This window comes from Miscanthus floridulus, chromosome 2 (assembly GCF_019320115.1).
Source record: "Miscanthus floridulus cultivar M001 chromosome 2, ASM1932011v1, whole genome shotgun sequence".
Taxonomy (NCBI): domain Eukaryota; kingdom Viridiplantae; phylum Streptophyta; class Magnoliopsida; order Poales; family Poaceae; genus Miscanthus; species Miscanthus floridulus.
The window spans coordinates 113,247,600-113,319,272 of record NC_089581.1 but is presented as its reverse complement, the minus strand read 5'-3'; the positions used below and the strand labels follow the sequence as shown (position 1 = coordinate 113,319,272).

At 43.5% G+C, this 71,673-nt stretch overlaps 3 protein-coding genes across 8 annotated transcripts; all 3 read left to right on the top strand.

Annotated features, from left to right (window-relative positions):
- The first annotated feature begins 42,611 nt into the window (after nt 1–42,611).
- Nucleotides 42,612–46,844, top strand: LOC136539385 (uncharacterized). 4 transcript variants are annotated; one of them, XM_066531343.1, is made up of 7 exons: nt 42,612–42,862; nt 42,930–43,762; nt 43,859–43,929; nt 44,212–44,282; nt 44,445–44,609; nt 44,915–45,020; nt 46,716–46,844. In XM_066531343.1, exons 1-2 carry the CDS (start codon nt 42,676–42,678, stop codon nt 43,265–43,267), a joined length of 525 nt encoding a protein of 174 aa, XP_066387440.1. In that variant the 5' UTR covers nt 42,612–42,675; the 3' UTR covers nt 43,268–43,762; nt 43,859–43,929; nt 44,212–44,282; nt 44,445–44,609; nt 44,915–45,020; nt 46,716–46,844. The 4 variants fall into 4 exon arrangements, with proteins under 4 accessions (XP_066387440.1, XP_066387441.1, XP_066387439.1 ...); XM_066531344.1 differs by lacking the exon at nt 46,716–46,844 and having other exon boundaries at nt 43,859–43,915; nt 44,915–45,362; XM_066531342.1 differs by lacking the exon at nt 46,716–46,844 and having other exon boundaries at nt 44,915–45,361.
- On the top strand, nt 43,612–44,618 carry LOC136536885 (serine--tRNA ligase, cytoplasmic-like). Its single transcript, XM_066529031.1, has 3 exons — nt 43,612–43,731; nt 44,212–44,282; nt 44,402–44,618. The coding sequence occupies exons 1-3, from the start codon at nt 43,612–43,614 to the stop codon at nt 44,616–44,618; spliced, it is 408 nt and encodes a 135-aa protein (XP_066385128.1).
- A 2,554-nt stretch (nt 46,845–49,398) lies between the features above and the next one.
- On the top strand, nt 49,399–57,258 carry LOC136539384 (uncharacterized). Of its 3 annotated transcripts, none has more exons than XM_066531340.1 (14): nt 49,399–50,075; nt 50,421–50,507; nt 50,710–50,810; nt 50,907–50,957; nt 51,220–51,397; nt 51,479–51,793; nt 52,431–52,634; nt 52,714–53,199; nt 53,307–53,513; nt 53,928–54,116; nt 55,432–55,583; nt 55,815–55,967; nt 56,057–56,138; nt 56,229–57,258. In XM_066531340.1, the coding sequence occupies exons 1-14, from the start codon at nt 49,665–49,667 to the stop codon at nt 56,616–56,618; spliced, it is 3,006 nt and encodes a 1,001-aa protein (XP_066387437.1). In that variant the 5' UTR covers nt 49,399–49,664; the 3' UTR covers nt 56,619–57,258. The 3 variants fall into 3 exon arrangements, with proteins under 3 accessions (XP_066387437.1, XP_066387436.1, XP_066387438.1); XM_066531339.1 differs by having other exon boundaries at nt 53,307–53,523; nt 53,935–54,116; XM_066531341.1 differs by having other exon boundaries at nt 53,307–53,523; nt 53,935–54,116; nt 56,234–56,444.
- Nucleotides 57,259–71,673: the final 14,415 nt, after the last annotated feature.

The window sequence follows — 71,673 nt, the reverse complement described above, 5'->3', positions numbered from 1 at the left end:
TCGACCACTGCCATGCTCGGGGACTGCTCCGGCTACTAATGTGCTCGGGGACTATCCCGACCACTGCTCGGAGATCGCTTTCCTCGGCTACATGTGATTTGTACTCACATATAGTTGAGAGACATTTATTTAGACCTTGCTACAAGGCTCATACTTCGCCTTCCAGCAAGCTCGGGGACTACATCGGTATGATGCCCCTGCCGGTGCATCTCGTATCGCCTGCACGACGATTGGATTCTTAACTTCAATAGAAATTCTTTTTTTAGACCCTGGCACCACGTGCCTGCGTCACCTACTACCAGGCTCAAGGACTAAGTGGGCACACTTCACCTTGCGGTGAACATGTTTATTTAATCAACCCTTATGCTTTGACTGATTGTAAGGATTACTATCGTGCTCGGGGACTGTCCCGACCACTGCTCGGAGATCATTTTTCTTAGCTACATGTGATTTGTACTCACATACAGTTGAGAGACATTTATTTAGACCTTGCTACAAGGCTCATACTTCATCTTCCAGCAAGCCCGGGGACTACATCGGTATGATGCACCTGCCGGTGCATCTCGTATTGCCTGTACGACAATTGGGTCCTCAACTTAACTAGGAATTCTTTTTAGACCCTAGCACCATGTGCCTACGTCACCTACTGCCAGGCTTGGGGACTAAGTGGGCACACTTCACCTTGCGGTGAATGTGTTTGCTTTTCAACCACTACACCTCTGATGATCAAGGATGCTACGCTTCAAGATTCACTTACATTTCTTTTCAGAAATACAAGTGGGCACACTTCATAGGATGGAAATCTTTTCTTTTTTCTTAAGAGCACAATACATTCTTCGGACAACCTACTTCTCCGGCGACAATGGTGGTCAGGGATGTCAAGGACTCAAGCCTTACTTGTCGGAGAAGGTAAAAATGGCGTGTCGCAGCATAATACATGGTGCTCGGGGACTAGCTGTGGGGGTATTAACCCCTATACCCTTACGGCTAGGCTTGGGCTGGCCCAGATCAGTGGGTCCGGTCCACCAAAAGACGACGCGCGGCCCGGCCAACCTGATCAGAGTCCCGCGCAAGGAGTCAAGGCAGATTTGGCGATCAAGCAAGATCCTGGTCAGTTAGAATAGGAATCCTTATCCGACCACATATGGCAATTGTAACTAGCTAGGATTAGTTTCCAGATCTGTAACCCTGCCCCCGGACTATATAAGGCGGGCAGGGGACCCCTCTAAAAACATCTCTCATTGACATACAGCAATACAATCAGACGCAGGGCGTAGGTATTACGCCTTCTTGGCGGCCGAACCTGGATAAAACCTCGTGTCTGTCTTGCGTCACCATCTTGTTTGAGGCTTGCGCATCTGTCTACCGACAATCTACTACCTTGGGCATACCCCTAGGTAGACTGTCGACCATATTTCATCGACAATGATGGTGTTCATTAGTAGCTCACTTTGAAGATACTTGCCTCTAGTGAACTTGCTCAATCCAATCTTGAGATGCTCTTTCTCCAACTTGAGCTTCTTGTTCTCTTCCTTAAGAGCATCATTGTTTTTCTCTTCCTTGAGCTTTTTATTTTCTTCTTTGAGCTTCTCATTCTCAAGCATCAACTCACCATCATGATCAAGAGTTTCTAGCACAACGGACTTGGTAGTTTTGAGTTCTTCAAGATATATCTTGAGCTTTTCATTGTCATTCTTGAGCTTAACAAACTCATCATAATCATCGGCCTCAACCACTTGCTTGCCCTTGCTACTAGAACTTTACTCAATGCTCTCAACGATCAAATCATCACATGATGTAGCTATATCAATCTTAACAACATTGTTAGTAGCATCATGTGGCTCATTGGATAAATATTCTTGAGCAATAACAAGGTTATCATGATTAATCTTAAGAGTTGTATATTCTTCTTTTAGCTTGTTATGGCTAGTGATGAGCTCATTGTATATCCTCTCAAGTTTATCATATTTTTCTCTAAGCTCTTTCTTAGAAGATTTGAGCTCCTTGAGTTTGGATGATATAGCATCATTTGCTTCTCTAAGCTCAATACTAGCCTTTTTCGCCATATCACATTTTGCTAAAAGTGAATCATTTTTAGCTTCTAGCTTGTCATTCTTAGCTCTAGTCTTTATAATGATCTTGGAGTATTTATTTAGCAATTTAACAAGATCATCATAAGAAGGTGATTCATATTCATCATCATCACTATCGCTATCATCATTACTAGCATGTTCATCACCACTACTCTCATCATTATTTGATACCTTGCGTTCACCCTTGGCCATAAGGCATAGGTGTGTAGAGGATGATGGCGATGGTGGCGGTGAAGATGATGAAGAGTCAATAGCAATGGCAACCACCTTCTTGTTATCACTATCATCATCGGATGAGCCACTAGATGAATCAATGTTCATGAGCCAGTCACCGATGATGTATGCCTTTCCACTCTTCTTCTTCTTGTGGAAGTCCTTCTTCTTGCCATCTCTCTTCTTGTATGGCTTGTCTTTCTTCTTCTCATCTTCATCACTTGAGTCATCTTTCTTGCCCTTGTTCTTGTTCTTGACCTTGTCTTTCTTGGGCTTTATGCATTGGTGAGCTAGATGACCAAGTTCTCCACAATTGTAGCAATCCATCTCGGAGATTGGCTTCCTTCTAGAGCTAGTGAAGAACTTCTTCTTCTTGCCATCAAACTTGATGCCACTCTTGTTGAGCTTCTTTAGCATCTTGGAGGGTTTTCTCACCATGGGAGCAAGGCTTGCATCATCAACTCCATCATCACTTGAGCTCTCATACTCAAGCCTTGCTTTGCCCTTCTCTTGACTAGCTTTGAATGCTAAGTCCTTTTCTTTCTTCTTGTTAGAGGATGAGCCATCTTGAGGTGTGATGTGCATGTACATCTCATGAGCATTGATCTTTCCTAAGATTTGTGTCGGTGTAGCGGTGGAAAGATCACCTTGATGAAGCACGGTCACAATATGCCCATATTTGTCAATGGGGAGAACACTCAAGATCTTTCTTACAATATCGGATGGTTGCATTTGAGTTAGTCCAATCCCATTGACTTTCTCTACAAGAACATTCAAACGTGAATACATTTTATTAGCACATTCTTTAGGAAGCATTTTAAAAGAGTTAAGCTTTTTCATGACAAGATGATAGCGTTTCTTACGCTCACTCTTTGTTCCCTCATGGAGCGCACAAACGTCCGACCACAGTGCATGGGCGTCTTTGTGGTTCCTCACCCGGTTGAACACATCTTTACAAAGGCCTCTAAATATGGTGTTTCTAGCCTTTGCATTCCATTTTTCATAATTCAACTCATCACCTTGTAGGTTAGTAGCATCCCGAGGTTTTGGGAAGCCTTGTGAGGCGGCTCTAAGTATTCCAACATCTAGAGCTTCTAAGTACGCCTCCATGCAAATTTTCTAATATAGAAAATCATCCCCCTCAAAGATAGGAGGAGGTCCATCCCCGTGAGATATCTTTCTCTAGGCGGTTAAGCCTAAATACATGAGCATGAGGCTCTGATACTAATTGAAAGGATCAAGATGCCCAAGAGGGGGGTGAATTGGGCTAATTCTAAATTTCTTTGCAATAATTAAACTCTACGGCTAGCCCAATTAACCCCTTGTGCTTAGAAAGTGTTTCTATTGATCTAACGCACAAAAGTTTAGCACCATAAGTTCCAATCCTACTCTAGCATGGCAATTCTAAGAATGTAAATGACAAGAATTGAATTGCTCAAAGTAAATGTTCAAAGTAAAGAGAGAAGGAAGAACGCGGTGATGTTTTGCCGAGGTATCGGAGAGTCGCCACTCCCCACTAGTCCTCGTTGGAGCACCCATGCAAGGGTGTAGCTCCCCCTTGATCCGCGCAAGGATCAAGTGCTCTCTACAGGTTGATTCTTCGACACTCCGTCGTGGTGAATCACCCACAACCGCTCACAACTTGAGTTGGGTCATCCACAAGCACCGCCGGATGATCACCAATCTCCTAATCACCACCAAGCCATCTAGGTGATGGTGATCACCAAGAGTAACAAGCATGAACTCTCACTTGACCACGACAAGCCTAATGAGAAGGGTGGATGCACACTTTGCTACTCTTGATCTCACTAATGAGGGCTCTCTTTGGGATTCTCAAATCCCAATCACCTCACTAGGACCTTGCTCTTCTTGGCACTCTCAAAGGTGTTTCTCAGCTGTTGAAATAAGCAAAAGTATCCCCACACACGAATGGAGGAAGTATTTATAACATGGGCTGAAAAACGAACCGTTATGTGCCTCTGCGGGGTGACCGGACGCTCCGGTCATGTTGACCGGACGCGTCGGTCAGTTCACCCCGAACTCCAGTGTTTACAGTGTGACCAGACGCTGACCAGCGTCCGGTCAGCATTGACCGAACGCGTCCGGTCGAGATTTTCCCTCTCTGGAACCTTACTGGAGTCGACCGGACGCTGGCTCTCAGCGTCCAGTCACTTGACCTCTCAGCGTCCGGTCGCACCAGACGAAAACACCTTGGTCAAATGAGCTGACCGGACCCTGAGTCAGCGTCCGGTCACACCGGAGCCAGCGTCCGGTCAGTATTTGACCCTCCATTCACTTCCAACTCTCGATCATACGTGAATGAAGTTTGCTCCATTGAATCTAAGGGCTATTTTGGAGCTACCTAGTGCTAGATTTAGCAAGTGTGCACCACACCTAACTCACTAGACCTACCTAGGTCAAGCTACCCATCCATACCCCCCTTAATAGTACGGCTAAAGGAAAAACAAAGTCTTAAACTACTCTAAGTGTCTCTTCAACTCTAAACGATACTTAGAACTAGTCCATCATTAATCTTGTCGTCCATCCTTTGAAAACCAAAACGATTTTCATCGTAGGGGCATGACCACCATGATTGCCCAATCGATCTCCATTACCGTGACCTAACTTAATTGCCTCTGTAAAACACACGTTAGTCACAGTAATCACGTATTGTCATTAATCACCGAAACCCAACTAAGGACCTAGATGCTTTCAATGATAAAACTGGAATCATATATAAGATGAGCTTACCACAGTAATCTCTTAAGCTGTAACAAATTTTGGTTTGAGAATTAGAATTATGAAACTGGAATCGTATATTTTGTTGTACACTCCCTTTAGTTTCCTTCCCTTTTCCCAGGGGTTAAATCATCTTTGCCTTTTTATTTTGGAAGCAGCTGGTTCGTGATCTGAATATTTGTTTTGAGAAGCATAGTTGGCTGAAACCACCATTCTCTTTCATTTATGCCAATTTGAATCACACGAAACCTCTTCAGCCACCATGGAACTGAGCTATTGGCCTATTGCTTTGCTTTGTCTAAATAATCGACCCATCTGTAAGTAAGACATAGCTGCTGCTTCTGTGTTTCTTATTAATTAGCTAAACAGGCGAGTGTTTCTTTAAAAAAAACTATGGTGTAAAATTATTGCTTACAAGCTGTTCAATGAAATATCTATGAGCCAATGTTTTCAGGTCGTTTGGTCGAACCTAGTCGCCATGGGACCGACCAGGAGACTAATCGTAATTAGTCATCGACCAGGCCGATTAGTCGACCCTGGTCGTCCATCTAGTCATCCATGTATATCAGTGTATATATATATATATATATATATATATATATATATATATATATATATATATATATATATATATACACACACACACACACACACACAATAATGCAAGCATCAAGATTGCATTAGTGTTTAGCTGGTGCCACTAATGTAGTCTTGATCTTGACGCACCTGAACAGCAGCACTGCTGCAGTAGCAAAATAACTAACATTTAGCAGACCATAGCAGCCACACAGCCAGCATATTACATAACCAAATTAGTTCAGTACAGATAAGCTAAAGTGTTCAACACAGTCACAAACATTGACATTCAATAGTCCCACATGTTCGCCCAGCTAAACATGTCCAAAAACAGAGTAACCAAACTGATCGTCCCTGTCCTAGTCGGACGACTAATCATGATTAGTCGTCGACTAATCGGACGACCAGCTTTCTAGTCGAGCTAATCGAGTCGGTCCTCCTAATCGAATACCAGAGACCGACCAGGACGATTAATCGCGATTAATCGGACGACCTGAAAACATGAGCTCAAATCATGTCAGATGTTAGTTAGAAACCCAACAGCATTAATATCTGTTAGAATAAAGATCAGGTTATTGTAAATCAATCACCATTGTTTATTCAAATTCTTCATGCTCTCACGGTGACTTTTAATTATTGGAAATGGTTTTGTAGGTATGTAATGCATAAGGCTTTCCTATCTTTGCCATTTTCCAGTAGTTCGTTTTTTTAATTCACATGTTTTATAGTGCAACTCACCTACCCATGTAGTTCGTTCTTTGGATAAATTTTTGAGTGTAGGTGGTTCATTTGCAACATAAGAGATAATAAATTTATTCAATGTAAGAAAATGTCCAGCACTACCATGACACGATGGACCATTCTTTTTTTATACAAAGAGCTCGTACCAAAATTCCCAACTCTGATATGGTTCATGTTACTAAGACCAATTTTAATGGGTAACAACAAAGCTTTGGCAGAAAATGGAGAAGATGGGATTGCTATGTTGATTCTGTATGCTAACTTAAAAGTTCATGTTTTCTACAGATTTTGCACCTGTAGCTAGGCATGCAGGAATCAGGATTTATTTTATCCAAAGGAGATGAGGTAACTGATGCAATGTTTTTGTGCTGTCTGGAGCGATTGCATTGCTTACTTACATGAATAACATGATGAGTAATGAAATTCCAATTTTATCGTGATGAAGCTATTACTTCAGACTTATACATTCCCTCTAATAGTTGGAACTACTATTCTTTTTGCTTGCCCTGCATATCTTGAGACTGATGCTTTCCTCAATACCAGTCAGACTTGCTTAGGCTTCTAATTTCCTAATGTTAAATTTACCTAACATAAGGTGGCAGTTACTCTTCTTCAGATCAAGCAAAAATGTTCAGTTGTGACTTTTCTAATTATTCTCTTATTACTCCATTATTCCATGCTGCTCCGTCTCTCGTAGAATCTTACACTTAGAGCACATCCAATGATTACTAATGTCAAAGCTGCAAAAGCAACACAAATACTTTTTATGTTGCAATGTCAATCTTGTAAATTTCATACATGGCTGTTTAAAATTGGTACAAATGTTCTCAAGTTAGCTCACGGCTTCCATTTTTCTTTTTGTGCAGAGCTTTGGAAAGGAGGAGAAGAAACAACTTACCCAAGATAGTGGGAAATTGCAGCTTGTGGCATGATTTATGAAATTAGAAATTAGCTGAGCCAGAACAAAGCAAAAAACTAGAAATTGGATTCTATATTATCATCATCATCTCTCTTTACTAGATCATGTTTGATCCTACAAGTCTTGATTTGACAATAATTATGTAACCCTTTGTTTTTGGGTTGTTGAATTCTGCACTTCTGAGAGTAAGGTAAATAATAGAGGCAAGTTGCTTAGCTATAAGACAAGATATAAGAGCTAAGTTATACAATAAGTGTCTCATATTTGTCTTTAAAAAGTCTCTATCTTCTATTTCTCCTCACAACACTTGCTACTTGGGCCCACTAATACCTATGCTTCCGTGCCTAGCTTGGTGCTTGCATAGGAGCCAAGCTCTCATCTCTCTCCTCTCTTCTCTCTTCTATATTAGCATTAGCTTGGCTATAAGTCCATTATTGTACCTGCTCTGAGATGGGAAGTCTCTAATATTTGTATGTTGATTTTGACCAGTATTTGCTTACCATACTCTTGTTGCGTTGAAAATATTAAAGTTTCCGTATCAACGCACGGGCATCTACTACTCACTCAAAAAAAAGACACTGCCTGAGTCCTCCGGCGCCGCTGAGCCGCACACATTTGCCTCCAACGCTCCTGTGGCCTCCACTGGCTTCGACGCCGCCACCGTCAGAACACCGCCCAGCCTGCGCCCTACGCTGGCTGCGCGGTGCGGTCCCGCAATGTGCTGCCGCACACAGTGTACCGACAACCTGACATCCCTACTCATGACTGAAAGTACTGTTCGCTGATTTGTTGTGGGAAAAAATACTATTTATTCGTTGAAATAGTACAGCTCATAAGACAAGCGAACAGGGCCTTGCTGTGCCTATTTTCATCCTAACCGCAGGTCAGCGTTTTGACAGCATCTGAAATGTCCGACTATGGCAACCAAACCCAAGAAATAAAAGGAATCCTCAGCCAGACTACCGCTCCACGCGTTGAGTAGCATTGCGTTTCAGACTTTCAACTCCTCTTTCTCCTCCTCTCCTCAACACGGTTTTTAATTTTGGTGAAATTTCAACGAAAAATCCAAAGTTTCACATTTTTTGGTGGGTCCTCAAAAAATTTTCATCTCCGTCAAAATTATCAGCCAAATTAGGCCACCACGCCCAAAACAGGCTTCACCTGTTGCATATTATATAAATGACTAACCATCTTTAGTAGTAAGTAGAAAGCCATTGTTTTTTTAAGTGTCAAAATACTTGCCAGTTGATATTCGACGAAGCTATAGCGGTCAACCGAAGTCCTTAAAAAATGCAACCTATCAACCCAGGTGCATTTTCATGTGAGACAACTTCACCACGAGGGGCTTCGCCAACACCTTTGGCGTCTACACCGGCATCGCCTTCGCCAAGCTTTTCGACATGATGGGCTTCGCCATTATCTTTAGTGACTTCACCAACATCGCCTCCGCCAAAACACCTTTGCAGGATGGCCTTCGCCAACGGCTTCGGCAAAGCCAAAGCAACCCACCTCCGTCAAACACGTCGGAAGGAGAGGCTTTGTTGACACCTTTAGCATCTACACTAACATCGCCTCTACCAAACACCTTCTGCACGAGGGCCTTCGCAAACATCTTCAGTGAACCAGAACAATATGCCTCCACCAACACTTCGGCAGGAAGGGCCTCGCAAACATCTTCAACGAGACTCTACGACTTGCCTCCACCAAAACTTTGGCAAGAGAGGCTTCGCCATCATCTTCACCCACTACAATGGCTCGAGAGCCTTCATCGACACCTCTGGCATCAACGCCTACGGCGACTTGCCAAAATCACCAAGCTCGAGGGGCTACGTCAACTCCTTCGGCACCGAGACCTACAACACTTTCGTTAACCAATTCGACCCAAGGGGCTCATCGACAACTTCGGTCTAGACATCTAATTCCACTGCTACGACTGCGTTGACTACACAAAGCATGGCTGGGGATTCGATCACGAGCGTTCCACTACTACGACTACGTCGACTACACCAAGCATGGCTAAGGATTTGGTCACGAGCGCCAGCCAAGAGGGGCTAGGGGAGCACACGAGAGGACCAGACACTCCGGAGCATGAAGTATTCAGCCTAACGCTCGTGAGCGAAGATTTGAAAGCCTCGAAAACGAAGACATATGTGCCAAGAAGACACCAGAGGCGAAGTCCTGGAAGCGAAGACCTACGCGCTGAGATGATACCAGAGGAGAAAGACTTCGAGACAAATACTTGTGCATCGCGGAGGTCCTAGAGGCAAAGACGTACGCACTGGGCAAAGCAGATGAACCATGTCGCAGAAGTAGCGAAAGGAGCCGAAGCCCAAAGATGAAGACATCTGGAAGATCAAGGCGCTTGAGACTAGAAGCCTTGAGAATGCATAGGCTAGAGTCGTGCTTGTCCTCTTTTATCCATGCCCCTTTTTCATATGGTTTTTGGGATGGAGTTTTTAGTGAGGCACGCACGTATAGGTCGCGAAGGGCAATCCTCGAAACCAAGGTTCGAGTAGTATTATGCCTCTTCTTCTATGAGCATCTACTAGGGTCACGTAGTACCGGCCATAACCCTGTAGCTAAGGGGCTACTATTGAGGGAAGCCCATGTGGTGTATGGGCCAACTCCTCCTTGAAGAGGCCCAATAGAGGTTGGTGTAGTGTCTTATGAATTCCATCCCCACCAAGGGACCGATTGTAAAATATCGTTGCCTATATATGATACCAAGAGCATGAGGGCAAGGGTGCTCTCTCTCACACTCATTTGCAAACCATAGCCGCCTCTCCACTCTCCACTCTCTCCTCTCATGTTTGGGACCCCAAATCCCAACAGGGCACTTCATTAATTTGCAATGCCATGGACATGTAATATTGGAAATTTCCAAGTCTGCATTTAGGTGTAATATTTGGGACCTTGGATTATTATGAAACACCCCACTATGGATATATCAATTGTGTGTTATAACTTATGATATGTTGTCGTTTATTATATGAAAATGTGATATATTATATGCAAATGTGATGTGAAAGGATTAGAGATAGTTTTAGCTGAAATTCTATCAATTTTATAAAAAAATATTTGAATTTGTATAAATTTTGTCCGAAATTCCTGAAATATCGCATTTATAGGTGGGTGCTGAATTTTTTTCCTACCGACAAATAAATCCTGCTCCTCAAGATTAGAGAACGCGCCAACCACCACCACTCCATTGTCCAGTGTCCACAGCACTAGCCACAAGCACCGTGCTGCCTCTCTTCTCCATCCGAGCCATCAGCTGCGGCCGACCAGCCACGGCAAGCAATGTCATTCCCGCCGCCGCCGGATGTCATGGCGGTCGACGAGACACCACCGAAGCCTGACTCTACCCTAACATCACACGGCTTGCCGTCGGGACGATGACATGGTGGTCGACGAGCCACCACTCCAACATCGCACGGCTCGCCGTCGTTGGAGGAGGAGGATGTCAAGGTGGTCGACCCACCACCACCGAATCCTGACTCTGCCTTAGCATCACGCGACGGTAGAGATGCGGACGCTCATCACTGGTCGGCGGAGGTGGAGCAGATGAAGTCTTCACTCGATTGCCAGGAGATCTTTCTCAACATGTGCCTAAAGTACGGCATCAGCGAGGAGAAGTGCATGCCGTTTTGTCTCGAAGACGGCTAGGGCCCTACAAGACACTGCCGGAGGGCTCCGTCGCTCGAGGTTGAAGTGCGCTTATGTCATGCTCGAGGTTGGAGTGCGCATCCCGATGCATGACTTCTACACAAAGATCCTTTGGCACTACAGTATCACACCCAGCCAGCTCACTCCAAACGCGTGGTGGTACCTAGCCGGCTTCGTCCTTGTATGCGCCGGCGCCGGCATCAAGCCGACAGTGCCCATCTTCCAGTACTACTTCATGCTGACTGCCGTATCTGGGTACAAGCTACAAGGATGGTACTATTTCGCGCCTTACTTGAGCCAACAGCTTTTCAGTAGTGTCGAGAATTATCGCTATCATGATGGATGGAAGAAATTATATTTCTTCCTTGAGTCGCGCTAACCAGAAACGGCATGGCGTTGTCCTACCAAATGGGGAACGCCCAGTGAAGATAGCCACAAGGATCCAGTGCTCGAGGATGCTGCAAAGGAGGCCATCAAACCCACAGAGGCAATCGTTTGCATCCGTGCTCTCCAAATGCGACAAACTACCAGTTCTCCCTGCGTTGGAGCTGGCGCAGGTGAAAGAGGAAGCTGACAATGGCGCTTTTGCGAGACCAACATCACCCCCACGCAAGTACAGATCCATGTCTATCTCCCTCCGCAGCAGCTAGCCGTCACCATGGCCTGCTCGTCGTCACCGCCACTGCCACCGCCACCGCCACCAGAGTTAGTCACCCGTGAGCCTGACCCTGAGAGACCGGTTTGTGCCAACAGCCGTGACCGCGACCACCAGCACTCCCCATCGCGAATGTTAATGGGGGCATTCGAGGCGATGCTGAGGACCGAGGAGGATCTCCATAGAGTTAAGGACGAACTATAGGAGGAGAAATCCAAGCGTGCAGCAGATGTTACCCAGCTCAACGAGGAACTTGGGTCGGCCAAAGCCGAGCATACGGCCCAAGTCGCCAAAATCTTAGAGAAGGTGGAGGGCCTCGATGCAGAGAAAGCCGAGTCCGAGGTGACGGTGCGCCAATTGATGGAGGAACTTCAGACAGAGAAAACCAAGGCCAGACAGGCGGAGGATTTTCACGTAGCCGAAGCCAAGCACGTGGCCAAGGTGAAGGCTCTCAACGATGAGTGGTAGCTCAAGGTCACGCACGCGCAGCGCCAGAGCGGCGCCATCATTGGCGCGGCGTTGAGGGAGACGTGCACCGCGGTGTTGAAGACCATTCAGGACCGCTTGGTGACAAGTTACCCGACCATCGAACCCGTGATCCAGACGCCACCTCCAGGGTTTCCTCCTCATCAAGCGTTCCAAGCACCGGTGACTGGTGTTGCGTAAGCATATTAAACTTCCTTGCTTGTTTTTCTTTTTTTTTAAGAAAACTTAAAAATGCATTGCTCTGTTCTGCTCTGCCATATTCACGGTAGAATATGTCCTCCGGTGATCAACTGTAGATTAGTATATTCATTCATGCACTTGAGAAAAAAAAATCATGCTACAGGTTCTACCTAATTTAAGTTTACAATAATTTGTGTTTATTGCAGCTTCATCAGACAATCAAAGAAGCGGTCGAAGCCAGAGAGGGCACCGAAGGAACCAACCAGACCATTCAGGACCCGGCGATCCTAACGCTGGAAGCACTCCTTACATAATTTTCTCCTCATGAAGCACCTGAGCATCAGTGACCATTGTAGCGTAAGCGGATTAACTTTCTTGCTTGTTTCTCTTTATAAACTCAAAATGCATTGATCTGTTGCTCTGTTATGCTTTGCTATACAAATATGTATTCCTTGCTTGTTTTTTCTTTGTAGGAAGATTTAACTTCCTTGCTTGTTTTTCCTTTTTTTAACTCTAAAATACATTGCTATGTTCTGCTCTGCCATGTTCACTGTAGAATATGTTCTCCGGTGATCAACTGTAAATTATTATTCATTCATGCTCTAGATTTTTGGTAAAGTTAGTGTCTTAAATTTTCAAGGACAGACGATGTCCATGTCTTCATGACTGTGTTACATGTTTGCTATGATGTATGAACATATTGATCCTAGTCTTTCTGGTAATGTATATTTTTTTCCAAACCAAGTAGTATATGAAGATCTTTTGCAACCTTTTTCAATGATTATTCTAGTTACAACCTATCTAGCCTAGCACAATAATTTTAGACATGACTATAGTGATTTAGATATAATGTCTATCATTTTTCTTTTATGTTAGCATCAACATCTGGGACTGGATGAGAAGTCCTCTACCTTAAGCTAAAAAAATGTTAGCATCAACATTTGTCCACTACGTAAAAATCGATTTTTAGCAACGGTTCGATTTTTTTTTAGGGGCGGCTGGTGATGGAGCCGTCCCTACAGTGGCGTGCTCGGGTGCCCAAACACCAGCCGCCCCTACAAATAGAACAGCATGGGCGGCTGGTGTTATGAGCCGCCCCTACAATGGGTCTGATTTGTAGGGGTGGCTCAATCACCAGCTGCCCCTACAAATGCCCCCCATATAAAACAAATGCAACACCTTCTTCCTCCTCGGGTCACTCACTCCAACCCATGAAAGAAAGGTAGGGAGGCCTTGGGCACCTTCCAAAAATTGCTCTACTAAGCAGGGAAGGTTTTGGTCTCAAATCCTTTGGTGGAGAGGTTGTAGAAGGTAAGAAAATGCTATTCCATACTTTTTTGAAGTTTTAATGGTTGGTTAGTGAGTAATTATAGTTTTGTTTTTCTCTCTCTTCTATGGTGCTTGAGCTACTTATGAAGCAAATTAAACCCAAGTTTTAAATGGACTAGAGTAAATTAGGGAGGGGAACAAGATCATACCCTTATTTGGTCCATGTTTCTTGATTTTAGTGAACAATTAGTTAGTTTTATGGATGTTTCATGTGCATGTGGATCTAGATCTAGGGTTTAGTTTTTTTATTAATTTTGTTTTTGTAAATTTATGTTTGATGAAATTGGACTAGGATTTATATGAAAGATATTGGGTAAAGTATAATTGTTGCTAATTGTTGTCTTTGAAATTTTTTATTGTAATCAATAAATATGTATTTTAATTATTTATGGATAAATGGGCCATTAATTAATTTTTCTTTACCATGGTGTGTTTGTATGCTTCATGTAATTATATTAGATTTATATTCATATATATCTGAAGTATATACAATTATTCTCAAGTAATTATTAATTTGTTTTATTTTTATATATATCTGAATAAGTAGTCCTTTAATGTTTGTTTTGTTGTTGTTGTAAAAGATGGAGTACAAGAACTCTTGGATGTATGGTTCGTTAAGGTTCAAGGCAGGTTTCCGTGAAGAGGTGGATAAATTTATTGAAGCCGCAAAGAAGCATGCAACGACATTAAAAGAGAATAAGGATACAATTATTTGCCCATGTAAAGATTGCAAGAACCGTATGGCATAGACAGATGTGACTATCATCAGATCATATTTGATTATGCGATGATTTGTTAAGGACTACATAGTGTGGATTCATCATGGTGAAACGGTTATTGTTAACGACGAGGATGAGGAGGAATACGACGACGAAACCATAGAATCCCTATCCCAATATTCAGCAGAGCTTGATGCACGAATGGATTTCGAGTTTGGCAATGAACAAGGTAGTGATGATGGTGGTTGGGATGGTAACGACGAAGGTGGTGCCAATAATGATGGTGGAGCACGTGTCAGGGATGAAGATGATTTGGAGGACATGATTCGAGCCCTTGGACCAGAGATTTTACTAAATAGCCCAAAAGATCTAGAAAATTTAGAAAGGGTGACAAAAGCATCGAAGAAGATTGTGTATGGTGTTGAAAAGGGTTGTCCGACACATTGGACATTGCTATATTTTGTGCTTGAGCTGCTCATCTTGAAGGCTAAGTACGGCTGGTCAGACTATAGTTTCAATGATCTATTGCATCTCCTGTCATGGGTGCTGCCACAACCAAACTCAGTTCCCACCAACACATACCAAGCGAAGGTCATAAGTCCATTGACAATGGGGGTTGAAAAAATCCATGCATGCCCCAACCACTGTATACTTTTTCGTGGCGAAATATTCAAGGCACTGGATAAATGTCCCCGGTGTGGGGCTAGCCGGTACAAGAACAATGACCTTTACGGTGAGGATAAAGCCTCCACAGGAAAAAAGAGGAATAAGAAGGGTACAAAAAAGGTGGTACAAGAATCTCAGCCCCCAGAGGGCACTCCATTAGGCAACGATGCAAAGCAGAGAAGAATTCCTACCTTGGTAATGTGGTACCTGCCAGTGACCGACCGCTTGAGACGTATCTTCCTACTTCCTAAACCCTAAACAAGCCACACTCATGACATGGTGGGATGATGAGCGCAAGGTGGATGATGATAAGATTGCACACTCGACTGATTGTAGTCAGTGGTAAAGGTTTGATGAGAAGCACAAAGAATTCAGCGATGACCCAAGGAATGTACGGTTTGGCTTGAGCACCGATGGAATGAATCCCTTCAATGAGAGGATGAGCGACCACAGCACATGGCCAGTGATCTTGACCATGTACAACATCCCAACATGGTTGTGTCAGAAGAGAAAGTACCTTCTCCTCACTATTCTTATTTCTGGCCCTAAACAACCAGGCATTGATATAGACGTGTTCCTCGAGCCTTTGATGCAAGAAATGGAGAGGCTATGGAGGCATGTGGAGCAGATGTACGATGCGTTCCAAAAGAAGGACTTCATATGTAGAGCAATAATATTTGTTACTACCAATGATTACCCTGCGCTGTTTGCTTTGTCTGGACAGATCAAAGGGAAGACGGGATGCTTGGTTTGCTTGGATGGTACTACATGGGTGTACCTAGATGCATCCAAGAAGATAGTTTACCTAAGGAACCGACGCTTCTTAAAGACAAGTCACAAGTACCGCAGCAAATTGTTCTTTAGATTTTATGACAACGCCCCGGAGATTGAACCCCCTCCGGAGAGACGTCGTAACGGAGAACACATGTACAGAATGGTGAAAAACATACGCGTCGTCTATGGAAAGAAGAATCCGGATGGGACGAATAGAGATAGAAGCACACCTCCTATCGAAGGAGTACCTTTCAAGAAACAATCGATCTTCTTTCAGTATCTGCCTTATTGGCCAGACTTGGAGGTCCCCCATGCCATTGATGCTATGCACGTGCAGAAGAATGTCTTTGAGAGTCTCATTGCTACCTTGATGGACACAGGCAAGTCAAAGGATGGTCTGAAAGCACAGAAAGACATGGTGCAGCTAAACGTGATGCCACAGCTTCACCCGGTACCTGAGGCTAATGGAAAATACACTTTGCCCGCGGCTTGCTTCAACCTAACACCAGACGAGAAGAGAGCTATATGCACTTTCCTGAGGGGGATCAAAGTCCTGACTGGGTTTTTAGCAAATGTGAAGAAGCTAGTGTCGATGAAGGACTTGTCAATAACACACTGCAAGGCTCATGATTGCTATGTGATGCTGATAGTGTTTCTACCTATTGCAATCAGGGCTATAAAGCTAGAGTTCTTGAAAATGGCCATCACCCACATGTGCTACTTCTTTTCGAAGATATCACAGAAGATGATTGGCAAGCAAGAGCTGAGTGACCTACATGAATTTGTGGTGGAGACACAAAATCAACTGGAGATGTGTTTACCTCCTGCTTTTGTTGATATAATGCCACATCTCATGATTCACATGGTTCATCAGATACAGGCGCTGGACCCTTGCTACTTGCATGAAATATGGTCCTACGAGCGGTTCATGTCAGTTCTAAGTCGATACGTGCATAATCGAGCATAGAGGGCTCCATGATAGAGGGTTACAGTACTGAAGAAGTCATCGAGTGCTGTCAAGAGTACCTAAAAGTACAGAAGGGATTGGTAAACCCAATTCTTGTCACAAGGGTAGGCTGGCTGGGAAGGGCACCAGTAGTAGAAAAGTGTTCATTGACCATGATTACAAAGAGGTGAGTCGGGCGCATTACAGTGTCTTGTAGAGTACACAACTGATGCAACCGTACATTGATGAACACTTGGCTATCATTATGGCGGAGAGAAATAGCCGTTCGGATGATTAGGTCATGAAACAACACAAGCAACGACTAACTACATGGTTGAAGGACCAAAACATACCGCCTGGAGAAACCATAGACTCTATTACCATCCGTAGGTTAGCGGAGGGGCCATCGAGACAAGTGACATCTTGGAATGCTTATGACATCAATGGGTATACGTACTATACCCACGCAAAGGATAGTAAATATGTGAACTAAAACAGCAGTGTTCGAATAGAGGCTATCGATGGATTGGGGCAAAAGATCCAATACTTTGGCATCATTGAAGAGATATGGGAACTTGACTATGGAAGGGATATAACGGTGGCCCTATTTTGATGCCGCTGGATTAAACAACACCAACTGAATGAGATCAGATTAAGAGTCATGGACCTCGAGAATCTAGGCTACCAAGATGACCCTTGGGTGCTCGCTTCACCTGTCACACAAGTTTTCTATATGTCTAACCCACAAAATAACCTCCCCCCAAAGAAGAAGACAAAGCACGTGGTTGCCTCCAGAAAACAGCATATTATTGGAGTTGATGGCGTGGACGATGTTGAAGCTTACAATAACTACGATGATGTGCCGCTATTCACAGACTTTCCTAAAAATATCAGTGTTGTAGAAAAGAACCTCCCCAAAGACATAATGCCATGGGAACGAAAAGGTGTCAAGGGGAAAGTCGTTACAGCGGGCTAGCTAGTTGTTGAACGTGTAGTGTTTGTGTAAGTGTGTGTTTGTACGTGTTTAAGACTACATATTTTTGTATGTGTGTGAGACTACATTTTATGCATGTGTGTGAGACTACCCTTTGCAACATCCAGATGACTCTATTTGAACATCCACTCTATTACTACTAAAACTTTATGAAATCACTTAACACTTTATGAAATGAAGAAATGACCAAAATAAAAGTAGGAGATCTTGATGAGTTATACAACTTTTATATTCATCACTTTATGAAATGAAGAAATGACCAAAATTTGTAACTAGTCTTTCTCCCTCATACTAACTCCAAATGTGATGATTTTTTTCCTAAAATTTTCTAAAATCTTGCCCTATCAAGTTAGTGTGTTGATTTGGTCATTCTTTTCATTTGACAAAGTTTGAGCACTTCAAATTTTCAAATTTAAAAAAATGATAAGTTCGAACGAGATTTTCAACCATTAAATGATTTTAGCTGAAAAAGTGATGAATACCAAAGTTGTATAACTCATCAAGATCTACAACTTTTATTTTGATCATTTCTTCATCTGACAAAGTGATAGTAAACATTGTTCACAAATCAACATGTTTCTTGTATAGTTCATGAAACTATGAGTCATATGTGAATTTATGAACAATGTTTACTAATACTTTATCACATGAAGAAGTGACCAAAATAAAAGTTTTAGATAGTGAGGATTTCAACAACTTTTATGTTCACGACTTTTATTGTTGAAATCATTTAAGGTTTCAAAATCTTGTTTGAAGTTGCCATTTAGTAAAATTCAAAATTTCAACTATCCAAATTTGGTCAAATGAAAATATGATCAAAATAAAAGTTGTACATATTGATGAGTTCTACAACTTTGATATTCATGAGTTTTTCATCTGAAATCATTTACTCTTTCAAAATATTGTTTGAAGTTGAAATTGTTTGAATTTCAAAATTTGAATCGTTCAAACAAAGTCACATGACAAGATGACCAAAATAAAAGTTGTACATGTTGATGAATTATACAACTTTTATGCTTACAATATTTTTATTTTATTTCATTTAATGTCATAAAATTATAGTCGAAGTTCTAAAATTCAAATTTTTAATTTTTGTTTTTTTTATTTTCTATATTATTTTGACTACAATTGTTTATATATATATTTCTTCATATATAGAATAATACAAAATATTATATTTGTGCATATACACAATTTTTTATATTACTTTGTGTTTTTATGATATAAAAAATATAGAATTCATAATTTAAAAAACAGAAAATATTTATAGGGGCAGTTGGATCAGGAATCGCCCCTACAAATGTATTTGTAGGGGCGGCTGGATCAGGAACCGCCCCTATAAATACTGTCGAGTATAAATAGGAAGAAGCGCACGGGAGTCATCATCTGGGCGCTGTCTTCTTCCTCCGACGTCGTCAGGCTACCCGCGCCTAGGGTTTCCACCGCCGGTCCCGCGCCCGCCCACACCAGCCCCCGACGCTCGGCGTCTCGCACCCGGCCCCCGACGCCTGCCCCCGCGCGCCGACCCCCGGCGTCCCGCGCTCGGCCCCCGGCGCTCGGCGTCCCGCACCCGGCCCCGCGCGCCGACCCCCGGCGTCCCGCCCCCGCACGCCCTCGGCGTCCCACGCCCGGCCCCGCGCGCCGACCCTCGGCGTCCCGCCCCCGCACGCCAGTGCACATCGTCCATCTAGACCGGTAAGTGTCAACTCTCTGGTTGCTCATTTTTTTACAACAGTAGTTATGCTTACCATGCACGATATGCTCCGCATAAACGAGAACCAATTTGATGCTGATTATGTTTATTATGTTAGGAATTTAAACAGCTACAAACACTTCAATAGAAGTGCCACTGTGAAATCACTTGACTGCATTGTTGATGTTTTCCACCATGGACAAACCGAATTTCAATACTCATGAGCAACGAAATTACAATAGTTCAACAAACAAAAATAGATGCATTGTTGATGTAAGGAGAAGAATCTTAATTCGCTCTTGCTAAATCTGAACTACACAAAACCACTACATTGAGGGTTAATAACTTTAAAGATTAGACACTAACCAAACAATCAAGAACATAAATTACAGCTCATACACGTTAGCATCTGTTCAGTTACTCAGCTAATACTTAGGATTAAAGGATTTTGGTTCATTTTCAGATATTTATTTCTTAGATATCCACTTGAAGACTTACATACATTTAAAATAAATTTCTTAGAGGTAAGTCATAATGCCTACAGCAGGAGTAGCGTCAATGCATCATATCATGGTTATCTTAGGAAAAGTGGGATCAACCAGGCCAATTTCTGAGCTTGTACATTCCACATGGGCTATGTTATTCCTTGTTCTGATTCCGTTGCATCAAGTGAAAGTTACATTCCACAGGTCAAAATGTAGCTACATTCCACTTGAAGACTTACATACATTTGAAATAAATTTCTTAGAGGTGCCTGGCTATGTATATTCTGTTGACTGGAACAATAAGTCAGCAACAAATAGGAATCGTTTTACAACAGAAATGCCACATAACATGTTTAACTTGTTTTTTAATATGTTTTTCTTAAAATTATAGTAACATGATACTCTGGTCAAAAGATGAAAACAATGTGCTGTTAGATTTGTGACTCCTGCTATGAGCAATCTGATTAATTATAGCTGTAGTAACTAATGGCACAGTAAGAATATGAATAGGAAATAACACAAAAAATTTGACAACTTTATAAATCACCTGAACACTAAGAATGTCCTTACAAAAAACACTTGTAGAATCATAACTTGCGGAGTCGTGTGACTTCGTAGTTATTTTTTTAGAATTTGAGGGCATCGCCCCTGTCTTAGCATTAGCAAAGGCCAAAGCATCCATGTTACAGCATTAAGGTGGATCTCACCCATCAAAACAGTTCTCTAACGAAACCTCACACCAGTTTTCTCATCACATACTAGACCACCTTACAGAAAACGAACCTAAGCTATGAAGCATCTCAGTTCTCTTTTCCTAGGTCGAGGCTGACCCAGGCTCTTCCACTCCCTGCAGTTTCAGCCTTAGTGCTTAGCTTCTTCTTCACTTCCTCGGGCAGTGGAAGATCATCCCAGTTATGAGCTTGCTGAAACATGAAGGAGTCCCAGCTATCTTTCACTTGATTCACCCAGTTAAACTTGGCAGCCTTGAGGCAATGTTTTTCAACTTCTCCAGTCTCCTAGAGAATTCCAGTTTCTTTGCTTGAGAACATAGAATCACCCAGGTATGCAGCATAGCTGCAATTCTCAAAAGCAAAATCCTGAGGTCCTTCCAAGATTCTCCATGAAAACATATATTATTCCTTAGTTTCCATAGCCCCCACAGGGTTGCAGCACAAAAAGAGTTGCAAACTACAAACTTTTTATTGCTCAACCACATCTGTCCAATTGACAGAAAGTTTTGTCCTAATTCTCTATCACAAACTTCTGAAAAACAGAGCCACATCTGCTTTGCAACTGCACATTCAAAAAACAAGTGCTGCACTGATTCATTTTCTTTACAAAAGTGACAGGTCAAGTCATCTAGTTTTTTCCTAATATTCAGGTTATCTCTTGTCAGATTCTTATTTTTTGAAAGCAACCAAAGAAAGAACTGCACCCTAGGTGGAACTTTTAAATGCCAAACTACAGGGACAAAAAGAGGGAGGATACCTCTAAAGTTAATAATCCTATATAAGGACTGAGAGGAGTAAATGCTATTTGAGTTAAACTGCCAGACTAAGGCATCCTCATCCTCAGTAAAAGAGATGGTTGAAGTTAACTGAACAATTTCCAACCATAGGTTCATCAGTCTTTGATCAAAGTCCCTTCTAAAGGTACATTTCAAATCACTCCCATCCCATAGATCAGCAACAGTCCCAGATTTCTCCTGCACTAATACATAAACTTCTCGGAATTGGATAGCTAGGCTAGAAGGGCCCAACCAATTGTCCTCCCAAAATTTAACTTTTTTCCCATCTCCTATCTTCCATCTAAAACCTAACTTTGCTACTGCAGCAGCCCACATCACACCTTCAAAAAAACTAGGAAGCTCCATTAGTAGATCTACAGAAAATGTTGGGTCTATCAGTATCATATTTAAAATCAATGTACTGCCTCCATAGTTTATGTCTATCTACGTTGTATCTCTTAATCCAGGATGCTAATAAGCTTATATTCAAGTATCTTAAATTTGGTATCCCTAGACCTCCAAAATCTTTAAGCATTGCTACACTATCCCATTTAACTAAATGAATCTTGTGTGCCTCAGCATTATCATTCCATAGGCAATTTGCTAGATGTGTATTGATGATTCTAATTGCCCACTTAGGGAATTTTATGAAAGACATTAGATATATGGGTATACTAGTCAAACACGCCTTAATCAACACAACTTTTGCTACATAAGAAAGTAACTTGCCTCTCCATCCTGCTATCCTCTTAAGCATCTTGTCTACAAGTGATTGTATATTTCCTATTCTTACAAAAAAACACTAAGAATTTCCTTACAGCGCACAAAAATACATTAGCAAGTTATTCTTACAGATCATAACTTGAACTACACGCCATATATAACATAGCCCTTTACATTTTGCAGTCACCTGTTATTCTTACAGATCATCGCTACTTGACATTGATACATGTTATTCTTACAGATCATATTTATGAATATAATAAAACAATCAGTATGCAGTCACCTTTTTGGTACTTTTAAGTACTTTGACATTGATACCTGTTATTCTTACATTTGTCATTTGTCAGTATTATTCTTCTTACATTATAGAAATAATCCTTGCATTTATATTATTCTTCTTACATTATCATTTGTCAGTATTATGATGATCCTCAAGTTTTAGTAAAAATTAAAAATACACTATTGTGGCCGGTGGCTACTAATCTTCTCTGTACTTGCTGTCTTCTCTGTACTCCTCTTCTACTACTACTCTCCTCTACTCCACTCTACTCCTCTCCTCTCCTAAGCAGCTGTTGCTTTTTTTGCTACTTCTACTACTTCCCTACTACTACTGTCTACTACTTCTGATTGTCCGATCCGCTTATCAGGTTCGGAAGATATTAAGCATATGATGTTCTTACATTGTCATGTTGCTTTTTCTGGGAAGCAGCACCTGCTTTTTTTTGCCAAATCTCCCATCTCCTCTATTTGTTGCCACCTTTCCTATCCTCTATGCTTTGAAAGCAGCACCTGGTTTTTTTTGCCAAATCTCCCCTCTCCTCTCCTCTCCTCTCCTTTGTTTTGCCGATGATGAAATTGTTCAAGTCCATACATTATATGGAATATGAGCTGATGATCAAGAACTTGTGAGGAACTTGGCATCATTAGCAGCCGCCCCTACATTACCTTCTCCTCTCTTCTCTGTTATGATGTCTTGATGCTCCAAGTTCATGATCAAATGATGATTGACATGTTTCTGAGGCCTCTACTACTGCTACTACTCATTTTTTTGATATATTGTTGTTTTATAGGACTACTTTGGTTTATAGACCTTTTTATTTCTTATACCTTCTCGCGTACCTAAAGCACACTTTCTTGCATATATTAGAACAAAGCGCGAATTAATGTTGCGGACACCAGACAGTGCAGCCCGATGCCCCGAGCCTAATGAGCAGCCAACCCTTGAGGAGCAACCACTAGAGGACCAGCTTACTCAGGAACAGTTCGATAACGAGGTAGAAAAGGATCTAGAAGTGATGCTTACTCAGGAGCAGTGTGACGAGGAGGAAGGCCCCGAAGGAGAGGCTGCTGAAGGCGAAGAAGAAGAGGATGATGATGATCACTCAGAAGAGGGATATGAAAGTCCCGAGGATCTTTTCCCACGTGAAGCCAGAAAGAGGCCAACGGAGGAAGATTTGGACAAGGATTTTGACCCGAACGAGGAGGTAGGGAAAAAGCCTTAGCTTGTAAATTTTCCTAAATCTTTGGCTGTGTTACCTCTGCTAACACTTTGACCTGTCATATATACAGGTCCCTCCTAAAACTCAGAAAAGACAACGTCGACGTCCGCAACATCTCGCTGGACAAGACGGAGTAGAGGAAAGGAGAGCAGAGGCAACAGCCACAGAGACGGATCACGATGCCTCTGCTCCACAAACTCAAGACACAACTATGACTACCAAGCCTAAGAGGAAACGAGGGGATAGAAAAGGAAATCTATATCCAGATAAGGCATGCTATGTGATAACGGAGGTTGGGCCAGCAGAGGAGATCCTTGAGCCAAAGAAATTAAGAGGAAAATTTCGTAATGGGATCAGGGCCCTAGTAAGAGATAAATTGAACCCAGCAATCCCTAATTGGAAAGAGGTACCAGAGAACACAAAGAATACACTATGGGATAGGCAGCTGAAGGCCAATTTTAGATTTTCGGAGGGTAAGCACGAATTGGTAAAAAAATGCTATCAGGATGATGGGAGAGTCATTTCGACGTTGGAGATCGAAGCTCAACACAAAGTATATCCAAAAGGGGTTAACTCCCTTCAACGAGTTCGGCAAAATAACTCCTAGTCAATGGGAGGAGCTCATGGCTCAGAAGACTTCACCGGAGGCATTGGAGCTCAGTGCTCGTAACACCGAGCTGGCGAAGAGGAACAAACACCACCATCATCTAGGCCCTGGTGGCTACTATGCTAAGGAAGAGCAGTTTAGGAAGATGGACGAAGAGGCCGCAGCTGCTGCGAATATAGATGTGACGAATTTGAAGGTACGCTCAAGAAACTGGATATATGCGAGGAGTATAGAATCATCCAGCAGTAATCTTAAGTTTGATAAGCTAGAGACCCAAGAGGTGGTATCAAGGATACTAAAATATGCTGAAGACAAGGAGAAGGACTCATTCAATCCTTTCAGAGAGAGGGACGAGCTTAGCCTTGGCTTGGGAAATAAGGAGCACATAGGCCGCACCAGGGGGCTAGGGAAAAGGATGACCTGGAAGCAAGGATTCGAAGAGGACAGGCACATGTATAAGAAACATGGCCGAGACCAGGAGACTAGTCTTGAGCTCCAAGTGAAGGCTCTAGTTGCGAAGGCGCTAGAGGAGCAAGGACTGTCTACGGAGCCACGGATATTAATGACGTCGCCGGGAGAACTGGCATTAGTTGGCAGCCCTTCGAAAGTTCCTAGCACCCTAGGTTCCATTGCAGCCACAACCCTAGTCGATTGCATACGGGAACCAACTAGTTGCACCTTGGTGTTTCTCAGCGGCCGGTAGAACACTGTGATGGAGGTGGCAATGGGTGTGGCACATCCTCCCGGTGGCTTACACCATAATAATAAGATACCGCTGGACTACACTAGGGTCGAGGTGCATACAGTGAACCCCGAGTTCATGCAGTGGAGGATAGACTACGCAACTCTCGAGGGGCTGGTGTTACTCGAAGACGTTATGGGGCAGTTCATCCTCTGGCACAAACGAGACATTATATTGACTACTTCTTCGCCGCCTCCCCCTCTCCCAAATTTGGAGCGAGTTGTTGAGGTCGGGGAGATATTTTCACCGTCTCGTGACCCCCACATTCCTGAGATGCCATATTCTTCCCCGCCTCCTAGCGAGCATGTGCCTGATGAGATGCCACAACCTTCTCAAGCTCGTACCGAGCAAGTGCATGATGAGATGCCACAGTCTTCTCAACAAGCACAACCGATACGTGAACAACGAGTGCCTCCTGAAGAAGGTGATGCACAAGAAGATGAGGACGTGCCTAAATGGGAACTTCAAAAGAAGATTCCAATCAACATAAGGCCAGTTTATGTTCCGATCAAAGACGTCTCGTCGATGTCCAAGTGGTATTCCCATGACCAGTTTAAGCCTGAGAACCAAGTTAAAATAGTCCCATCACGGGGTTCTGAGGAGGCCGTCACTAGCAAACTCCACCAAATTGCAAAGTAGTATCCAAATGTTGATGCCATCAAATGGTCAAAGGATTGCCCAAAAATATATGAAAGAGGCAAGCCCTTCCTACCAAACCGGGACATCTAGCGCCTACCACTTGGACTGAGAAGGTTCCATGATTGGTACTTGCGTGTTCTCCCAACGAGCATAGATATCATACAAGCATGCTTCCCCACCGGCACATTTGGAAGCCCAGCCGGGAAAATTATCTTTGACTTCAATGACATGCACACATGCTTTCACCTGGGAGAAATGGAGATGAATCTAATTCGCACGTGGTGCCTGTAAGTCCTTGTCCTCCCGATATGATATGAATGTAATCTTTGAATTTTGTTGTAACTAACCCACGCCGTGATTTGTAGAATGCAAGTGCACATTGTCAAACAAATGCCAAGTGTGAAAGCCAGGTATGTAGACCCTTAAGCTATTGCCCAAACAAATTTTAATTACCCTAAACGGTGGACACTAGATGCCAAAGAGCTAGCTGTTGCAAAGACTCTTCGGGAGAAAGAGCTCATCCGTACGGCGAAACTATGGGAAGAGTCCCTTAAGGTTGCGGCATACATTGCCCTGGCTTTCAAAAATCTCCAACAACACTCTACTATATGGCTACCATACAACTTCGAGTAAGTTCAACTCTATACTTAAAGCTTTGTTCGGTATATTTTATTCGATGCAAAAGAGCTTATCTAGTTCTATGATTAAATCCATGCAGCAACCACTAGATTTGTATAGCCATCGATGTCGGGAGGAGCATGGCATGGGTCTTTGATTCATTAGATAAGGACACGGTGACATACAAAGACTTCATATCGATTCTCAAGACGTATACATATCGACAATCATCATTAGCTTATATGTTTGTATACATACTTGTAACGTTCACTTTTGGATACTAACAAGTTGTATTTGCTAAAATAATTCGAACAGGGCATTTAGGTTCTATGTCACTAATCATCATGGAAGGCATGATCCAGCAAGGAAGGAAAAGCTGGCTATAAAAACACTATGTGCGGTAAGTGTAACTTACTTCTTCAGTACTCCGTTACATGGCTGTCAAAAGCATTACTTAACATTTTCATATGCAAAACATACAGTGCCCCAAGCAGAGGCCTGGGAGTGTACATTGTGGATACTATATATGTTCTATGATGAGTAACACCGGTGCCTACAGGAGACACCCCTTAAGGGTAAGTTTGAACCTCTTCACCCGTAGTATAAAAACTTTGTACATGGTATGAAATACTAAACCGAAACTTGTTCTCTTGTAGTGGAGAGAAGAGAAAGGAATAAAAAAAGACCCATACAAGGATGACCAACTCTTAGAGCTCGTCGGCGACCTTTGCAACTTCATATTGGACCAGATTGTACATGTCAGAGGCGCCTACCATGACCGAGAGTCTGAGTTAGGCACAAATCCTCAGTACCAACACCTTCGTGAGACTGAAAGGCTAGCTCTAGGACGTTGATAACAATGTGTATGGAATTTGTATATTTAATGATGGATTGTATATATTCTTGTGAATTGGACTTGTAATTGTAGCTTATAGAATACCCTTGTGCTTGTAGTCGCGGTCGTGGGGCGTTCGGCAACGCGAACGCGGTTCGGAACGTTGGTCGCGGGGCGTTCGGCAACGCGAATGCGGTTCGGAACGTTGGTCGTGGAACGTTCGGCAACGCGATTTTGAATTGTAAATTTGATTTTTTTTTTGCGGGAAAACGTATTGTAGGGGCGGTTCTATATTGAACCGCCCCTACAAATACCTGTTTGTAGGAGCGGCTGGTAATACGAGCCGCCCCTACAAATCGATTTGTAGGGGCGGCCTGGGAACAGCCCCTATAAATGCATGATTTGTAGAGACCCTTGCGTAGGGGCGGCTGGGCAAACCGCCTCTACAAATGGTCTACAACCGCCCCTAAAAACCCTTTTTGACGTAGTGGTCTAATGTCATTTGAACGTTCGTAGGAGTGGGAGTGACCAAAGGCCTGGGAGGAGACAAGAGGATGATCCGCACATGGAAGAACCTGAGGAAAATGGCTGGTACAAGCCAGCAGAGTAAATTTATGGATGGTTTTAGTTGTGTTAGATACATTGAGTAAAAATGTGGCACCTATTTGAAGCACGTAGAGATGTTGGTTCAGTTTGAACTATTAGTTCTGTCGATTTTTTTATGCTCTAGAGTCACAAGCTTGTTATGATATGTATTCTCACCTTTTCTATCTTGAGCAAATAGATTGGACAATTAAACAATACTACTGGAACAAATATGTTATTTAAGCTGCGTTCAGTATAATTGACATTGCTAGAGGTGAACTTGTTTAGTTGCAATCGTTGTCATGTATGGTGAAACTGGGGCATGCGTCATATGTGCTTGTTTAGCTAAAAACATTTAGTCATTTAATTTCACACTACCTTATAGCATTCCAGGATGCGATTGTTTCAAGTTTGTACATCTTTTCATATAAATTTATACTTTGTAGTTAGACGGTAACCAACCAATCTTATATTAACAAATATCACAAAATCAAGGGACTACCAACCCAAACCCAGCCTGAAATCATATCACAAGGGGTGGCCTCCGGAACCATCAAAACACACACCTCCAAGAAAACTAGAAAAGTGGTTCATACCATCGGTTCCTAATCTAAAACAACATAATACAATAGTCATTACAATGCAAACTTCTAGGTCCCAGGTTCTTGACAGCTCCCATTCTTGATTCCTTTTTTTTTTGCGAACATTGATTCCTATTTTTTACCTTAACACAGTAGAAAAAATGGTACGAAACAATTTTCAACTATTGATTGTTAATAATAAGTAGCACAATACTGAAGTAAAACATGGTCGATATCAGCACTCGCCGTAGGGATCCAGCATTGAGTGTGTAAAGCAGATCGCAGGACCTAGCTGGCTAGCTGATACGCTGCTAATGGATAAAAGTTGCTACCTTTCCGTATATATTTGCACGCTTAAAGTCTTCAAATAACAGAGGTTGGAAAGGAGGGGTAAATTAAAGGCAATCACTTACTTTTTCCTGGTTTATATATGAGGATTGAGAAACGCACATTCTATGTGGGCACTGTGGCAGGGTCAAGCATTAAGCATCAAACTCATCGTATATACTAAAATAAGTTTGGAAGAAACGCGCACTACTACACAAAATTTAATCAAGACGGACAAAAATGCTTAACCGAGGTGGTTTTTGCAACCGCCTCGGACGAAAAGTCATGGTTAGTGAGACCTTTTTCGAGACGGTTCGATGCCCGCCTCGGTTAATCGAATAAAAAAACAAAGAAAAAGCCCAGAGGGCTCGTATCTGGGCCTTGCTTTGCTGCCCCTGCACGCCACCGCCGCCGGGGGAGCCGTGACCCGCCACGCTTCGCGTCCGCGTCCGCGCTGGCAGCTCGTCGAGCACCCACAGCCGTCGCGTCCGCGTCAGCATCGCCGCCACGCAGATCCGCCGCGGGTGTGGGCGACCTCGCGCGCCGCCACGCCCTCGATCTGCGTCGCCACGCCCTTGATCTGCGCCGCCCGGCCATGGATCCGCGCCACCGAAGGAGCTTGAGGAAGAGGGAGGAGCTCCTCGCCTAGATCGACGACGCCAGAGGAGGAGACGGAGGAGCTCCTCGCCCAGATCCACACGTGTCGATGCGGGACCCACGGGATACACCGCAAGGAAGAGAGGAGATCTAGTTTGATTAGGATTCCTCCCATGTAATCCTAGTAGTAATACTACCATGTAATCCTACTAGGACTCTACATTGTAAACCGACTAGGACTCTGGCCTCCTGACTATATAAATGAGGGCAGGGCTCCTTAGATGGGAAGAGCAGAAGAGAGTTAGAGATAACACTTTACAATCAATCCAACACAAAGGCTAACGCTGACTGGACGTAGGGCTATTACTCGATCATGATCGAGGGCCCGAACCAGGATAAATCGACTGTCTCTTATGTTTACCGTCAAGTTCTGCATACGCTGAAGCCCGAACAAACTGCCTCGGGTACCCCCGTGGCAGGCTATCGGTGGTGAAACATCGACAGCTGGCGCGCCAGGTCGGGGCTTTCGGCGAATTTGCATCCGAGAGCTCGACGGACCTCGATAACATGATCTTCTCGATGGGATCAACCTTTATCTTCGGTTCATGGATCTGCGAGGCAGGCGACAATGGCAAGCTCCAAGGCCGTCTCCTCAAAGACTCAGATCACCATGAAGATCTTTCTATTTCGGCGACTACGACAGATCAACTCGCCAGAAGATTCGCGCAGCTCGTGATGTCCGATCCAAGTCAGATTTCGTGACTTTGCGCATCCGACTCAAACTCAGGCTCCGCATCCGAGATGGAGTCTTACCCGAGTTCTTTCGAGAAACTAAGTTATTTTCCGGTAGGGTTCCGGAACGCGGCCTCAGCCTATCAAGAATACAACTCGAAGTACATTCAGAGTTCCCTCAAGAAGTCAGGTCATGGTACGACTACGTCAAGCTGTCTGAGCCAGGGGTAAGCCAGTTGTCCGGCTGCATCCCGAGCCGGAAGCAAGTCAGTTTTCTGACTACTCGTCACAGTTTCCAACTACTTTGGCTGCGGTGACCAACTACTCGACAGCTCATGTCCAAGTACTCGCAAGCTGATGCTCGGGGGCTACAACCACTGGGGTCTCCTGAGTGTAAAATGTCAGGATCGCGCGTTGATTCTACCACGCGGCCGTCAATCAAGCTAAGTCATGGTTTAATATTTTTTTAAATATTCTTTAATCATCATATATCTCTGGATATTATCCATATGCCTCCACGGCTCTACTACAGTTGATTCACCTGAATTGCTGAGGCCTTAATCCGTGAAGCCTACTCGCCGGAAAGGTGCGAGAGGTGTTTAAACGTAACAGGCTACCTACCTAGGGAAATTACATGGCCTACTAAGAGCAAGACGTGAAAAAATTTAATATGCATTTTATAATGTCTTCTCTTAACGGTTGTTAATTTATCGGGGTTGTTGAGGCCTTAATCCGTGAAGCCTACTCGCCGGAAAGGTGCGAGAGGTGTTTAAACGTAACAGGCTACCTACCTAGGGAAATTACATAGCCTAGTAAGAGCAAGACGCGAAAAAAATTAATATGCATTTTATAATGTCTTCTCTTAACGGTTGTTAATTTACCTGGGTTGTTAAGGCCTTAATCCGTGAAGCCTACTCGCCGGAAAGGTGCGAGAGGTGTTTAAACGTAATAGGCTACCTACCTAGGGAAATTACATAGCCTAGTAAGAGCAAGACGCGAAAAAATTTACTATGCATTTTATAATACTGGGACATACTTCCAACTTGATATCTTGTGTATCAATTATTACATGCTTTCGTATGATTACTTTGCAGGGAACCATTTTCTAGACCACGTCGTCAAATAAGCAGCTCGCCCACCGCTGGCTGCCTTACTTGGCCACTACTTCGTTGGGTGAGACACACGCCCCGCGCTGTCTTACTCGGTTGCTGCTCTACAAGTCGCCAGGACGTCCGACTACTCAGCCGCGGTGATCGACTACTCGGTTGGGGTGATAAACTACTCGACAGCTAAGGTCGACCTTGTTGTGGTGATTTGGAAATTCTAAGGTGGGGGTGATACGGGGTCTCCGGCGAGGGGACTGCCCACCCGAAGCCTTTTGACGGATTATCTAGGTTGCCTTACTCGGATCGGATCATGGTCGAATGAGAAGATTTTGCGTCAGCAAGATGAGCACGAATATGAGGATGCACGTGCATATTTATATGTACTTTCATTACTCAAGCGAAACAAAGGAAGAGGCATGACATACAGCAGCATGCAAGAAGACATCAAGCACACAAGCTAATTATGGAAAGTACTCGGTGGTGCAACTATGTTGACTTGCAATGGTATATGGATAGCCTACTGTAGTTCGCGGGTTACTTGGATACACCCTTGAGAATGTCTGCAAGATCCTACATATCCTCAGAAGAGGTTTTCAGTTCTTTGAACAACTCAGATTCAAGACCCTCCAACTTTTTGTTCCAAATAGCAAGAGGCTCGGGGGCTACACTCAGTGAGTGCACTTTTTCTTCAAAAAAACGCACATCACTCAGAAGAATTCTTCAAGACAGGAGTTTTCAAAAAACATAAGATTCAAGACCCTTCAACTTTTTGTTCTAAATAGCAAGAGGCTCGGGGGCTACACTCAGTGAGTGCACTTTTTTCTTTGAAAAAGCACATGTCACCAAGAAGACTTCTTCAAGACATACCACTTCAAGGCCGCACGACAAAAAGAACCCGGACCGAGCTATATCCGAGTTCTTTTTTATAAAGAACCCGGGTATATGCTCGGGAGTCCTTCGACAAAGAATCAGAGCAATTTCAAGACAAGACCCTCCAGCTCCTTGTTCCAAATAGCAAGAGGCTCGGGGGCTACACCAAGATGGGAGTACTTTTTCTTCAAAAAAAAAAAGGTACACACCACCCGAAGATCTCATGAAGCGCTACATGGTTTTGCTCAAGAAAGCATTCAGACGACGCTTGTTCCTACTTGGCAAGACCTGAAGGAACAAGACGAGGCTTCTAGAGCTCAACCATGAAGTGCTCGGGGGCTTGTCGATGTGGGACCCACGGGATACACCGCAATGAAGAGAGGAGATCTAGTTTGATTAGGATTCATCCCATGTAATCCTAGTAGTAATACTACCCTGTAATCCTACTAGGACTCTACATTGTAAACCGACTAGGACTTTGACCTTCTGACTATATAAAGGAGGGCAAGGCTCCTTAGATGGGGAGAGCAGAAGAGAGTTGGAGATAACACTTTACAATCAATCCAACATGTTTTACCAACGATAGCCTACCATGGGGGTACCCAGGGCAGTTTGTTCGGGCTTCAGCGTATACAGAACTCGATGGTAAACGCAAGAGACAGTCGATTTATCTTGGTTCGGGCCCTCTACCATGATTGAGTAATAGCCCTATGTCTAGTCGGCGTTAGCCTTTGCGTTGGATTGATTGTAAAGTGTTGTCTCTCACTCTCCCTTCTCTAGGAACTCCGTCCTCCTTTATATAGTTAGGAGGCCAGAGTCCTAGTCGGTTTACAATGAGAGTTCATAGTAGGATTATAGAATAATACTACTACTAAGATTACATGGAAAGAATCCTAGTTAGACTAGATCTTCTCCCTTCCTTGAGGGGTATCCCGTGGGTCCCGCATCGACAAGCCCCCGAGCACTTCATGGTTGAGCTCTGAAAGCCTCATCTTGTTCCTTCAGGTCTTGCCGAGTAGGAACAAGCGTCGTCCGAGTGCTTTCTTGAGCGAAACCGTGTAGCGCTTCATGAGATCTTCGGGTGGTGTGTACCTTTTTTTGAAGAAAAAGTACTCCCATCTGGGTGTAGCCCCCGAGCCTCTTGCTTTGGAACAAGGAGCTGGAGGGTCTTGTCTTGAAATTGCTCTGATTCTTCATCGAAGGGCTCTCGAGCATATACCCGGGGTTTTTTATCAAAAAGAACTCGAATATAGCTCGGTCCGGGTTCTTTTTGTCTTGAGGCCTTGAAGTGGTCTGTCTTGAAGAAATCTTCTTAGTGACGTGTGCTTTTCAAAGAAAAAATTGCACTCACTGAGTGTAGCCCCTGAGCCTCTTGCTATTTGGAACAAAAAGTTGGAGGGTCTTGAATCTTATGTTTTTTTTAAAACTCCTGTCTTAAAGAATTCTTCTGAGTGATGTGCGCTTTTTTGAAGAAAAAGTGCACTCACTGAGTGTAGCCCCCGAGCCTCTTGCTATTTGGAACAAAGAGTTGGAGGGTCTTGAATCTGAGTTGTTCAAAGAACTAAAAACCTCTCCTGTTGCAGTCCCCGAGCATATATCTAGGTTTTTTTATTCAAAAAGAACTGGATCTTGGCATATTCTCTGGTAGTCTGCTGTTGTCAGATGTAGTTGTTTATGAGATTCCCGAGTTCTTTCTATAAGAACCGAGTTCTTGTGTTCCTTGTGAGGTAACCCTTCGTTGCTTCATGGTTGACGAGTTATTTTTGTAGCAATATGATAACTTTACCGTGGTGCTGGATGGATAAGTCTGAAATCTGCCCGTTGAACTGTACCTTTGTGTAGAAGTGTGTCGTCCATCATTTCAGCTGTGTCAGTTGTGTTGAGAAATGGATCGTTGCGTTCTCATGCCGTGTTTAAACGGGCCTGGTGGGCCGTGTTTTTATTGCTGTAAAAATCTATTTAAAGGCCTTTCTTCTTCTTTTTCTTTGCCGTCTGTTTTTGCCTTAAAACCCTAGTCTTCAAAACTCCGTCATTGCCATTGTCACCGTCATCTGAGCGCCACCGTCTGAGCATCATCGTTTCTTAGTGCTTTATTGCTTTCGCTAGTATATGGGTAGGAAGAAATCAGCGAGCAAGTCCTAGGCAACCTTTGTAGACGAGGAGACATCGCTTTCTGTGATTGAAAATCAAGAATTCATAGCCATGAGGGTTGCTTAGAAGATCAGGCTGGCTCCGACTACGACTAAGGATCAGTTGCGTGAGCTTGTCAGTGATGGTCTGATCCAGGGCAAGGAGTTTGCTGATTGGAAAGCTCCAGGCCAGCATCGGGTCCCAACTCCAGGCCCTGGTGAGATTGTTCTTTTTGTCTCCTTTATTCGTGTTGGACTCTGCCTTCCTGCTTCTGCTTTTCTTCATCGATTTCTTAGTTATTTTGGGATTAGCTTGAACCATCTTGCTCCCAATGATGTCCTTCATCTTTCTATTTTTGTTCATCTTTGTGAAACTTTTCTTGGAATTCTTCCTTCTCTTTCTCTCTTTTGTTACTTCTTCCGTCTGAAGCCCCAACCCCACAGCGATAACACCCATATTCTTGGTGGCTACGGGATTCAGTTTCGTTAGGGTCATAAGAGTAAATTCTTTGATTATGACTTTGTTGATTCTGTGAGGGATTGGCGTGCCGACTGGTTTTATGCCGCCAATATGATTCCTCCTTTTGCTGTTCATTCTGGTTCTGGTCCCGTGGTTAATGACCGATGGGATAAAAATCTCCTGACGATGGATGAGCTCCAGGTGATCAAGCCGTTTCTTGAGAGGATATGTACTCTGAAACAGCAAGGCTTGACCAGCTTTGGGATCGTTTCTAGTTTTCTTCACCATCATGTTCAACCTCTGAAGGAGCAAGAGAATTATGGTTTTTAGTACTCTAGGGCAGAGGACCCTTCTCATATGGTCCCTGCCCTTGAGTTGACTGATGAGGAGGTGCTCGAGCGCCTTCAAAAGATGTTGAAAGGAGTAAGCGGCATCTCATATGTTGTCCCTGAGTATTGTGCTAACAACCTGCCTCCTGCTGTGAGTTGTTTTTTGTTATGCGGGTACTTTTTGTATTTCCTTTGTTGTCTCCAATTTTTGCTTAATCTTTCTCGCCTGGTTGTTTTACTCTTTTATCGGAATTGGGGCGTAACTTCATTGATCTGATCCCCCTTGATGACCGCCCTACCATGGTGGAGACTGGGGATAGTCTTGCTGGGGCATCTTTAACCATTAAGTTTCAAACCACCATGATGTTTCCTGGTGTTTCTTCCATAGTTCTTGACATATATGTAGAGTATGTTCGTCGTCTAGTTCCTCAAGCTCCTCGTAGTGTTGGAAAAAGGGGGTGACCAGATTGTTCTTCTTTTGGTTTGTCTGCTACCAAGAAGTCTCGCCAGTCGAGTACTCGTCTAGGTACTCAAGTTATAGGTAGCGTGCTCCTAGGTGAGCATATTAATATGTTGTCTTTTTGTTGTTTGTTTGTGCCTTTAACCGAGTATTTTTCTCCTTTTTCAGATGGCGCTATGGTTGGCTTGTTTGAGAGTAAGGTAGATGAGGATGGTGATGTGGCCCTTGTCATGCGTCGGTGAGTTGTTTTCTTGTTTTTCTGTTGTTGAACACCTCCTTTTGTTCTAACTTTGGCCTTGTTCTCTTGTAGTAAGCGGTCGTTGAGCTCGAGTTCTTCTGGGACTTCGGTACCGACCACGCCACTCCTGTCGCAGAGTGGTGCTGATATTTTTGCTGCTATAGTTCCCCCTCTAAGGTCTTCTATTGGTCTTGGGGGTTTTATGAAGAAGAAGATAGCTAAGTGAGTGAATCTTGGTTATGTTTCTTTGCTTCTATTTTCCTTTTTTCTGATTCATATTCTTATCGTCGAGTTTCCTTACCATCTTGCAAACCCTCGCCTTCCCTTAACCCTCAGTCGACCTCTTGTCAGTCTTCTGGTGCGCCCCTGTGTACTGAGTCTCAGGACCCGAAATATACGGTCGACGAGGTGGCTGTGAGGGAGACAGGGTTCCCTGGTGATCACGCTGCTGCTGATTTAGTGGCTCCGGGGGTGGCCATGGTGGTGGATCCATCTGAGGAGGTAGTTAGGGCTTCCTAGGATACGGCCCTGGTCTTGCCTTCTTTGCATCAATCGGCTTCTCCCTCTGCTCCTCTTGCTACTGGTGGTTAGCGTTTGGATGATGATGTGTTGCAACAATTTGATGCCACTTATCGGTTGTCAGAGCTGACCGCTGCCTGCGGAACCTTTGCGACTTCTTTTGGGGAAAACTCCAAGTTAGTTTTTCTGAAGTTCTTTCTTTGGATGTTTGTCTTTCTTCTGTTCTTATTCTCTCTCTCTTTTTGTTCAGTCTTTTTCTTGGGATCATACCGACTTATTTTTCTTGTCTGAAACTGAGAAAAAGTTGTCTTCTGAGGTTAGTGCCCTAAAAATAGAGCTTGACCTCTGTCGGGTCGAGATGGAGACCGAGCGTCAAATGCACCAAAGGGAGGAACAGGCTCTCCATGCCCGGGTGGTTGAGGCAGAAAAATGAAGGGATGCTGCTGTCCAGGAGGCCTTGAAGAATGTGGAGGCCATGAAGAATGAGTGCAATGGTATTGCGGGTTCTTTTTGTTTCCTTTTGTATTCAAATTTCCCTTTCTACTGACTTGTTTTTTGGTGCCTAGTCTAGCTCTCTGAGTTGAAAAGCAGAAGCTCTCGGAGGGTATTGAGGAAATGAAGATACTTGTTCGCAATAGTCACAACAGGGTTGAGGAGGTAATTACTCGTGCTGAAGAAGAACTCGCGCTTGCCAAGTTGATTAGGTGTGGAGCTGACAGGGATCTTGTGCATATCCAAAAAACTATTGAAGTCTTGACTGGCAAGTTGGCGACGGCTACTGAGAACTAGAATGCTTTGTGGAAGTCATTTCGGTCAGGAGTCGATCTTCTCCGGACTCCAACAGATGATGGTCAATCTTGGGCTCAGTTTATTCCCCAAGTTCCGACCCGTTTCCAGGAGTTCGTGAAGAGGTGCGCCCAACTATGTACCAGAAATGTTCTTGCCCAGGTCTGGGTTCTTGCTCTGGAGGTGCCTTTGTCCAAGATTGCAGAGGAAGCCGAGAGTCAAGAATATTTGGATGCCGTTAAAAAGGTGGAGCCTGAGGTCGAAGATTTAGCCAGGAGGATTGTGGATAATCTTAATATTGATATTTCTTCTCCTGATGACGATGCTTGATGTAATTGACCTTTGTACTCCAGCCTCTATAATAGGATATTATACTTCTTTTTGAATGAAGATTCTTTATTTTTTGCTGATGTCTTCTTTGCCTGGATGTCTTTGATTTTGTCAAGTGCTTGTCAGGCTTTCGTCTGCGTCGTGTAAACAACTCGGTATTTGTAGATCGTTGTCTTGACAAACTTTCTTGATTTGTCGAGTGCTTGTCTGGCTGCCGTGTAAACAACTCGGGTTAAGTAGATCTTTGTCCTGACAACCTTTTTGTTCTTGTTAGTACTGAAGAGACTTAGGACCAGTGATCTCAAGTATCTTCAGCTTCTTCTTTTTAGCTTTTTTTCTTAACTCGAGATGTGGCCAGCATCTGGCTCTTTCCCTGGTTGTAAAAACATCTTAGGATCGGTTCAGGTGTTGGCTTATCAGCTACCCTCATCGGCAGGCTCAAGCATCTTTTCGGCTTTTTTTTGTTTACGGCCGGTATGCTCAGGCATAATTTCATCCATTTTGCTTTTTGGTTCGGATGTTAGCTTATTAGCTACCCTCATCGGCGGGCTCAAGCATCTTTTTAGCTTTTTCGCTCTCTGCCGGTATGCTCAGGCATAATTTCAGCCATTTTGCTTTTTGGTTCAGGTGTTAGCTTATTAGCTACCCTCATCAGCGGGCTCAAGCATCTTTTCAGCTCTTTTGCTCTCGGCCGGTATGCTCAGGCATAATTTCAGCCATTTTGCTTTTTGGTTCGGGTGTTAGCTTATTAGCTACCCTCATTGGCGGGATCAAGCATCTTTTCAGCTTTTTTGCTCTCGGCCGATATGCTCAGGCATAATTTTAGCCATCTTTGCTTTTTGGTTCGAGTGTTTTCTTATTAGCTACCCTCATCGGCGGGCTCAAGCATCTTTTCAGCTCTTTTGCTCTCGGCCGGTATGCTCAGGCATAATTTCAGCCATTTTGCTTTTTGGTTCGGGTGTTAGCTTATTAGCTACCCTCATCGGCGAGCTCAAGTATCTTTTTAGCTCTTTTGCTCTCGACCGGTATGCTCAGGCATAATTTCAGCCATTTTGCTTTTTGGTTTGGGTGTTAGCTTATTAGCTACCCTCATCGGCGGGCTCAAGCATCTTTTCAGCTCTTTTGCTCTCGGCCGGTATGCTCAGGCATAATTTTAGCCATTTTGCATTTTGATTCGGGTGTTAGCTTATTAGCTACCCTCATCGGCGGGCTCAAGCATCTTTTCAACTCTTTTGCTCTCGGCCGGTGTGTTTAGTGAAAACAACTCGGGAAAAGTCATAATAAGACATATGTTGTCGAGGAACACCATCTTTATTGATCATGAACATTTATCTCTTGTGGCTTGTACATATATTCTTCCTTGAGTTGTTTTCATGCGTAGAATCTTCTTAGTTGGCTGATGTGCCATGTATTGTTGACTTCTTGTCGGGTGAGAATCGTCGTAGCCGTTGCTTCATAGGCTTGGAGCCTTCATTGATATCGATTACCGGCTTCTAAGCGAAGATATCTTTATTGTCACGAAGAAAGTTGGTGAGCGCGAGTTCCTATTTTGCCGAGAGATGGGCGCTGATGGTTGCCATTTTGGAGGGATCACCGGTGCCCAGGTCGATTTGCTTGACGTCGGCTTCTTTTGGTGGTGCGAGGATGCTGGGCTTTTTAGCCGGTATCTCTAGTTCTTATGGGCTCATTTTCTGCGGCAATAGTGGCTATTTCTTTTCTACCATTGGCGGCTTGTGCTTTGGCTGCAATTTGAATGGCCTAAATGTCGCAGTCAAAAGCGCGCTTCAAATCACTTTGAAGAGAAATGACACTGTTAGGCCCTGGCATCTTAAGCAATAGGTACGGGTAATGCAGTATCGGCATGAATTTTGCTAGTGCTAGGCGCCCAAGGATTACGTGATATGATGAATCGAAGTCTGTAACTTTAAACTTGATGAACTCTGTTCGGTAGTTTGAGGGAGTTCTAAAAGTAACCGGTAGAGTGATTTGTCCAAGTGGCATGGCTGCCTTGCCGGGTACTATCCCATAAAAAGGGGTGCTCGTTGGTGTAATCATCCCGGCGAGTTGTAGTCCCATCTTTCTTAGCATTTCTGAAGAATGATGTTGAGTCCGGCTCCCCCATCGATTAGTACTTTCATGACAGTCATACCGGCGATAGTTGGATCTAGAACCAGTGGGTAATGGTCTGCGTTTCCTACGCTAGTCTATTGGTCTTCTCTTGAAAACTGGATTGGATACTGTGACCAATTGAGATATCTTGGAGTAGCCGGTTCTGCTGCCATGATGGTTCATAGAGCTAGCTTTTCTTGATGTTTGCTTTTGGAATCTGGGGCCTAGCGAAGATCACTGTTACTGTCCCCCTAGATTTTTAGAATCCCTTGTCTTCGTGGTTGTCTTCATCTTTTTTTTAATTGTCTTCTTTAGTGTTTACCTTATTATCTTTTCTTGTGTATCGATCGTTGAAGGTGTAGCAATTTCTGATGGTGTGATTTCCTTTAGGGTGCCAGATGCAATGCATGTTTTCAATGTCGTCATACCTTCTGGGTTTGGAAAACTTCCTTGATTTGTCAGCCACCGCTACGGTGTTGTTTGGTCTGCGTTTTCTTTCCTGATGTCTGATGTTTCGATGATTTTGCTTGTCCGGGTTGTCTTGGTTGTTTCTATCCGGGAACCTTTCTCGTGTCTTCTCCTCTGCAGTAATCATCTTTTCTACTGTGCGTCTGAATTCTTCATTGTTTCTTGGGTTTTCTTTGCAGAAGTCCTAAAATTGCCACCTAGCCATGATTCTGTGAGAGAAAGCTTCAATTACTTCTTGTTCAGTGATGTCATGTACTTGAGCATGTAGTTCACCAAATCGTCGATAGTAATTTCTGAGACTTTCGCCTCTTTTCTGCTTGAGTCCTTTTAATTCTGCGTGGGTGATGGGGTGCGTAATGATACCCATGAAATTTTCACAGAAAACTCTTTGCAAGTCCTCCTAATTTCTAATTGACCCTAGATTTAATTTGTCGAACCATTGGAGGGGCGTGGTTTCTAGGGCCATGGGAAAGAACAAGGTCTTGATATCGTCGTCTTCTCCGGCTAGTTCAATCGACTACGAGTAAATCCTGAGCCACTGCCTTAGTTTGGTCTTGCCATCATATTTAGAGTGGTTGGACGGCTTGAACTTGTGAGGTAGTCGTATTAAAGCAAGTTTGTTTGCAAAACAGGAGAATCTATCGTGCGTTCCGGCTTCTGTATATTCTGATTCAACTCCTCCTTCTAGCCAACTATTGTCTTGGTGAGAGTAGTTCTGCGGGGCTGTCTGAATAGGTACTTTGCTTCTGATCTTTCTTGGTTGTTCGACTCGGTAGTTTTGACTATGTCCCTTCTACTTTCTCTATCGTGACTTCCACTTGGTCCGAGCCTCTCGAAAGTGAACTTCCTTTGATTTTGATCTTCCTGCCCATGAGATGTTGACCTGGCAGGTAGTCTTGAGCGGGTCCTTCCGTCGTGTGTCCTTAGGGCTGTTGACCGAGGAAAGTCCCGGAGCTGTTCCTGTTTTTCACTAGGATGTGAGGTCGCTCTGAGTTCTTCTATTGCTTCTCCGAGTTCTATTTCTTCCTTTGAGCGAGTTCTTCTATTGCTGTTGACCGAACGAGAAGTAATCGAAGCTTTCTCTCATGGAATCATGGCTAGGTGGCAATTTTAGGACTTCTGCAAAGAAAACCCGAGAAACAATGAAAAATTCAGACGCACAATAGAAAAGATGATTACTACAGAGAAGACACCACAAGGAAGAGAGGAGATCTAGTTTGATTAGGATTCCTCCCATGTAATCCTAGTAGTAATACTACCCTATAATCCTACTATGACTCTACATTGTAAACCGACTAGGACTCTGGCCTCCTGACTATATAAAGAAGGGCAGGGCTCCTTAGATGGGGAGAGCAGAAGAGAGTTAGAGACAATACTTTACAATCAATCCAACGCAAAAGGCTAACGTCGACTGGACGTAGGGCTATTACTCGATCACGATCGAGGGTCCGAACCAGGATAAATCGACTGTCTCTTGCATTTATCGTCAAGTTCTGCATACGCTGAAGTCCGAACAAACTGCCCCGGGAGCTCAACCATGAAGTGCTCGGGGGCTTATCGATGCGGGACCCACGGGATACACCGCAAGGGAGAGAGGAGATCTAGTTTGATTAGGATTCCTCCTATGTAATCCTAGTAGTAATACTACCCTGTAATCCTACTAGAACTCTACATTGTAAACCGACTAGGACTCTGGCCTCCTGACTATATAAAGAAGGGCATGGCTCCTTAGATGGGGGAGCAGAAGAGAGTTAGAGACAACACTTTACAATCAATCCAACGCAAAGGCTAACGCCGACTGGACGTAGGGCTATTACTCGATCACGGTCAAAGGCCCGAATCAGGATAAATCGACTGTCTCTTACGTTTACCGTCGAATTCTGCGTACGCTGAAGCCCGAATAAACTGCCCCGGATACCCCCGTAGCAGGCTATTAGTGGTGAAACATCGACAGCTGACGCGTGAGGTACAGTTAAATTCAAGTGAACAGGAACTCGTGGAAACCTGCCTCACCGAAAGCATTGGTTTTGAAACCATCCGACGAAGGATGGAGATACCACGTGGGCGTGGCAGATAAAGGAGCCTGGTGTGATGCTAGACCAGTTGAAAGTTGGAACATGGAGAAACTGATCACCCTGCAGCGCCTGCATTTTGGACATCGATCATGCCAAAAATTCACCCTTTTTCCCCTTATAGGCATGTTCGCTGGTCGGTGTTGATGCTGATTTAGACTGGTTGGTGTTGATTTTTTTGTAAGAGAAAAACACTGTTAGCTGGTTGATTTGATCTGGCTAAAACCAACAAGTGAACAGACTGACTAAAAGCTACAAATGCAACTGTTTATCGTCGGCAAGCACCACCGCACCAGGCAGTTTCTGATTGACGGGAGGTGCTTGATAACTTTTCCTGTCACATCTGAAGGTTCTGTTCCTTAAACTTATTAGCCTAATTTATTAGTATAATATTTTTTTTCCAACAAATAAGCGGACAATGCTTTTCATTCTAGCTTTTCAACCCGTATACGACGTATGCGTGGATGCGGGGCGCGGGGCTTCATCCTCGTCTCCTTCCACCTTCGGGTTTGACTTGTCGAGGCTGGGAGCTGACTAGTGGCTTTTTTTTGTTTGATTTGAGGGCCCCGGCTGTCTGCGTTCTTTGACGGTTGACACGTCGCGGTGCGTACTGTTGGAGCCGTTGGCGTCGCGTGCTAGCGACTACGCGCGGTGTGCCTGAGCGCGGCCTCCACGACGAACGGATCGACGGGTGGCGCCTGAGGATGTCTACCGACACGACACGTGCGTACCGGCGCGCACGTCGTTGGCCAAAGCCATCGTAGAGTTGGGTTGGGCTCACGTCGTCGCCCGCGCGCGAGCGAGGAATCCCTCCCGATAAAAAGCCATATCCTCGCATTATTTGCCTGCCCGCTCAAGCACAACCGGTCTCTGTTGCGTGTTGGCACCTACGCTACATCGTGCGAAAGGTTATCGGAGGCGAGCGCGACAGACATGGCGCGCAGCAGGGTCAGGGGCATGCCCGCGCTCGCGCTGGTGGTGGCCGCCGTGGCCGTCGCGTGCGCCGAGGCGCGGCTGCCGGACTACCACCCGCCGACGTTCACGGTGACGGGCAAGGTGCAGTGCCAGGACTGCACCAAGAACTGGAACGCCTACGCCTACAACGCCAAGCCGATCCCCGGTTCGTTTCCCCCCTAATCCTGGAATACACACAACGGAAGAGCCGGCTAACCCATGTCCACGTGCAGGCAGCAAGGTGAGCATCACGTGCCGGGACACCAACAACCGGGTGGTGCACCACAGCTCGGACTACACGGACGGCCAGGGCGTGTTCAACATCGAGGTGCCCAGGAAGGCGAAGAACAACGACCGCGACATCGAGGCGTCCCGGTGCCTCGTCCGCCTCGCCTCCTCGGGCGACGCGGCCTGCGCCGTCTTCACCGACTTCAACCGCGGCAAGACCGGCCAGATCCCGTCTCGCCTCACGCATGCCTCCCCCAACAAGGAAACCTACGCCGTCGGCCCGTACTACTGCACCCTGCGGCAGTGCGACGTCAAGGTCAAGGACGCCGACGCCGGCTACTGATGGTGATGATCCCGGCCTCTGGCCACTCGATCGTCGGCGTCGCCCGGTGATTGCGATTTATGCGAGCATGCATTTTGCGTTCACAGAGATTTTCTTTCTCTTTTTTACTTTTCCCCCTTTTTTCGAGTTTCTAAGTCTCTTTGGAAAGTGGATCGATGCGTTGAATTGCTGCTTTGTTCATTTTGTGTAACGATCAGCATGTCGGCTGGTTGCTACTTTTGACCCGAACGAGTGATTTTTAGTTAAAAAAACTCTGTGAACCATTCTTTGCCTCTTGAATATCTGCGCCGCCGCTTGTTCTACTTTGCCAACCGAAAGTCGTCCGTCCGCCGCATCACACGACGATGCTTGATATCAACCTCTTCCGCACCGGCCGTACCGGCAAGAAGAAAGAGGACGGCGATCCGGACGCCGTCCGCGAGTCGCAGCGCAAACGCTTTGCTTCCGTCGAGATTGTCGACGAGGTCATCGAACTAGACGACCTATGGCGCCGTAGTAAGATATCTTCGTTGCTTTAGACGAATCGAAGCCCTTCCAGGTCTCCGATCCGGCGTATATCTGACTCCCAGGATTCTCGTCTGGTCGCTGCAGGGCAGTACGATCTGGATAAGATCCGGAAGGAGCTCAACGCCATCAGCTGAGATACGGGTAAGCTGAAGATGGTACGTTCACTAGTCTCTCCCAAAGATTTATATAGTTGATCAATCGACTAAAATCTTGCAATCTTACAATCGACGCACCGAGATAGGGTGTCTCCCTTGCATTGGCTCAAATCTGGCATCATAGGTGTGATAGGCCGTGGGCGATGCCAATGGATGGCGGTCTTATTTAGGGCCGACGCTCTGGGGTTTTACTTTCGTGTGCTGTGCCAACCTGTTTATGTGTATTTTTTTTTTTTTGGGTGTCTTATTTTTGGCTTAATCACTGCTCTTGTTGCTCTGCAGCTCTTGCATCAGGTTGCACAGGAAAGGTTGGCTGCCAATGGTGCTAAGTACAGGTGGCCACCCTTGATGAGGTAATAAGATGGAAATCTGATATCCGGTTGTCTTCATCATGATTTTTCTTTATGCGTGTTTATTTCCATGGTGACTAAGAATGAATGATGGTTATACTCTTGTCGAGTTTCTTGTGTAGTTGTGCTTGGGTTTGCCATGATGGTTGCTTTGTTCATGTGCAGAGAAATAACGAACTAAAAGTTAAGGAGCTGATGGAATCCACCAATGGGAAGGAGAGGTTGGCTGCCACAGAAGCTGAGGTGCGGCGTATCAAGATCATGCTTCACACCAAGCTTATGGCTATTGGCAATATTGTGCATGAATCTGTGCCCATTGGTGACAACGAGGTGCGCTAGAAATTTAGTTTCTGGTGGTCATATAGAGATAAATATGTCAATCTACTTCTAGCCAGAGAAACAATAATATTTTTATTAATTTATAAAGTGAATGTGGGAGTCATAAAACTTTTTTTTTTGAAACATGAGTCATAAAACTTTTTGCTTCACTGCCATCCCTGATAGCTTGGCTTGTGGGGCCTGTCTTTCATGATTCAATTCTAGAAATTCAGAGATGTCGTCCCTTATTTCTAATTACTAGAAATTCATTCCGCTTAGCTGATATCAACAGCTGGTGATTAAGTTACTTGTTACAGGAAAATAATGTTGTTTTAAGGACATGGGGAGAAAGGAGAATGGAGGAAAACTTGAAGAATCATGTGGATCTTTGCAGGATGCTTGACATTGTGGCTTTAGAGAATGGTACATGCTCACAACTTCCCTCTGTTCCTCAAGTAATTTCTAGCTTACAACATTGTCTATTCTATCCTGTTTCAATGACCTATCACTCACAAATCTTTTTTTCCTGTTGATCTAATTATCTTGATTTTATTCTTAGTCACCTTTCTAGTATGGCTGCATGTGATAGTACTGCCCTTGTGTTGCACTGTTTATTTGTGTCTTAGAACGTGGAGCCACTCATCAACTCGTGCAATATCAAGTTTGCCTTTTTAATGTGACAGCATACTCATGGGCACTAGTCAATATGCATGTATGAATGAAGAATCCCAGGGCAACAATTGTGTTTTGTTTCAATTATTGTTTTTGACATTGCCGAATCTGTTACCTTCCCAACTTTTGCTGGTGCTGATGTGGCCGGTGGAAGGGGTTACTTTTTGAATGATGAAGGTGTCCTCCTGAACCTGGCATTGATAAATTTCGGCCTTGCTTTCCTGCGAAAACGTGGCTTTAAGCCAATGCAAACTCCCTTTTTCATGAGAAAGGAAACAATGAGGAAATGTGCCCAATTAGCCCAATTCGATGAGGAGCTATACAAAGTAAGGCTGCCGATCCGTTCCTCACTTGCATATATCATGCTACAGCTGCATCTGTGTTAGCTTCGTGATGTCATACGTCTCATGGAGGGATCAAGGGGGGCCGGCCCACCTAGCCCAGCCACCAGGGGCGAGCCCCAACTCCCATGTCCGGAGGATCTCCAACAAAGAAAAGAGAATAAACAATACAGGAATAGAGTCGCTTTAGATTAGATAGATCGGGAGGAGTCTAAGAGCCTCTTTGGCAGGGCTCCTGCAGGGGCTTCAGTTCCGGCTCCTGCAGGAGCTGTACCAAACGCCGGCTTTGGAAAGAGCTCCGCATAGGGAACCGGTCAAGAGCCAGAGCCATTTTTTGCCTGTGTAGGAGAAGCCTAAAAAACGAGCTTCGCACGGCTTCTGACTGTGGGTTCACGTCGTTTAGTGCGAAGGAGCCGTTTTGCCAAACGTTTTCTAGAACGGCTTCAGCTCCTCCAAAGGAGCTGCTCCTTCAGAGGAGCCAGAGTCGGAGCCATTTTCAGAGGAGCCAGAGCCCTGCCAAATAGGCCCTAAATCTATAAGGACTTCCCTCGTTAGATTATTTAAGATGCAAGTCTAGTCAGAACTATAAATAGAGAGGCAATATAATCATCGGATCAAAAAAGAATAGCCTCAAGTTTATCCCTCTCCCTCCCTCTCTCCCTGCCGCCGCCCCTCCTCCCCCCGAGCCGACGCCCTCACCCCCTTCCAACCCTAGCCGCCGCCCCCAAGAGGCCCCCTCCCAACCGGGCCTCTTACACCTGATTTGTGTTTTCACTCCTCTCTCGATGCTATAGAACTAATTTTCCCTTCAATCATTCGTTCTTTGGTCTTGCTCTCTTTACATTAAAACACTGTGTCTGAATTATATTTTTCTCATAATTGTATGCCGCTACACACTGGATACATGGGCTCGTTGTCCCAAGTAATGTTTGATTGTTGTATCATGTGTTATTTTCTATGGATTCCTTATATCATCATGCTTTGTACTCCGTTTTCAAAATGAATGTAGTTCTAGTTGTCCTAAGTTAAATATTTTTTTAGCTTGACTATTAATTTCTAGTTATGGGTATGGTTTAACATCCGCTTCCTCCTGTCAAAAATAAAGGAGGACGCTAATGCGCGATGGGTTGCACGTCCCGTCATCTACCTCGTGTCCGTGGAGCGGGAGCAACAGGCAGGTGGTGGTGGAGTAGACCGTGGAGCAGAAGCATCCGGTGGCGGTGTTGACCGTGTTTTGTGTGTGTGTGTGGGGGGGGGGGGGGGGGGGGGGCAAGCTCGATGCCGCCGCTGCAGCTCGCGTGTACCACTCTCCTCCAAATCTACCGCACTCGCAGTCATCTCTGCTTGCAAGGCTAAGGGGGGATTGTTTTGTTTGGCTAAAATTTAGCCATGTCACATCGTGCTTATATCAATTAGATTATTAAATATAGGCTAATTATAAAACTAATTATATAGATAGAGGCTAATTTATGAGACAAATATATTAATAAGTCTAATTAGTCTGTAATTTGACAATGTGGTGCTAAATAAACATTTGCTAATGATATATTAATTAGACTTAATAGATTCGTCTCGTAAATTAACCTAGAGCTTTTACGATTTGTTTTATAATTAACTTATGTCTAGTTCTTATAATTAACCTTCGAACATTCGATGCGACGATGATTAAACTTTAACCAAGCTTCCAAAACACCCCCTGACTCCGCCGGTGGTAGCTCCCTCGCTCTCCACGCCAAACTCCACTGCCTGCTCCTCCCTCCCCGCGGTCGACACCACCGCTGGTCAAATCCACTGCGGCTAACTCCGCAGGTCGCGTGCTCCGCGCGGAGCGTGACCGACGATGTGACAACTTTGCGTAAAAAATGTCACTATGGAGTTCGTGTTCTATCAGACCTTCCTTAAATTTAATTAGGTTTAAAAAATATTAGTAACATTTATATCTTCAAATAAATTTATTATAAAAATATATTTGATAATTCATCTAGTAATAATACTTACTATGTAATATTTTATTATATATATTTGATTAAAGTTAAAAATATTTAATTGTTTGGACGTGAGAATACACTCTCTGTGCCACTTAAGAGACTAAAGCTATTTGACTTTAGGCGTGGCTAGGCGTCTGTACGTTCGGACGCAGCTCTGACATCTGCACCTTCATCGCATCGGATGCCCTCGCATCAGACCCCGCATCAGCGATCGCGTTCGGGCACCTGCGACCTATCCCGCGCTAGCGACCGCGTCCGGACAATCCGCGACCCATCCCGCGCCTCGATCCCATCCTAGCTACACCCTGGCGTCAAGCCCGCCACGCTCCTTCCCCCCCTCTCCCACACGTTGCGCTCCTCCCCCGCAGCGCCACGGCGTCATCCCCCGCTGCCCCCGTCCTCCGTCGCGCTCTGTCTTGGCCGTACCCCTTCCCCGTCCTAACGTCTTGTCTCTGCAACATGCGTCCGACCATTACAACATGTGCAGTATACTCTTGAAACATACTTGTGTAGTCATTGCAACATCCAGATAAACACACATGAAACAAGTGTGAAAATGGCTGAAACATTTAGGACATACATTTGCAACATATGTCTAAAACAATTGAAACATGCAGAACATATACTTAAAACATACGTGTGTAGCCATTGCAATATATGCAATATGAGATCCTTCTGCAACATACAAATAAAATGCATAAAATATACATATCAAACACATGAAACACATCTATACCACGTGAAAATATACGGTTGCAAAAGGCTGGTCGACACGAAGCTTGACGCCAGCGCAGAGTTCAATGCCACGGAGTGATGCGGAGAACGTTAGTGCGAAGCTCATCGGCGGCAGGGGCGGATCCAGGCCCCAGGCTAGGGGGGCTACAACCCGGGGCTCAGTCCAAATTTCCTACAAGCAAGTCTTCTGCAGCCCATAGAAATCCCTGACATTTAGCCCAACATAGCCCCTCTTGCAGCCAGCCCAAGCAACCCTTTACTAATTAGCCCTCCCCGGATGGTGTTTCTAGATCCGCCCCTGATCGGCGGCACGGGCCTCGGCAGTGGCCGCAATAGGCGGATGGGTGCGCGGCCATGGCGGGTGGCACTAGCCCGGGTGGGAGGCGTGATTCTGAGCACGAGGCACGGTGGAGGCGACGAATGCGCGTTGGCGTGGCGACGACAGGAGGGAACAAGCGTCGCGGGCGGGGTGCTCGTCGCGGGCGGGAGTGAATGGCGTTGAGTGGGAGCCGAGAGGCGGAGTAAGATGCCCCGCGGCATCCGGACGCCTCGCGTCTACGCATTGGCCCCGTTCGGCTTACCCCATATTCAGCTTGTTCGGCTTGTTTTTTCAGCTAAAACAATGTTTTTCTCTTACAACAATTCAATCAGAACAGTGTTTTCAGCCTGTTTCAGCCAAAATTCAGCAAGTCGAACGGGGCCATTAGCGTTTTGTTTGGCTGCGCAGCCAGGTTTGGCATCTCCCCACCGCCTGTTTCCGTCTCGTGTCCAAAGACACCATAGGTCCGTAGCTCCATAGCCATGGCGCCGTCTGTCTTCGTAGAACAGAACAAAGAAAGATACGTTGGCGTACGCCATGTTTGTTGAGCCTATAAGCCATTTTTTTTAGACAATGAATATTATTTTTCTCTCGTAACAAATTATACTACAGTAATTTCGGCCAAACGAAATAAGCACAGAGCACGTATCCATGTCCGACATGACATCCTATACGCTACGGGGAAATATCGTTTGAGCTCCGGTATTCTAGCTCGGGCTCGCTCGTAACAGAGGTCCACTGATTCATCCATCTGCCATCTCCTTCGGCGCCGCGGCGGTTGTCTTGCCTTTGCCCGATCTGGACCCGCCTCCTCACTTCTCCCCTCCTCGCCCGCGCCACCTGACAGACTCGACTGCACCGCGCCCGCGGCTCGCATCGGGACGCGTCCCACTCCCATGTAACAGCAGCTACTCAGCAACAACGAGCAGCTCCTCACCCTCACTGGCCAGACCCGACCAACTCACCCTTCGCCGCTCCGCTCCGATCGCCGCCGCCGCGGGGTTGCATTCCAATGTGGCGGCGCGGGGCGCACGCCGACGCCGCGCACCATCTCCCCACCGCGGGCCCGGGCGCGTCCTCCTCCACCGCCGCCGCCGCCGCGGGCGCGGCCGCGGCGCGGAGACGGCGGCGCCCAGGGCTGCCGTGCCGCCCGAGCCACCTCTTCTTCGCGCTCCTCGTGGCGCTCTTCACCGCCTCCCTGCTAGTGGTCTGGCAGCTGCTCCCCATCGGCGACGGCGACGGCGACGCAGCGGAGGGGGAGGACGGGGAGGCGCCGCCGCTCCTCGAGGGAGGCGAAGCCGGGGCGATGCGGTTCTCGTCCTCCAGCCTAGTGCTGCGCGCGTTCGACGGCGAGAGCCGGCTCGAGGCCGCGAGATCCGAGCGGCGGCGGTGGGCCAGCCTCGCGCCCGTCAGGGTAGCGCTCGTGAGTGCACCACTACTTAACCTGCGCATTTTCCCAAACCCTGATAGAATCACTCGCCACCTGCCATTTCGCTGCAGTGGTTGTGAATTTCGGTACCATTGAAAGATGCCTAGTTTTTAAATGGTCTGGTAGAGCTTTCCTTGGATTTACTAATGAAATGCCGGTGTACTGGTCAGAGTTTAGTATTAGATGGAGGAACAGACATGCTTACCTAGATATACGCATGTCATGTATTGTATTGTTTGCGTGTTTTTCTGTTTCTTTATTAGTTAGGTCTAACACATATTCTTTTTTAATGCTAAACTGCATGTCATGGAGAGTTGACTTTGGCTCCGGTTGTTTCAGGCTGTTGGAAATATGAACATAGATGCACAATCTCTGATGCTTGCAACTGTTGCGAAAAGTCTTGTGAGTCTGGGCTACGAAGTTGAGGTGAGTTTCCATGCAACAATATTTTTTACAGATTGCAAAATGTCTTCTAGTTTGGTGGGTATGCCACTGGGTTGTGACATTGTACCCTTGGGTTTGTGAAACTTGTTTGGAACATGTAGCCGCCCTTTGGTGGTCATTCTTGATTTTTTGATGTCAAGAATACTTCATACCCCATGCCACTCATGGTGTTGCTATGGATTAGGTTTTAGCGTTTACAGATGGGAAAGCTCGTGATATTTGGGAAAATATTTGCCCTGTAAGTATTGTGAACGTTGGGACTTTGAAATCTGTCGACTGGTCAAAGTGAGTTGCTAATACTTTAAGATTGGAATATTTTCACTGCTATTATTATGTCTTATTTATCTATTACACTTCTATTCTCCGTTCCTAACTTTGTAGGTACAATGCTGTGCTATTAAGCTCTCTCGAAGGGAAAAGGGTTGTTTCAATGTGAGCATTCTGCTACTACATGTCTTATGCTCCATGGTTGGCATGTAATAAAACACAATTTGCTAATGGAAAAATTGGTTAGCTATTAGCATTCCTATTGGACAAAAAGGAACAGCTGATGTGGTCATGTTGTTTTGTGAAATTATTTATTCCATTAAATGACTTGTCATTTTGTTCATGTAATATTCGATTCTTGGAATTCATTTCCCTTTTTCTGTAGCATTTCTTTGTTTGGCACTTAGCACATTCATATTGTTTTCAGTCTTATGCAGAAACCTTTCCGGCTTTTACCAGTGGTTTGGCTTATACATGAAGACACTCTTGGACAACATCTTAGAAATTATGCAGAGTTACGTGATTCCATTCCAAATGTCATTGAAGATTGGAGGACTCATTTTAATGCATGCGCTTATGTTGTTTTTCCAGATAGCTACCTTCCTGTATGTACCACCCTCAACTCAATACTGTAGAATAATTGCTGAAATTGAATTTCTGTCTGACCTTTAGCTATCTGATTTCAGTTCTTGTACTCGTCTCTTGATTCTGGAAACTTTTTGGTGATTTCTGGTTCTCCAGTTGATATCTGGGCTGCTAAAAGATTTGGTTCATCACATTCTGAAGAAACTATAAGAAAGCAGCATGGGATTGAAAAAGATGATGTCGTTATTTTGGTCGTTGGAAGCTACTTGTTCTTTGATGATTTGCCATGGGATTATGTCACAGTCATGCGTGCATCAGCTCCACAAATTTTGGATATAGCAAAAACTAAAAATCTGAGGGTGCAGTTTATTTTTTTCTGTGGAAATGGCTCTGATGCCTACAAATCCGCTTTCCAGGTAATGAATATTACACAAATTAGATAGTGACCTTTGGGAGAAATACCTTGCTATTGAAACTTCCAAGAAATACCGTTTCTACCTCAGTGATGGTTTTTTTTTGTCATCTGCTTAAGCTGGTTTGCTGAGCCAATATCGTTACCATATTATGCCCATGGAAGCATCCTTTTAAAGTCAAAAGTAACTGGCAGAACTTGGCCAGATCTTATTTTTGCTTTTCTACTTCACAATTCTTTGGCATTTAAAGTAACTGTGCAGTGCATTTGTGAACTTCACTAAAGCAAGATCTTGGATTTCTTAAGCCTTCAAGCTTGTATGTTTAGTTGGACATGCTTTTAGCTGGCTAACCTATTTATTTCTAATGACTATCCATCCTCTAGTTAATTACTTGGGTACTTTACTTTGCTGTTAACCTCGTATGCTTTTTTTTCTTCGAACGATGCAGAAAGCTTGTACCAAAGAGTAAACACACACACACACACACATATTAGATAAACACCTTTCTTGTCCTTCCTCTCTATTTGTTCTGTTCTTCAAAAACATTTTAGAATGGGCGCTTGCGCATCTGTTTAGTAATTCATTGTTCTTGTGTTTACAAAGTCACATGCTAATATCATCCTAATTTTCTGTTGTACAGGAACTTACCTCGCACATGGGTTTACCTGATGTCTCCATAAAGCAAATTTCCATGACTCATGATATTAGGAACCTGTTAATGTTTGTGGATGTTGTTCTCTATGGATCTTTAAGACAAGAGCCTGGCTTCCCTCCTTTGTTATTGCGGTCCATGTCCTCTGAAATTCCAGTTGTTGCACCAAATCTTACTGTTATAACAAAATATGTATGCCACTCGATTGAATTCATAATATGCTATTCACCTGTAAATCTTTACCACTACTTTTGACAATGTGTTGTTCCAGGTCAGTGATGGTGTCCATGGCTTCCTTTTCGATTCTGCCGACCCAAGCACGATTTCTTCAGCTTTCATACAAATTTTAGGAGAAAAAAAGCTTTTGGATACTGCCTATTCTGTTGCTCTGGAAGGGAAGCTACTTTCCAAGAACATGTTAGCACATGATTGTGTTAAAGCTCATGTTAAGCTTCTTGAAAGTGTTATTCATTTTCCTTCATATGCAAAATTGCCATCTTCTGTTTCTGAAGTTCAAGAACGAACATGGTTGTGGGATCCTTTCGAGATGAAAGCTGTACTAGAAAATAGTTTGTTGGAAGATGAAAGCCATACCAGCACAAAGACTGTTGATATTCTTAGAGAATTCCCTCAAAGTAACCAAACAACTTATGTTGATACCAATGATACTTCATATGATTACCCTCGTTTGTCCGATTGGTATGACTTAAGTGAAATTGAAATCTTTGAAGACATTGAGAGGAGAGAAATGGAGGAGGCAAGTTTTTCCCCTTTTTTGGCATGACCTCTCCTATCTTGTCCAATGAGACTATTTTTTTTTTCTAAATTGGCAAACTAAATCAAGTATGCTGTTTTGCAATGTAGATTGATGAAAGAGTAAGACCTTTGTTATCATGGGATGAAGTGTACAAAAACGCTCGTAAATCAGAAAGGCTAAAGCCAGAAGGAAATGAACGTGACGAAGGTGAACTAGAAAGGACTGGGCAACCTGTGTGTATATATGAGATCTATAGTGGAGAGGGGGCATGGCCATTTTTACACCATGGATCTTTGTATCGTGGTGTTACACTTGTAAGTCTTGGTAAATTTACTTCACTGCATGTCTTATCCAGAAGCTTATATAATTTCCCACTTTCCATGAGGTGCTCAATAATATTATTTTACTTAGTTTTCATCATCTCTACCACTATATATAAAATTTGAGATATTTACACTATGTACTGGGGAAGCATCAACCCAGTTCAGTCTGTCTGCATTGTTGAACATATACTGGTGTCTCTTATGGATATTTGATTGTCGCCATCACCATGATCCAGCCTGAGTTTTATTTGAACTGGTACACTGAATGATCGATAGTTAGTAGCATTTTTCTGTTTATTAATACATATATAGGAATACCCTCCACAGCAGTTAAGTTCTGAGCTAATGTATATTGGTGCACATGTTCATTCAAAGCTTATGCCTATTTTTGCATATTATCTCAAGTCAAAAGGTGGAAGGCGACCGAGATCAGATGATGTTGATGCCGTTACCAGGCTTTCAGTTCTAGACAACCCATACTATCGAGATCTTCTTTGTGAATTTGGTGCTATGTTTGCCATTGCAAACAGAGTTGACAATGTACACAAGTTACCATGGATAGGTTTCCAGTCATGGCGGGCTGCTGGAAGAAAGGTACCAGGTTTTTCCTTTTTCATAGAACTTTGTCTGTTTTGGACTTTTGGTCATATTGGTCATACCAGCTTTCTTATAAATTTTTTCTCTTTGAGAAAAAGGACATTGTACATATCACCCTCTTGAAACCCGTCACACTGACTTCCCAAGCCATTACTTCACATTGTTGCGAATAATGAGAGACTAGACTAGATTATAATATTGAGGCCCAATGGGGATTATGTATAGAGTACATGAGGGACACAGGAGGGAAACCCTAGACTAGGAGATTACATTAATACCCTTGACTATTATACCGTAACACCCCCTCTCAAATGCAACGTGAATGCAATGGCGTTGCATTTGGAGAGTTGGCACTATGCGCTAGACTTGAAAAATAAAAGAGACGAATTACATCCAAAATCCAAAATAGAAGATGTCGTCTAAGCATGCAACTCTTGAACAATGTCGATGTAGAAAATGATCTCCTCCACAAGAGGGTATTGCCTTCACAACCCGTACTTCAGCAAATACCTCAAGTCTTCACAAAACAGTACTTCAACTCTTCAAATATGAACCTCGCTTTGGAGACTTTGAACTTTATGAGAATAGAGAGATGTGTCACAATTAAAACCAGATTTCCGTTCTTGACAGTTCCTAGATCTTTGTCAGGTTTAGATTGAAACAATCCGTCTAGAGTCCTGCTATGCTCTTCTGATCGTATCAACTACTCGTCCTGCAACCAAGTTACTCCAGAATCATATAGCAAATCTTGTCAGCTAAAATCTGGTCACAATATTACAAAACCAGATCATATAGCAAAACTACCCTAAAAACTAATAAGATGGTATTTACACCATATAATGGTTGATATGTGAAGGACAATTTGGATGTTCAGGCTCAAAATTGTTTTTATGAGACTAGATTAGGATATACATCTTTTGAAATGGAATTTGAACTATAATTCTTGTTTGCTGCATGTGTTTGGTAATAATGGCCAGAGCTAAATTACTTTGTGCTATAGCATATTGCTTCACTCTAAACTGAGAACATCTCAAATCTCAAAACATTTGGTATTTCCGTTTATCTTGGTTTGAATTATCAATTCTAAAAATTGATTTATATATCTGTAATTACATTGACCTGTTAGCCACTTGTTAGGCTAGCACATAATGCAACAGTGAGAATACAAAATGGGATAACTACTGTTGGCTTATGGATGTTAAAAACATGTTTACATTTTCCTCCATGTATTGGATCTGCTGAGCCTTGAAATAATGAGGTTGTTTTTGTTGAGAATGATATGATATATGTCATCTTAATATCCTCTTATCAGGTATCCTTGTCTGAAAGTGCTGAAAAAACCTTAGAGGAAATTACGCCTGGAGAAAGTAACGAGGATGTTGTATACTACTGGTCACCAATGGATATGGACCAAACTTCTGACTTTTGGTTGACGTGTGATTCTCTAAATGCTGGCAATTGCAGGTGCTTTACGAATGCCCCAGCATGTTCCTTTTTATTTTCTATTTTCTTCCTTAAACTATGTTTCTAGTAAACAGGCTTTAGGACAACTCAACCACTGTCACCTCACATGGTCCGGACCTTTTCAATCACTCTTTGCTGTACTTTATGCAACTCATATTGTGCACTGCACGAGGTCACTATTCCATCTTAATTGTTTGGAACATTATCTTCAACAGTGTTTTCTTGTCACAGATCTCTTTTTGAAGATGCATTTAGGACTATGTATGGATTGCCAGAGAATGTCATGGCCCTTCCACCAATGCCCAGTGATGGCGATCATTGGTCTACTCTTCATAGCTGGGTCATGCCCACCCCATCATTTTTGAAATTCATCATGTTCTCAAGGTACTTCTGATCTCTCACTTTTTGCTTATTATTTCTAAGAGGCAATTCACTTATGTGTTCATAACGTTGGTTTGGGTTGTATTTTGCAGAATATTTGTCGATTCACTTCATAGCTTGAATGTGAATAGTACTGAGCCAGCCTCTTGCTTCCTTGGGGCATCAGAACCTGAGGTGACCATATCTTTTCCTTTTTGTTTTGACAATTATTGATATATTTTGGTGCAAATGTCAACTAAACTTGGTACTCCTCTTTTACCTCAGAGAAGGCACTGCTATTGTCGAATCCTGGAAGTCCTTGTAAATGTCTGGGCTTATCACAGTGGAAGGAAGATGGTCTACCTTAACCCTTTCACTGGGGATACCAGAGAGCAGCATCTGCTCGATAAAAGAAATGGGATGTGGGTAAAGTTCTTCGATTTCACCCTTCTGAAGAGCATGGATGAGGATCTGGCAGAAGAAGCTGATGATGGCATGCATCCTGGAAATGATCAATGGCTGTGGCCATTAACTGGTCAGGTGTTCTGGCCTGGCATTGCTGACCAGGAACGGGAGGAGAAATATATTAAAAAGCTAGACAAAAAGCTCAAGAACAAGGTGAAGTTACTTGAAAGGCAGAAGTCTGGTTACAAGCAGAAGCCCTTGGGACAATGACCATGACTGAAGCTAGCAATTCAAGATTTTTCCAAACCACGTCGGGTGCACCTTCAGTCCACCAGTGCTCTTGCTTTCTGTTTTCTGATTGCAGCAGTTCAACATGTTTACATGGAAGAAGAGTTGGAGCACAAAAAGGCACCGTTGTTGTGAATACGGATTCTTTTTACGCCTCCTTGATCTCCCTCTCCGAAGGAGATTGGTGAAGCTGGAGGATATTGTCAGGATGGAGAAGCACCATTTTTTTTTCCTGTTCATATAGGCAGGTCATATAATTCTCCATATAGTTGAACTGATTCTTTTCTTTACTTGTCTTCCCCATCTGCCTTGAAAGGGCAGCTGGATGAGGAGCAAAATTTTGGTAGGATCATACTAACCATCGTTGTACATGTTTCTTGAGGGTTGAGATGTCATGTTGATTGGCTCAGCGGGTCTTCACTACTGTTGCTGTCATGTGGTTTCTTTGTCCTTCCTGCCGCACTCGATGCCTTGCGTAGGCAAGCGGAGGAGCCGCGCAGGCAGTTAGGGCTTGTTTGGTTGGAGACCTGGGTGACTTGCTTGGCAAAAAGTGCTGTAAGTTGCCTGTAAAGCTGATGAGTTTTGCTTGGTGAGGCAAGGTCAGAGAAAGTCTGTTTGGTTAGATGCCTGTGCCTGCTTGAGAATGCTTATGCTAGTGAAATTTTACTTTTTTTTATTGTTTGTATATGATTAATGAACGCTATTATTGTGTGTTTACTAAATAAATAACTTAAGTTAATTATCTATTCTTTGTTAAAATATTAATTTTTTTTTTCTAATGACATATCTCTATATGTATTTAATTATAGTAGAAAGAGATAAGTAAAGACAAAAAAATTATTTTTGTGTTTAGACAGTAAAAAAAAATTGTCGCTACGTGACTCCTATTCCGTTAGCTAATCATGGTGATTAGGCGAGACAACACTCATGCCAGAGCCAGGCGCTCAGTTTTGAATTATACTATAATATTTTTTTGTACAAATATACAATAATTTATGGTATCTTATGTACTATGTTAGCGCTCAGTTTTGAATTATACTATAATATTTTTCTGTACAAATATACAATAATTTATAATATCTTATGTACTATGTTAGCGTTTATACATGGAAAAAAAGGGAGAGGAAGAACCTGCTGTAATCATGGTCTTATGAAATTAATCAAGTGACCATTAATATCAATAAAGATACTTTATGTGTTTATACCAGGCAAACTACGTAGTCTGAGCCAGGCGGACGTTTTCCATCGCCTGAGCCTGCGCACGGCTGCCTGGGTCAGTCAAGCTCTCAGGGCTTCATCCAAACACTGCATAGGCAGTTTCCAGGCGAGCTCCTAGCCAGGCATCTTGCATCCAGATTCGTATCCAAACAGGCCCTTAAAATGTCGGAACGAGGGAGCAACGGAGGTATCAAATCAAGGATCCATGTCTTTAATTTGGGTGTCTCGTAGTCGTAGGCCTGGATAAAAAAACTCGTGATGGGCTGGCTCCCTCGACTCATCTTTTTTTTTGTACTTCTATATTTTTCAGGTGTCTGAATTTAAAGATGATTTTAGGCAACACTCTTATACTATTAATTAGTACAAGTAAATTATCATTTTTGTAATTTGTCATTTGTCTTTATGTCCTAACATATCAATTTTTTATCATAGAAATAATTGTAAATTGTTAAATTATTTTTGTGCCGACACATAAGATTTTGTTAGGTTTGTGGTTTTGTTTAACGAGTTTTTTTATTCTCGAAACCAAAATTACTTATTGTATCAGAAATTGTTACGAACTAAAACTGTAATTTTAGTATAAAATATATGCAATAACCGTTGCCTGAAAGAGAACTAAAACTCAGGCACCTAAAATTTAGCAAATCCTTTTAAAAAAAACTAAGAATATATAAGCTACTCCCACCGACATGCAAGGTGGCAAACCCACAAATAAGCTAAACTTTTACATATTTATGGGTAACCCATGAAAATTTAGCCTATTTGCATGTTCCATGAGTACCCGCTTTGCATCTCTACCACCCACCTATTGACCCATAAAAGAGTGTCATTTTCACTTTCTCACGAGTCATATTTCCTACCTTTGATTAAACATATATATACATAAGAAATTGTTAATATATTTATGGTGTATAATACTCCTATCATCCCTAAAAAAATATAATTTTCACTTTTCGATGAGTCAAACAGTTTGAAGTTTGACTAAAGTTATAAAATAATACTAATGTTCATGATAAATAAATATCATTAAATTAATTATATTTTCGTAGTAAATCTAGTTAGAGACATCGAAGTGATGTTAATACTATTCGCTATAAATTTGACCAAACTTAAGCTAGCTTGACCCTAACCAAATCTCATAGTTGTATTCGTTTAAGGATGGGGGAGTAGGTATGATGAGATTAATCAATGAATGTATTTTCATTATAAATTTATGTGGACATATATTTTTTATAAATTTAATCAAATTTAAGAAAGTTTGACCTGTACAAAATCCTATGGGACATTTTTCAAGAACGAAAAGGAGTATTTTAGTATCTCTTTAAACTAGAAAGCATACCGCGTGCGTTGTTATAGGAATTACGGATGAAATAGAATGAAATTAGACTAAATTACTTATATAAAGAAATAAACTATTATAAATCAATGGTAGTGGATGGTGTGACATACTAATGTCGACAATAAAATACATGATGGACTGCTGAGGTGGACTACTTACATGTCGAGATAGAATGACTAGTGAGATTTAAGATTATAAGATATATAGATACTGTAGATGTAGATATAGATATAATGAGCTGGCTCAAAAATCTGCTCGTGAGTTAACAAACCAATCATCTTATAGTCTAATAATTTAAATCAGTAATAATTATTTTTTTGGTGCTATGTTGTACGCAAGAGATGGAAGTCTAGAACCGATCTTATTTCATTTTTAGCTAGATGGTTGCATTAACTAATTAGTAGCTATTGGTTTATTAATTCGTTGAAATTGTTAATAAGCTGGCTCATGAGCCAAAGTAGTTGGCTTGCGTGCTAAATGAGCCGAGCTTGTTGTCTTAAAGAACCAAGTTGAACCAGCTCGTTATCCTAATAAGCCAAGCCATAATGAGTCGAGCTCACTTGTTACCCATCCCTAGTCTCGTGTTTATATAGTATAAATAATTGTGCAACACAATTCTTAATTAAAAAAGAGAAAACTTTTGGAACAATAGCTTGATGGGAGGTTACGCCAAGACTTTTATTAAATATCATTATCTATTAGTATATCTCAATACTTGTCAACAAAAAGAAGCTTCTATGTTCACTCGCAAGACCTATAAAATTACAAAGATAATAGAAGAAAAATTACATAAAGTGAGAAGCTTTCAACGAGAGTTTCCGTTCTATATCTCATGTAAGGCTCCACATTTTTGTTTGCTTTCCTAAGTATGCTTTACCTTTCGTAATCTAGTTTGATGGGTTAGTTGATTTGATTCGAACCTAAGGTGCAAAACTCTTTTACGCTAGAGTAGCAACACTTAGCAAAAATATAGTGTACATCTAGATAGATATCTTGCTTAGATTTTGATAAGTAGGTTTTAGAGGTCATTAGCTTTTAAGCTGCCTAATTCATCTCTCCCTTAGATCTCACCACGGTCCCTTCAGCTCCTTCCAATATTCTTAAGGTATAGACTAGCAAACATGACTGGAATATTACTACTTCTTGTGCAGTTACTCGGATCCATACAATGCAATTATAGTAGAATAGATATCTTTATTTGATTTAATTGTATTGGTCCTGTAAGTGTAATCAAGCCCTAACATGGGTTTTTGTGTTGATGACCACCTAATTAGAGAACTAATGAGATTTATTAAGATAACAAGCAGGGAATTCATTATAGAGGATGTTACATGGAAAGGAGCTCCTAATTACAATTAAGGACGACATCTCGCTCAAAGGAGTTTTGAATTCTTTTGTCTTTTGAAATTGAGTATAGAAAAAAGCTGTACTATAAAGGGGACACTACAACTGGTTAAAAATATACAACCAAATGCTCAATCTTTACACAAAACATTCTCACACCTTAGCCAAGACAACCAACTTAACAACTCCTTCACCCTTGCTGTCATGCTGGGTGCGGCAGTGCCACACCTGGAGAGAGGCACTGCCACACTTAAGTAACCGTTGGGAGGCAGGGGGTATTTATACTTTTCCCTATCCTCCACAATGTCTCTCTCTTCTTCCCCAACGGTTCAGACCAATGAAAAACAGCAGGTGCTCATCTCATCTCTCCTCCATTTGTGCCCTTCAAGCTCTCAAGCTTTCCCTTTAACTTCTCCATCAATCCTTGAGAGAAAAAGGTGCCAAAAGTGATTAGAGAGCAGCTCCACCGATTTCCAAAGTCTAAAGAGCATTTGATTCATGTTTTGGCCGGCGGTTGTGTTTGTTACTCTTGGAGCTTAGCTCCTAGCCGGCTAGAGCGTCACCTGGTGTGCTTGCCAAGTTTGTGGCAGCCTCAGGAGGTTTGTAACCACCTCTTGCAGCGAGTAAAATCACCCCTCATCTCAAGAGTTCACTCTCTTGACTTGAGAACGAGGTAGGGTTGCAAAGCCCTAAGCCTTAGTGGTATACCTCAACAACATGGACTTAGGCAAACCTTGGTGGCGAGCTGAACCACGAGATAAATCCTTGTGTCATCTTGTGCTTGTGTTGCTACACTTATTTTCTTGTTGTTGTTGAGGTGATTTCTAGGGTTTGAGGCCAATCTACTTGTGTGTAGTGTTCCCACCACTTTTAGCTGTTGACTTGAGAACGAGGTGTGGTAGTGCCGCGCTCACAGAGCGACAGTGTCGCGGGTGAATTTGACTTCATTTTGAGTTGAATTTTTATAGGCCTATTCACCCCCCTCTAGGTGTACCAGAGATCCTACAAGTGGTATCAGAGCGGGTTACCTCGTGTGCGCTTCACCGTGTGAGATATGGAGCCCGGGGGAGGATCTGGTGTTGTGAAGCCCATCAACATCGATCCAGAGGATGTTGGGCTGCATGACACCAACAGCAGTGAGCTTAGCGTCTCTACAGCGAGCAACTCCATGCTCCCGCAGCTAGAGGTAACCGATGCCGAAAAAGCTCAAAATGAAGAAGAAAGAAGAAGAAAAAGGGTAGCTATAAAAGAGAAAAGAGAAGCAAGAGAGAAGAAGAAGGAGCAATAGTGGTTAGAAGAGAAGAAAGCAAGAAAAGAAGAAAGAAGACTCAAGAGAGAAGCTAGAAGAAAAAGAAGAGAAGTAAGAAAGAAGAAGGAACAAGAAGCAAAAGCCTCCAATGCATCTTCAAGTGAGCTATCTAGCAACTCCGAAGATGGTGATGATGATGAGTCCTATCAAGTGCATAGCAAGAAGGACAAGAAAGGAAAGGGCAAGAAGAATGACGACAACAAATATGTCGCCGTATCCTTTAACTATTCTTCTATGTCTATGACTAACCATGATTGTAAGTCTTTCATCAATGTGCCTGCGGGCAAGTTACCTCATTTCGATGGGACTAACTTTGCCAAGTAAAAGCACTTGATGAGAGCCTATCTTATAGGTCTTCATTCCAGCATTTGGGAGGTTGTTTGCAATGGATTTGAGCCACCGGTTGATCCCAAGAATCCAACCATGGAAGAAATGAGAATCATCCACCTCAACGGTCAAGCTACTAGTGTGCTACTTAGTGCCTTGGATGGTGATGAGTACAATAGAATGATTGGTGTGGATGTTGCCAAGCAAATTTGGGATATTTGCATCTTGCACATGAAGGGGTTGACAAAGTGAGAAAGGCAAGAATTGATTTGTTGATGTCCAAGCTCAACCAATTTGTTAACTTGGATGGGGTAAGAGATGTTTGATAGGTTGATGACCATGGTGGGCAAGATTAGAGGCTATGGTTGTGATGAGCTAGATGATCATAAAGTTGTCAAGATTATGTTGGAAGCTTATTCACCAAGAAATGAGACCATAGTAACTCTAATTAGAGACAAGAAGAAGTTTGAGTATTTCACACCAAATGATGTACTTGGGAGGATCTTGACCTTTGACATGTAAAGAAAAGAAGCAAATGAGACGAAGAAGCTTAGAGAATTGCAAGCAAAGCCAGAAGGCATCAAGATCAACAAGGATGTAGCTCTCAAGGCCAACAAATCAAGCAAGCAAGGCTCTACTAGCAAGCCCAAAGCAATCAAGCAAGTTCAAGAAAGAGTAGAGATCACCTCATCCTCTAGTGAGAGTGAACATGATGATGACTAATATGAGAAAGTGGATGATGTTGCTCTCTTTATGAGGAGGTTTCACAAAGGGTTGAAGAAGCAAGGGTACAAGGTAATAAAGAGGAAGTTTCCAAACAAGAAGAAGAGGACATGCTACAATTGTGGAAGCACTGATCACTTCATTGCCAAGTGCCCACATGAGATCAAGGAGAAAAAGTATAAGAAAGAGAAGAAGAAGGACAAGGACGATCGGAGAAAGAGCAAGAAAAATATGGGAGAAACTCACATTGGGCATGAATGTGATTCATCTATTGAAAGTTCAAGTGAAGAAGATGAGAAAGTTACAACCATTGCTATCCATGAGCCATCTTCTTCACCAAGACTCTTCACCAATATGTCCGATGATGACTACTACTCCCTTCACATTTGTCTTTTGGCAAAGGGTGAGAAGGTAAAATCTAAATCCAAGGCCAAAGCTCCTCCACCTCCACCTCCTAGTGATATCTCTAGTAGTGATATTAGTGATAGCTCAAGTGATGATGAATCTAGTGATGAAGAAATTGATAAATTAACTAAGAACTTAGATGGAAAGACCAAACTATTCATCACTAAACTAATGGAGGACTTAGAGAGTGTCCAAGCCGAGCTAGAATCTAGAGAGGAAACTCTTATCCAACAAGAGGATCTCTACATTGCTAGCAAGGAAGCTCTTGCATTAGAGAGAAGTGAGATGGAATCCTTGCGCAAGCCCTTGGCCAAAGAACAAGGGGACCATGCTATCACAAAGAAAGAAAATATTGCTCTCAAGAAAAAAAATATTGTGACTTAGATGAAAAGCACAAAGAATTTAAGCTGCAATATAACATTCTTTGGGATAGCAACTCACATCCCTCTATGGCAAAGGATGCCTCTACTACCTCCACTAGTCAAGGTTGTGAAAAATATTATAATATTGATTTGAATGCTTATTCCACTAACCTTGCAAACATGGAGGTAATGAGAAAAGAAATTGCTAGACTCAATGAGATCATTGGCAAGGGCTGCTTGAGTGGTAAGGCTCAAGTAAGTGACAAGAAGGCAAATGATTCAAAAGTGCCTCAATTCAAGCAAGAGAGACACCCCTCAATCAAGCATGGGATTGGACACACTGCAGGAGCCAAGACAAATGGAAGAAAGATCATAAATGGCTATAAGTGTGTCAAGTTTGAGAGGAAGGAAAGAGTTTGTACAGATCAGCCTGTATAGACAGTGGCAGTGCCGCAGTGAATGCCGATTGTTGTAGGGTCGAGATGGCGGACTAGAGGGGGTAAATAGTCCTTTCTAAAACTTAATCGCACCGACTAACCGAAACAAGTGCGAAATTAAAACTATCGGTCTAGCCAAGACTATACCCCTCTATCTATGTTCTCTAGCACCTTGCAAAGATCCTAACTAAGCAACTAAGGTGCCAAGCTAGCTAGAGCTCACCTATCCAATTCTAGGAACAAGGTCACACAAACCTATGCCACTAGCATTTTGCACACCGGGGAGCTCCTACATAATTCTAGTAAGCAAAAGCACAAAACCCCTAAGCTCACTAGCAATGCTCAATAACAAGGCAACCAATGCCAAATTAGAGAGCACAAATACTTGGCTACACAAACTAAGCAATGTGACTAACAATGTTACATAAACTAAATTAGCCACGCAAGAAAGCTACTTCTATGCTACACAAGCAAGAATGTAACTAGTGAGCTACACAAGCTAACTAATTACAAGAGCAACTACACAAGCACAATGTATATAAAAGTAATTACAAGCTTGTATAAGGGGATTGCAAACCAACAGGAAGAACAATGTTGACATGGTGATTTTCTCCCAAGGTTCATGTGCTTGCCAACTGAAAGGATCAAGATGCCCAAGAGGGGGTGAATTGGGCTAATTCTAAAATTCTTTGCAATAATTAAACCCTACACTTAGCCCACTTCACCCCTTGTGCCTAGAATGTGTTTCTAAAGTTCTACAGCACAAAAGTTTTGCAACCTAAATTCCAATCCTACTCTAGCATGACAATTCTAGAATGTAAAGACAAGAATTGAATTGCTCAAAGTAAATGCTTAAAGTAAAGAGAGAAGGAGGAACGCGACGATGTTTTGTCGAGGTATCGGAGAGTCGTCACTCCCCACTAGTCCTTGTTGGAGCACCCGCGCAAGGGTGTAGCTCCCCCTTGATCCGTGTAAGGATCAAGTGCTCTCTACAGGTTGATTCTTTGACACTCCGTCACGGTGAATCACCCACAACCACTTACAACTTGAGTTGGGTCATCCACAAGCTCCGTTAGATGATCACCAAGTTCCCAATCACCACCAAGCCATCTAGGTGATGCCGATCACCAAGAGTAACAAGCATGAACTCTCACTTGACCACAACAAGCCTAATGAGAAGGGTGGATGCACACTTTGCTACTTGCTTTCACTAATGAGGCCTCTCTCTTGGATTCTCAAATCTCAATCACCTCATTAGGACCTTGCTCTCCTTGGCACTCTCAAGGGTGTTTCTCAGCCGTTGAAATGAACAAAAGTGATCCCTTGAGTGAATAGAGGAAGTATTTATAACCCCTTATTCAAAACGAACCGTTATGTGCCACTGCGGGTTGACCGGACACTCCGGTCAGTTCTCCCTGCCACCGAGCAGTTAAGTTGTGACCGGACACAGACCAGCGTCCGGTCAGCACTGACCCGACGCGTCCGATCACAAAAACTGCCCTCTAGAACCTTACTGATGTTGACCGAACTCTAGAACCTAGCGTCCGATCACTTTGCTGCTTAGCGTCCGATCAGTAGCCGAAACCTAACCATCGTCTGGTCAGCACTCACCAGACATGTCCGTTCAGGATTCTCCCTCTCTGGAACCTTACTGGAGTTGACTGGACTCTGGCACCTAGCGTCCGGTCACATTTCACTCAGTGTCCGATCGCATCCAGACGACTTCACCTTGATCAAATGAACTGATCAGACTCTATGCCAGCGTCTGGTCACACCGGAACCAGCGTCTGGTCAACATTTGACCCTCCATTCACTTCCAACTCGCAATCATATGTGAATGAAGTTTGCTCCAATTGATCTTAGGGCTATTTAGGAGCTACCTAGTGCTAGATTGACAAGTGTGCACCACACCTAACCCACAAGACTCACCTAGGTCAAGCTACCCATCCATACCCCCTTAATAGTACGACCAAAGGAAAAATAAAGTTCTAAACTACTCTAAGTGTCTCTTCAACACCAAACGACACTTAGAACTAGTCCATCCTTAACCTTGCCGTCCATCCTTTGAAAACTGAAATGATTTCTATTGTAGGGGCATGACAACCATAATCGCACAATCAATTGTCATTACCATGACCTAACTTAATTGCATCTGCAAAACACACGCTAGTCATAGTAATCTCGTATTATCATTAATCATCAAAACCCAACTAGGGGCCTAGATGCTTTCATGAACACGCTACGTCCCCGTTGTATCGATCGCTCACTTGGTGGTTTGGTGGCTAATTGGCATCACCCACCAAGCTCGTATGTCGGGCACCGTAAGAACCTACCCCAAAAGTGAGGGTAGCTCAATGACACGCTCAATTAGAGTTGCACTTCGTGGCTCCCGTAGGGCGAGCACAATGCCCCTCACAAAGCTCTTCTCTGGAGCACCGCACAAGCTTCTTGCGGGCTTCGACGGAGACCGCCACCAAGCCATCTAGGAGGTGGCAACCTCCAAGAGTAACAAGCACCACCGTCTTGCAAGACGACCACCTAGTGCCACTCGATGTAACCTCACGATGCAATCGCACTAGAATCACTCACTCACTCGATCGGATGAACAATATCAAGCTCAAGTGAGTTAGATCGCTCCCAAGCACTACCACATAAGCCACCAAGGCTCTAGTGTGCTCAACAACCAGCCCAATGCCAGCCAATGCTTGGTTTTATAGCCCCCAAGAAAATAGAGCCATTGTACCCCTTCACTAGGCACTTTTCGAACTGACCGGACTCGTAGGTCATAACGACCGAACGCATAGGTCACAGAGTCTGATCGCTAGGATGACGCCACGCGTCCCCTCCTTTCAAAGCCGGCCATTGGGCTTCAACAGCTAGCTCCCGGGCATGCATACTCTTGACTGGACGCGCCTAGGTACAACGACCAGATGCATCAAGGCCGAGTCTGGTTACCAACATATTTCTACACAATAGACCGGACTCACCTTTATTCTATGACCGAACTCGACTCTATCAGCGTCCGGTCACTTCCAGAGAGGTTCCAGAGAGCTCTTTTGATGATCGGACACGTCAAGTCATCACTGGTCGGACTCTTCGTGCATCTGGTCGCTCTTGGACGTGTTAAAAACACTGATCGGACTCGTAGGTGCTGACCGGACACGCAGGTCGCAGAGTCCAATCATAGACATTTCAGCGCTAAAACGGCTATAACTCTTAGCTCCGAACTCCGATTTTGATGATCTTGGACATTTTGGAAAGCTTACTTAGGGGTCTACACATCCTGCATGCATACTTGATCCAAATCGTAATGGATCAAAATAGTATTCCAATCCAAGGAGCATCCTATAGTTCGAAGTACACCGAAAAACCTTTTTCTCTTCTCTAAGTTGATCCACAACAACTCCAACTTCTTCTCCTTGGCAAATGTGCCAACACCACTAAGTGTACACCACCAAGTGCAAGTGTGTTAGCATTTTCGCAAATATTTTTCAAAGGATTAGTCACTCAATTTACCACGTCACTCGATCCTAGCAACATCGCAAAGTTAGATCGCTCAAGTGGCACTAGATAACCGATATGCAGACAAGTTGCCCGTCTTGATAGTATGGTCATCTATCCTAAACTCGGTCATAAACTTCTCTACACACCTATGACCGGTGAAATGAAATGCCCTATAGGTTATACCTTTGTCTTGTGCATTCCATTCCATCTCCAATGTCGATGCAACACATGCACCAACATAATCAACAATGATATGATCCACTTCATATCATCATGTGACCTTATTAGCTCATTGATCTTGACCTCACTTGCTCTTCACCGTTGCATCGATCCATCGGTGCCAAGTCTTTGCTCAAGCTTCACCACCACACGGTCAATCACTCCAAAGCCTTCAACTTGCCCTTCACGCTTGCAACTGGTCCATCAAGCCAAGCCTTGTCTTGATCTTCTCCACCTTAGTCACATGACTCCATGTCATGTCTCATGTGCAATGAGCTCCTTCATCACATGTGTGAGCTTTGCAACATCTTCGAGCCATTTTCACCACCATGACATATGTTGCTCACACACATGTACTTGTGGACTAATTTCCTGTGTATCTCACATCAAACACAATTAGTCCACCTAGGTTATCACTCAATTACCAAAACCAAACAAGGACCTTTCAATTGTGCCGCTCCCCGCAAAAATGGGAAGGCTACCAATTCTGCTCCTGATCAAACTAAGCCCAAGAAGAAGGTGTCCCAGCAGAAATAGGTTTAGCAGAAACCAAAGGAATTAGTATGGGACACTATGAACAAGTATGCCTAGCAACCAAAATTTCAACCACCTCGATAAAGCTTGACTTTGTGTTTTGTTTTAAGGAACAACAACAGTGGAAAAGTGGGTGCCAAATATGTTGGAAAGGAAGCAAACACATATAGGAATACTTCTATTTGGGTTCCTAAATTTCTTGTGACTAACATGCAAGGACCCAAGTCTAATTGGGGACCTAAATCAAGCAACTAAATCTATTTTGCAGGCATACTCCTCCGGTGGATCAAGTTAGGTGCTTGATAGTGGATGTATAAATCATATGATCGAAGAAAGGAGTATGTTCTCATCATATACCCCGACGATGGACTCAAATGAAAATATTCTCTTTGGAGATAACTCTAAGGGGATGTGATTGGTCTTGGTAAAGTTGCTATAACCCTTAAACATTCAATTACAAATGTTTTACATGTTGATTCGTTAGGTTATAATTTGTTGTCCATCTCTCAATTATGCGAGATGGGCTTCAATTGTCTCTTTATGGATAAGGGTGTGGAAGTCTTTAGAAGAGAGGATTGCTCTATTGTCTTTACGGGTCATTTAAAGAACAAGCTTTACTTAGTTGATTTCAACAAAAGTAAAGCTAATCTTGAGACTTGTTTAGTGACAAAATCTAGCATGGGGTGGTTTTGGCATCGCTGACTAGCCCATGTTGGGATGAGGAACTTGGCCAAACTTTAGAAGGACAAACACATCCTTGGGCTAACAAATGTTCACTTTGAGAAAGATAGGATATGTAGCGCTTATCAAGCCGGAAAGCAAGTTGGCATACCTCACCCACCAAAGAGCATCATGACCTACTCAACCATTGGAGCTCATATACATGGATCTCTTTAGACCGGTCGCCTACCTAAGTATTAGGGGTAACAAATATAGTCTTATTATTATTGATGATTATTCCTGTTTCACTTAGGTATTTTTCTTGTTTGATAAGTGTTAGTTAGAGACAAAGTGAAGACTTTTGTTAGAAGAGCTCAAAAGGAGTTCGATCTCCCCATCAAGAAAATGAGAAGCGACAATGGAATCGAATTCAAGAACATCCAAGTTGAGGAGTTTCTTGATGAAGAAGGCATCAAGCATGAGTTCTCAACTCTATACACCCCTCAACAAAACGGTGTAGTAGAGAGGAAGAATCGTACACTAATCGACATGGCAAGGACATAGCTAGATGAGTACAAGACATCGGATCTCTTTTGGTGCGAAGCCATCAACACCGCTTGCCATGCCATCAACCGCCTCTACCTACACAAGAAGTTGAAGAAAACTTCATATGAGCTTCTAACCGGTAACAAACCAAAGGTGTCCTACTTTAGAGTGTTTGGGTTCAAGTGTTTCATACTTAATAAGAAACCCAAAACCTCTAAGTTTGCACCTAAAGTTGATCAAGGTTTCCTTCTTGGTTATGGATCAAATGAGCATGCCTATCTAATGGCTCTCAAGTGGAGCAAGTTGATTCAAGTGTTGTAGGAAAGGAGGATCCACCATGTGAAGCAATCGAGCAATTGACTATTGGTGATATAAGACCACAAGAAGACGAAGTCACTGAAGTAGAGGTTCCTCAAGCTGTTGATGAACAAAGTTCCACTAACATACCTGATGCTGAGGGGGAGCAGACCCCTGCTGTAAATCAGCAGAGCGGCAGTGCCACACATAAGAGCGGCAGTGCCGCACTCCCTCTGATAGCTGCAGCAAGTCCAACTCCGATTCAAGGACAGGACCTACAACCCATATTCGAGCAAGAAGATAATGAAGATCCAGAAGATAGACAAGAGGTCATTGATCATCCAAGGCTAAGGCAAACAATACAACGGGATCATCCCGTTGATAACATCTTTGGAAGTCTTCGAAAGGGGATAACAACTCGTTCATATTTAGCAAACTTTTGCCAATATTACTCGTTTGTTTCCTCTTTGGAACCTCTTAAGGTTGAGCAAGCACTAGGTGATCCGGATTGGATGATGGCCATGCAAGATGAGCTCAACAATTTCGAAAGAAATCAAGTGTGGACCTTGGTGGAGAGACCCAACCCAATATCATTGGCACCAAGTGGGTCTTCTACAACAAGCAAGATGAGAATGGCGTGGTGACAAGAAACTAGGCATGATTGGTTGCTCAAGGTTTCACTCAAGTAGAGGGCTTGGACTTTGAGGAAACATATGCACTAGTGGCAAGACTTGAAGCAATCCGAATGCTTCTAGCCTGTGCCGCTCATCACAATTTCAAGCTATATCAAACGGACGTGAAGAGTGCATTCCTTAATGGCCCCCATTTAAGAACTTGTCTATGTTGAGCAACCACTAGGTTTTGAAGATCCCAAGTTCCCCAACCACGTCTACAAACTTCAAAAAGGCGCTCTATGGGCTTAAGCAAGCACAAAGAGCATGGTATGAATGCCTTAAGAAATTCTTGCTTAAACAAGGCTTTGAAATAGGCAAAGCCGACCCTACCCTTTTCACTCATAAAGTTGGTAAAGATATATTTGTGTGCCAAATATATATCGATGATATAATATTTGGTAGTACTAATCATACTTTTTGTGAGGAATTTAGTAGGATCATGACGAAGAGATTTGAGATGTCCATGATGGGTGAGTTGAAGTTCTTCCTCGAATTTCAAATCAAACAAGTGAAGGATGAAACTTTTATTAGTCAAATGAAGTACACCCATGATATGCTCAAGAAGTTTGACATGGTAAATGCCAAGCCTATCAAAACTCCTATGCCAACCAATGGACATCTTGATCTCAACATTGAAGGGAAAGCCATGGATACCAAGGTATGTGGCAGAACCACCTGGAATAGCGTACTTACGGAGGCGCTCGTCTTCCACTAGACACTAAGCACCCCGAAAGCAGGCTACCACAGGCGGTATCTATCGGGCACACCCCAAGGGAGAACCCAAAAGATCCACATTTTTCCCAAGGATCCAATAATGAAAACGAGTTACAACACAAGTCTATCTCATACATTAGAGTTTCTTGAAAAGTACATTATTACAATACCAAATACAGAGTGCAGAATGATAAACAACGGAATATTAAAAGATAACATCTAGCGATAAGATAACGAGGATTCTGTCTGAGCCCACCAGATGGATCCTCCACACAAGGAACTCCTCAAGCGTCACCTGCAACAGGGGTAAATAAACCCTGAGTACACAATGTACTTGCAAGACTTATCCGATCGTGGGAATACTTTCCCGACTCCAAGGAATATGCTAGGCTTTATGGTTTGCTGGTTCTCTTTTAGCAAAAAGT

Bases quoted from the DNA above. Each gene is read 5' to 3' on its own strand.
- LOC136539385 (XM_066531343.1), top strand. From the start codon at position 42,676: ATGGCGCGCAGCAGGGTCAGGGGCATGCCCGCGCTCGCGCTGGTGGTG. The intron at 42,863-42,929 runs GTTCGTTTCCCC...GTCCACGTGCAG, and splicing joins CAACGCCAAGCCGATCCCCG to GCAGCAAGGTGAGCATCACG.
- LOC136536885 (XM_066529031.1), top strand. From the start codon at position 43,612: ATGCTTGATATCAACCTCTTCCGCACCGGCCGTACCGGCAAGAAGAAA. The intron at 43,732-44,211 runs GTCATCGAACTA...GTTGCTCTGCAG, and splicing joins CCGTCGAGATTGTCGACGAG to CTCTTGCATCAGGTTGCACA. The intron at 44,283-44,401 runs GTAATAAGATGG...TTTCTTGTGTAG, and splicing joins AGGTGGCCACCCTTGATGAG to TTGTGCTTGGGTTTGCCATG.
- LOC136539384 (XM_066531339.1), top strand. From the start codon at position 49,665: ATGTGGCGGCGCGGGGCGCACGCCGACGCCGCGCACCATCTCCCCACC. The intron at 50,508-50,709 runs GTGAGTTTCCAT...GCTATGGATTAG, and splicing joins GTCTGGGCTACGAAGTTGAG to GTTTTAGCGTTTACAGATGG. The intron at 55,584-55,814 runs GTGCTTTACGAA...TTCTTGTCACAG, and splicing joins CTAAATGCTGGCAATTGCAG to ATCTCTTTTTGAAGATGCAT.